Raw genomic sequence first — 67905 nt, 5'->3', positions numbered from 1 at the left:
CTGTGGCCTCTGGCTGGGGTGGACCCTCTTCTTCCTGCCTGAGGGTCAAGCCTTAGCCTGGAAGTTCCCAGAGGGGCATGGCCGGAGCTGCCAGGCGTGTGACCAGGGCCTGCTCTGTGCCCGAGGGTTAGCCCTGCCCCAGGAGCTCTGGGGGCTGTCAGGCGCAGGGTTGCAGGGCCACTGGCTGACAGGAGATGTGACAGGACTTTGCAGTCCTGTCCATGCCATCAGCCCATGACCCCATATCCTGGGAACAGCCTGGCCTCATGGCTCTGTGCCGTCCTCAGCCACCCAACCTTGTCATTACCTAGAACTGTTCCACCTCTGCTCTAAAACAATTCTAGAATTCCCACTTTCTGGTCGCAGCCTTCTCCCTTACAGAGTTTTCACCCGTGACTCCCATCACTCCCATCCTCAACCTCACAGAGTCCCCCAGCACCTGCCCCAGCCCATCCTTACCTCCCGCTCCCGAAGGCCCAGACCCTTTCCGTCATGTCAGACCCCTTTTCCCCAAACCCACCACGCCCTGCTCGTCGGTCCTTCCACTGCCCATGGCTGGGCTGGACATCCCGGCTCTGGGTCAGACCAGCCTCCTGCTGCCCTCATCTCCGCCATGGGGGGACTGGGGCCACTACAAACTGGAGGCCTCCAGCGTTAGTCTTCCTCTCCCCAAGATGGTTCCAAGCCTCCCCCGCAGCCCTCCACCCATCACCTCTCCACTCCACTGCTGGCGAACAGCCCCGATCCCACGTCTCAGAGAAATCTGAAGTCACCGGGTGGGGAGCCCCTGCTGTCGCGGAGGCATGCTGCTCAGTCCTCGGAGGGAAGCCGGGGCGCGGGGGGGGGGATTGGGGGCAGCGGCCCCAGCCGCAGACAGTGCTGAGTGTCGCAGGGCTGTGCGGGCCTCGCCACCGCTGCCCCGAGCGAGCGTGAGGTTCTGCGGGCGCATCGCCCCGCCCGCTCTCAGCCTTCTCCCCGGCCCCCCGCCCCCCGCCCCCGGCCCGCTCCTGTTCCAGTTCTCTCACAGTCATTGCTCCCCACTGAATCCCTTCGCTCCTAATGCCATTTTGCACCTGCTTCCCAGGGAATCTGGACGGACACACCACCTGCCTGGCTCGCCGTCTGCATGTTTCCCTGTCATGGCTCCGCCCTGCACTCGTCCTGAGTGGCAGCTCCTCGCCCGCCCAAGGCTAACCCTTCCGGCGGGACGGTGGGCCCCCTCCCTCCTTTGTCCCTCTCAGGCCCCACGTTCCTGGGAGCCAGCATCCCCTCTTCCCAACCTTCTCCTTCCCTCCACTGCCCTGCACTTGTCCTCGCCAGCTGGCCTTCCTTCCCTCAAAGCCACCAGGGCCACCAAGTTGCTAAAATCCTCAGCTACATCTCCATCTTTCCCACCCATGGCCTGTGCTAAGCCCTCTCTCCTCCCTCAGCCGCCCCGGCTCTTGTCTCCCGGGACCCCACTTTGCTCTCGGCCTTCTGCCTCTCTCACCTCGTCTCCTGGCCTGCGGCTGAACCTTCAATGCCTGTGTCCCCAGGCCTGGGGTGGGACCCTCTTCTCTTCTCAGTCAGCTCCCTCCCTCCATGGGGAGATGGCTCCCAAATGCTGATTTGCTGACCACTCCCACATTCCATCTTTCAATCAGGACTTCTTCCTGAAGTCCAGATTCCACTATCGAAATGACAAGGGGATTTTTCCACTTGGTTGTACCATGTGTACCTCAAACCCAGCACGTCGCAGGATGAATTCATAGTCACCCCATAAAGCCATTCCTCTGGGATCTCCAGAGAATGCCACCACCATCCTCCAAGTCACCCAGGGCAGGAATCGGGGCAGCCCCGTCAGTCATCCCTTCCATGTAGTCAGCAGGTACTCCCGGTTCTACTCCTACACTCCCTCCCAGCCTGGCCTCTCCTCTCCTCAGCGCTGCCACCGAACGCGGCCTTCACCATTTCTAACTGCACTGCCATTTCCATCACTTAACCCTGTACTCTGTATCTCTCCATTAATTTCTCAAAATGATCCTTCTGAAAGGCCTGTAATTCTGGACGGGGAAGACTTCCATGGCTCCCCATTGCCTTCACCACCATTTATCAGCATCACCATTTATCAAACTTTCTCCATGTGCCAATTAAAATCTCTCTGGATCTGGTCTGGCCTTCCTCTGTGGGCTTCTCTTGACCCTCGAGGGTAGCCAAACTGAATCACTTACAGCTCCCAACACATCCTGCATTCTCATGCCTTAGGGCCTTTGTACCTGCCCCCTTTTTTCTGGAGTGCTTTCCCCCGTTCCTCACCTGGCTAACTCCTACCCATCTGTCAAAGCTCAGATCAAAGGCTATAATCCCCAGAAGGCTTAGCAATGGTGTTCCTCTTCTGCTTTTCCCCAGCACCCTCTGTAGAGCTCTGTCTGCCAGCGAGCTGATTGCCGTAGTCCTGTTTCCCCTATAAGACTGAGTGCTTTCGGAGAGTCTGGCTCATTTTTGCGTCCCCAGCACCTAGCACAGAACTGGCACATAGCACTAAAGAAACATTAGTAGTGAAGGAATGTGTGAGTGAACAAATGAATGAATTCTGCTTGGAGTAGGGGGTGCTCATTATGGAGGAAATATTTGAGGTGTGTCCAAAAGAAGGAATAAGGTTTTGTCAAACAGGAATCTGATTGGAGGAAGGCATTCCAGGGACAGGGAATGCATGTGAGGGGCATGGAGATTTTGGGAGGGTGGGATGCCTTAGGGGAACTGCAGCTGGATGCAGCTGGAGCAGAGGTTGAATGTGCAGGACATGCCAGAGATGGATCTGGAGAGACAGGATGAGAGACGATGACTACTGTGCTCTGGGAAGCCTGACTTTGCCCAGTACAGAACAGGGCAGGACATAATGAGTGGTTTGATGCCATGAGGAAGGTGGGCAGTGCCAGGCCATTGGGGGTTCCGGGGAGGAGGTGATGGGACTGCGATCCCGAGCAAGCCAGAGAACAGAGAGCAGGGCCAGACTTGAGAGGGGTTTAGATGGCAGTGACCTGGTGCCAGAGGAGGTGTGAGGGTTGTGGGATCGTGATGAGGTGGGTTGCTGGGTGGATGGAGAAGCCCTTCACCAAGGTGGTAGCCCTGGAGGGGAGCAGGTTTGAGAGCAGGAAAATGGGCTCAGCTTTGCTTATAAGATAGGACCTGAAATGTACACATCGGAAGGGGCCATCAGGCTGGGAGAACTTTTTGAAGGTCCCATTCAAGGCAGAGCTGGGGGGGAGGGGGTCAGATCCAGGTGTGTTCAGATCAGACCAGCTCCTAAGAGCTGATTGTTAAATTTTCAGGAATTATGTGAGACAGAAAACCTAGCTACTATTAAACCTAGCTATTATTTAAAAATTAAACCCAGCTATTATTAAAAAAATTAGACTATAATAAAATTACAATTAAATAAATTATATTAAAAACAAAGATAAATACTCAAAATTCATCACTTCCTAAGAATTTTACAATGTTTTACTATTTATGCCTTTAAGATTCTTTACATCTCTTACTGTGGAAATACTATATAATGTTGTGTTACTATATAATGTCTGTGGAAATACTATATAATGTTGTGTTACTATATAATGTCTGTGGAAATACTATATAATGTTGTGTTGTTACTATATAATGTCTGTGGAAATACTATATAATGTTGTGTTACTATATAATGTCTGTGGAAATACTATATAATGTGTTGTTACTATATAATGTCTGTGGAAATACTATATAACGTTGTGTTACTATATAATGTCTGTGGAAATACTATATAATGTTGTGTTACTATATAATGTCTGTGGAAATACTATATAATGCTGTGTTACTATATAATGTCTGTGGAAATACTATATAATGTTGTGTTGTTACTATATAATGTCTGTGGAAATACTATATAATGTTGTGTTACTATATAATGTCTGTGGAAATACTATATAATGTTGTGTTGTTACTATATAATGTCTGTGGAAATACTATATAATGTTGTGTTGTTACTATATAATGTCTGTGGAAATACTATATAATGTTGTGTTACTATATAATGTCTGTGGAAATACTATATAATGTTGTGTTGTTACTATATAATGTCTGTGGAAATACTATATAATGTTGTGTTACTTTTCTTTTCTGTGCTTTTCTTCCCAGCTCTGCATACAATGACATCACATTGGTAGCTTGAAATCGGCCATGGTGGGAATATTTACACCATGGAAACTGACAAACACCACAAATCAGGGCTTAGTTTATTGTTTTGTTGACTATCTAGACTTAAGAAATTTATAGAGGAAATGTTAAAAAGGCACATTAAATTAAATCTAAATGTATGTTGTGCCAGTGGCCAGTACATTGTGAATGGCACAGAAAAATCGAGCAAATGTTCTTCCAGTACTCAAAAACCATTATCTGATTCCGTAAGGAAGTTGCTTACGCCATGGACAAATGAGTGAAATTCCAACATATATCTTTATTGTTTCACTTTTTCCTTGCTAGTTGGCACAAAAATATCAGCCACCATTCATGTTGGAACTACATTCATTTTTCAATTATAATTATAGGTTGGCTATGGAATCAGTGGGTTGGTAAAAATCAATGAAAGCATTCTGTAAGGCTCGATTTGCTATATGCAATTGACAATAAAGAGTACTGTATATATGTTTTTAAATTAATTAATCTATTTATTTTTGGCTGTGTTGGGTCTTCGCTGCTGTGCACAGGCTTTCTCTAGTTGCAGCACATGGCCTTCTTTTTGCTGTGGCTTCTCTTGTTGCAGAGCACGAGCTCTAGGCGTGTGGGCTTCAATAGTTGCGGTGCAGGACCTTCAGTGGTTGTGGTTCGCGGGCTCTAGAGCGCAGGCTCAGTAGTTGTGGCGCACGGGCTTAGTTGCTCCGCGACACGTGGGATCTTCCTAGACCAGGGCTTGAACCTGTGTCCCCTGCATTGGCAGGTGGATTCTTAACCACTGTGCCACCAGGGGAGTCCCAAGAGTACTGTATAGTTTATTATTATTTGTAAATTGCTAAACATCCTTTATGTCAATAACATTTATAATAAACTCACATATATGTATGTATGCATACATTTTTTTCTCCAGCAGGTCTGTTATTTAACATTTGCACACCACAGGGCTGATTTCCTTAGGCTGAGGAGTGACCAGAGGCTTGACTCTTTGAAAGGATTCCCAGAAGAGGGAGGGAATTATCTGTGGAAAGAAGCTCCCATCAATGTAGAGAGGAGGGGTGGGTAAGTGAGACTCAGGTGGAGGGATTAGCCTGGATGGGTGAAGAGTCCCTGAGAAAGGAGTGGAAGTGGACAGAACCTGGGGCTCACTATTTTCTCTGCCATGTAGGATGCGACCCATCTTCTGAGAGCGTGAAGCAGAGACGAAGGGAGGAGCTGGGGCAGTTTGATCACGCTGGTCGCTGAGGGACAGAGAAGGGACCTGTGAGGATGAGGCTGACTCAGAAAGAAAGGAGACCAGGACAGCAAAATCCTAACCATGAGCGCCAGAAGGGGGTGTGTCAACCAAGTTCCCCTCCTGGGCCCCACCCTGCAGGATGGATTGTTTCATTTATTTATTATTATTATTATTTATTTATTTTTGCTGTACGCGGGCTTCTCACTCCTGTGGCCTCTCCCGTTGCGGAGCACAGGCTCCGGACGCGCAGGCTCAGCGGCCATGGCTCATGGGCCCAGCCGCTCCGCGGCATGTGGGATCCTCCCGGACCGGGGCACGAACCTGCTTGAACCTTTGTCCCCTGCATCAGCAGGCGGACTCTCAACCACTGCGCCACCAGGGAAGCCCGGATGGATTGTTTTATTAATCTCCCAGGATAATCCTAAGAGGAAACGGAAGCTGGGAGAGGTTAAGTCCTTTGTCCACAGCACACAGCTGGTTACTGGCTGAGTCAGGATTCGAACACAGGCAGGGCAGCTCCATCGATAAGGAGCCTGCCCAGCACTGCCTTTCCCCTTAGCAAAGCACCTCAGACTGTACAAACCGGAACTCCTCCAGGACAGAGGTTGGCAGTGCAGGTGTCGCACGTGTCAAGGGCTTGAAGGCTTCAAAAGGCCTGGCAAAGCCACCTCACGCCTCTGGCCCCGGTCTGGCGTCCATCTCCCAGCGTGCTCGTGACACAACTCCACAGTGCCTACGGAGGCTCATAATAACAAATACGGGCTTGCATTATTTTTTATATCTTTGTTATTTTCTTTTCTAATAATTCATCTTTATTGTATTTTTAAAAATAAAGCACATGACAGATTGGAAATGTACAAAACTTCAAACATTTGAGAAGCACTGCCTTAACCCACACTTCTTCTTCTTTTTAAAAATATTTATTTATTTAGGCTGTGTCTGGTTTTAGTTGTGGCACGTGGGATCTTCGTTGGGGCATGCAGGATCTTTTAGTTGCAGCGTGCAGACTCTTAGCTGCTGCATGCAAACTCTTAGTTGCGGCATGCATGTGGGATGTAGTTCCCTGACCAGGGATCGAACCCGGGCCCCTTGCATTGGGAGTGCTGGACCACCAAGGAAGTCTCCTAACCCACATTCCTAGTCACATTGCTCCCCTGCTGGAAACCCTTAGTGATCCCCACTGGCTACAGCAGAGGTTTCAAAGGGCGGGTGGGGACCAATTCATGGGTTGGGAGCTTAATTTACTGTGTCATTACCAGCGTTAAAAAAAGAAAAAAGCGGAGTAAAATAGAAAATATGAGCGTTTCACATGTGGTGAATGCACTTTGCTTTATACACACACACGTGCGCGTATATACATATATACAGTATACACACATATGTATATATACACATTTCATATAATGCATACGTGTGCTGGAGTATGATGAAAAATGTCTTTCTTCCTATGATCACCTTAAAAAAAAGTTTGAATACAGTGGTCTACCAGATGAAGACAGCACTGCCAGCCTGACGTGCAAAGCCACAGAGGAGAGGCAATTGCTGAGGGAGAGCAGGCTGTGCTTCCTGGGAAAAGGGTGAAGGTGAGCAGGGTTTAGAGGATAGATGAGCAGAGGGAATGACATAAACAAAGACCCCAAAAGACCACGACCTTCATGCCTAGGTTGTGCTGGCGCTCCAACTAGGAATGGGTCTGGTCCTGGCCTCCAGGACCTTGCAGGTGGCATGAGGACTGCAGTCCCTGTGATGGGAGCTTAGAGGACGGAACCCTTAAGTCTGTCAGGGAAATCAAGGAGGACCTCCTGGAGGTGACAATACCTTAGCTGACTTCTGAGGAAAGAGCTGGAGTTCACCAGGGGAACAGGGGTGTGGGGAAGGCTTGCCTGGCCAAGTGAGTGACTTGTGAAAAGGCATGAAAAGCTCCTCATGCTTGGGGATACAAGTCATCTGATGTAGGTGGAGCGTGAGCTAGGGAGGGGCCTCACGTACCATGTTGAGAGCCAGGATTTTGTTTTGGCCTGAGGAGCCATGGAGGAATTTTGCACAGAAGAATGCAATGAGTATACTTCCATCTCAGGACTCTGGCAGCCCTAGGAGAGTGGATTACCGGGGAGGGGACAGCAGGGAGGGGACTATTGCAGCAGTTGGGCCTGAGGTAGGGCAGTCGGGGTGCAGAGGGTGGGCAGGATGGGGGGACTCAGGAGGAGCCAGCAGAACAAGGCCACCCATCAGCTGACTGAATGGGCAGCGAGACGAGCAGGGAGGCGAGGATGACTCCAGCGTGGCTGACTTGGGAAACTGGCTGGTTGGTGGTACCTTTTGCTCAGATAACACAGGAGGCAGAGCAGGTCTAGGCAGGAGACAATGCATTTAGTGTGGAAAGTGGCACTTGTAGGTGGGTGTGGCATGTAGCAAGGGGGCTAGGTTAGGCCAGGGGTACAGGCTGGGGAGAGTGAGGGAGAAAGGGCCGTAGAGGGAGCCTCAGGGAGAAAGGTGCCATGAAAGACTGAGGGGAATGGTCTTTGAGGCACAAGGTCAAAAGACTTGGGTCCCAGGAGCCAATGGGGCAGAAAAGACCTAGGAAGAAAAGAAGCAAGGCAAAAGCTTAGGAAAATCAGATATCCCCAGGGGCTCCTGCGATGCGGCCATTGGGAAGCCACTGACACCCTTGGCAAGGGCGTAGCTCAGGGTGGAGGGGCAGAAGGCAGCAGCTTGGGGAGTGAGTGGAGCGGACACGGAGAGGCAGAGGGAAGCGGGGCTGCTCTAGACCACATGGCGCCTTTGTGCGAGTTGGAAGGGGCCCCTCCTTCCTCCAGGCAGATCTGGAGCACACTGGCTTGGCGGGGGAGGGACGTGGGTGGCCTTCAGCCCCATGTTCCCCGCAGTGGGGCATCTGCATGCCGTGGCCCTGCGAGTGTGGACCAGCCCTGCTAGAAACTGACTGGGCAGGAAGGAGGAAGATAGTCATTGACCAAGGGGAATGCTGGATCACGTGAGGGAGTATTTTTTAGGATGTGAGAGCCTAGCGCACGCTGGCTTGGATGAGGGAGGGGAGCTCATGAAGAAACAGAGTACAGGACCGGAGCCTGCAACAGGAAGCTAGGTGGGAGCCTGGGCAGGAGGAAGCAAGCCTGCTGTCCCTGCCGGGAGTCTGGGGAGCCGGTCGCTGAAGGGGAGCATGGCTGTGCGCCTGGGGCGCGGTGTGCGGGGGGCGCTGCAGGCAGCACTGAGCTGAGAACCTCGGCTCTGGGGCCTGGGAGAGGACGCCCAGCAGGGACACTGAGCTTACCTGTCCTGAGTGACCAGCGGCTCCGGTGACCGAGACCGGGCGACATGCAGACTGCCGGACAGCGGGCCTAGGGCTGGCCAGGCTGCGGAGGGTCTTGGCACAGAGCTTTTGTATACTTAGTATTTTACTTTCTATGATGGAACATTTTCGAACACACCCGAAAGGTGTGGGAAACTCAGATGAACCCTCTTACACCTACCATTTAGTTTCAACAGTTATTACTATTGTCAGTGTTAGTTTATTACCCCTCCTTTAAGTGCCTTTTTAAAAATTAAAAAAACAAAATTATTAGACTATTTTTTAGAGCAGTTTTAGGTTCACAGCCAAATTGATCTGAAGGTACAGCGATTTCCCATCTACCCCTGCTTAAAATCTTTTTTTTTTTTTTTTTTTTTATTTGCAGTACACGGGCCTCTCACTGTTGTGGCCTCTCCCGTTGCGGAGCACAGGCTCCGGACGCGCAGGCTCAGCGGCCATGGCTCACGGGCCCAGCCGCTCCGCGGCATGTGGGATCTTCCCGGACCGGGGCATGAACCTGTGTCCCCTGCATCGGCAGGCGGACTCTCAACCACTGCGCCACCAGGGAAGCCCTAAAATCTTTTTTTACTTGAAAATAATTTTAAACTTACAGAACTTGCAAGAAGCTTCTTTATTTTTAAATAGTGTTTTTCTTATTAGAGAATATATTCTCAGAATGGCTACAGAAGAAAACTGAGATCTTCATGAGCCTACCACCCAGAAAAAAGTACTGTCATTGTTTTGTTGTCTTTCCTTCCAGTCTTTTTTCTATGCTTATATTTGTATTTTCAGTTGGACGGTTGTATCCAGAAACTAACTGGCTTCCTGTCTGGTGTGTCGATATGAGCTGGCTCAGTCCCAGGGCCTTCCCCCAGAGAGCCTGCTGAGAGCAACAACAAATCAATCTGAGTTTGTGATTTGTGGCTGCCCTCATTCCCCGGACTCCTCTCTGGCGCTCCTTTAATTTTGGTTTTTCTTGGGTAATATTGGTTGGTTTCTGGTGGGATGAGGTGCTCATCTCTCTGGAATTGGGACGCCTGTGTCTGAGTCTTTCTCCCCCGCTCACCTGAGAGCTCTGTGAGTGGAGGGCTCAGATCTGATTCATCGCTCAATGTGAAGCAGAGTTGGCCTCAAGAAATAAGTCTAGAATTGAATCGACCTGCTTCTTTGGCATTGCCCAAAGAACTGCAGACTCAGAGTGTCTTACACTAATTTACAGCCACCAGCATGGTGTCTGGCACAGAGCAGGTGCTCAATAAATGTGTTACTGCTGCTACCAATAACCTAGAGATTTCCATCCGGGTCAGGGTTCCGCTGCTTTTTCCTCCTTCCCTTTCCCACCCTCCCCTCCTTCCTCCGGATGGTAAAGAGACCATTCTGACATGCCGGAGGGAAGGTGCCACACTTTGTCCCCCCATCGTCTGTAAGTTAGGAGCAAAGCTGAGCTGGCAGTGGATCCAAAAGAAACAGCTCCTGTGCTGAGGCTATTTTATACGTTTGCGTGGCTCAAGACACCAGTTATCATTAGCAGCAATTAGAAATGTTTCAGGATCAGTTCAAAGCTGCCTTGGAGGTATTTTAAGTTGGACAAAAGTCCTCCACGTGTCTAGCTTTGAGCCAAGTTTCCTGGTGTCGTTAGAAGCCCCCTTGTATTTGGAGACTGCAGTCTATATATTTTGAATGCCTGAATATTTCATAAATTTCAAGGGTGTTTGTCCAAAGTGGGTTAACATCTCCAAAGCGGTTAGGATTACATTATGAGTCCCACTCCCAGACTCAGTTAAGTGGAGGGGACCGTGAAGATGGGAGAGGAGGGGAATCTGCCTGGGGTCTTTCCTTAGAGCCAGTCCCTCTGGCCAGGCAGAACCCCTGGGCTTCTGTGGCCCAGAGGGAGAGTGGCAGAAGGGATAAGGGCATGACCTTCTAGGGTTGGGGCATCAGGAAATGGGAAGAAGGCGGGAACCCAGTTTGGAGGGCTGGGGTGTGAGGAGGGGTGTGGGGAGGCCTTCCGAACACCTTAAGAAGTCTTCGTATTTGACTGAAAGCTAAGAACAGGGTAAGAACCGGTTTTGGCATGTTGAACTTCTAGGGAGTTAGTCAGCAACTTGTTTTGACCAACTGTTGGTTGGCCCTGGTCTTGACCCTGGGCCTGGAGGACTGCAAGTGGCACTGGGGCCTCAGATCACTGTTCTCTAAACATCTCGGGGACCCTCCAGGGTGACGATGGGCACCAGGCATCTTGCTGCCTGCTGACAGAGTGGATTCAGCCGGTGGGCTGAGTGGAGCGGCTTCTGGGTGGAAGGCTTTAAAACCAGGTGGTAAAGGAGTTGGAGGGCGACCCAAATGGGAGGAAGAGGTTCTGGAACAGCGGAGAACTGGAGCAGGGAAGGCCGGGCAGGAATTCCTTGTCCCTGAGCTGTGCCCAGGACCCAGGAGGGGGACCAGGCAAGGAAAAGCTGTCCTGCCCCATAGCTTCTGGCTACAGTTGGTGTGAGTGCTGGGCACTTCCCACTCAGCAACAGCGGGGCTGGGAGTTGAGGGTTTGTGGTTTGGAAATAAGGAACCCGCTGGTGCCTTGGGTTTCCCCACAGGCTTTGCTTTGGTCAGAGCCCACCCAGACTCCCTTGGGCTCTGCTCTGAATCCCTAACTGGATTTTTATGCAGAATTCACCTCTTTGCCCCTCTTTGCTGCTTGAGGACCTGATGCCACGACCCACTGAAGGGAAACACTGGAAGCAGCTGGGGCCCCGCTCCCGGGAGCTGTGCCATCACCCCTCCCCAGCCCCGCACTCACGCCAACCCCGGGATGGGGCCTCGGGAGGGACGAGCCGGGGCGGGAGCTACTTGGAGTGGGGCAGGCCGAGGGGAGCTTGCTCGTGGGGGCAGAGCCGAGAGGTAGGAAGGATGGAGGGAGCGTGTCCTTGGCTCCGCACAGTGGAGGAAGGGCAGAAGGCGGACGACCCACTCTCAAAGTGGCATGGCCGTGACTGGGTCTGCTTCAGGGGGTCAGCCTGCATATACACGTCGGCCTTAAACTCTTCGAAACTGGGCTGTTAAACATCTGCATCCTGGTTTCATCAGCTTGTAAGCCATGGTGATGGGACCTGCCTAGTTTTCTGGGCCAGTAAGTGTGCCCAGAGGCTCATAAACATCAGGTGCCTCCAGTAAATACGATATTAACACTCAGTGTAAATGTGCATGCAAAGAAATCTGTGAAATGAAAGGTGGGAGCTGAATTCTGTATGCATGTTACCCAATTTCTTTCTTTCTTTCTTTTTTTTTTTTTTTTTTTTGCGGTACGTGGGCCTCTCCCGTTGCGGAGCACAGGCTCCGGACGCGCAGGCTCAGTGGCCATGGCTCACGGGCCCAGCCGCTCCGCGGCATGTGGGATCCTCCCGGACCAGGGCACGAACCCACGTTCCCTGCATCGGCAGGCGGACTCTCAACCACTGCGCCACCAGGGAAGCCTATGCAATTTCTTAGTGGTTTTGAACTGAGAATGGTAGTGTGATTGCGTGTTGGGGGTGGGTTTTACATGTGCAGGATGTGTGCACAGTGTGTGTGGGGAGTGCGTTTCTGTGGACATGTATGTGCGTGTGAGGTGGGGTAAGGAGGGCGTTTGTCTCTCTGTGTGTGTGTGTGTGTGTGTGTGTGTGTGTGTGTGTGTGTGTGAAGAGAAGTCCCAACAGATTGGATGGAGACAAAACCAGCTACATAATTTACAGGGCCTGGTGCAAAATGAGTGTTCGGCCTCTTTCAAACTATTGGGAATTTCAAGACAGCAACAGCAGAGCCTCCGAACAAGCTCGGGCCTTGCTGAGTGCAGAGGCCCCGTGACTCCCCAGATCGAATGCCCATGAAGTGGTCCCAGTTAGAGCACCTTCTGTGTCCCCTCAGCCTTCTTTTGCTGCCTTGAACAATCCTTAAATCCCCGCCTGCTCCCTCCCCATCCAGCTCCCAGAGTGACCTTGATCTTGGGAGTGTGAGGCACCCACCAGAGCCTGCGTGCCCAGCAAGGGCTGGTGGTGCCCTTCTTTCCCTCCTGGTGTTGCAGTCTGGGCCTCACGGGGGGCCCCAGACTCCATAAAGTGTCTCCAGGCTCTTTGCTCGAAATGATCTCCTGAGAACGTGCGGGTGCCCTCCCAGGCCCCCCTTGCACCCCCTGCACCCTGGGGCCCTGCCCACCACCCTGGGGACTTGAGGGCTCAGGCTCCTCCCCAGGCCCTCAGTGTGGCCCCAGCAGTTGTCAGGCAGCAGACACAGGGACGAGAAGGAGGCACGCAGTTTTTGGGGTGTCCCCAGTGCCCACCAAGCACGTCAGCTGGCAAGCCACCTTGCCTCTTACTTCCCTCGGTCACATGCCAGCCTCTTCACTCCTTTCCACTTCCAGGGGACCAGGTGTTCGGGGTGACGAATACCGGGGAGCCACAGAGCCACTAGGTCAGTTCCCTGGGCCACAGAACAACACCCATCCCAGGGACTGGGAGTCTGTTGACTAACGTCCACTTGCAGAAGGGGCTTCCTGGTCTTGTGGGTGCAGGGCCATTCCTCTGGGTGCAGGTTTTGCATTATGCAATCTTCTCAGAGACCCACCTGCCCTTGACACCTTCCCACTGACTCTACTTCCCCCTCCTCTGGGCTCCTGGAATGGCATGATGGCCCCACCTCAGCCAGGCAGCTGTGACGAGAGGTGTTGACCCAGCTGCCTCTGTGCTGGTTCACTGTGTCAGGTGGAAGAGACTGACACAGCCGCAGGGACTAAGGGTCTTTCGGCATGGTCAGGGACCCTGGGACCGTCCATAGGCAGGACTGGAGCCCGGGGCCTCTGGAATTCAGCCAGGCACTGGGTGATCGGTGGTACAGGCGGCTGGTGAGAAACAGACTCTGGGCAAGGAAAAACAGCCCAGAGCCACAGGTGTGCCGCTGCTTCTCGCTCCTCTCCTGTGTTCATCTCTCCTGTTTGGTGATGGCACTCAGCCAGGCCTGGAGTCCAGCAGAGAGCACCTGCTGGCCCCAGAGTAAGTTTCTACGGGGCCTGGAGACAGACGTGCACGCGCGTGGACGGACTTGTGAACGGACCAGCACAGCCAACGCACAGCTCAACGGAGAGCAGGCACACCAGCGAGGGCCAGAGTAGAGGGCTCCATGGAGGGGTGACATCTGAACGGGGTCATACATGTGGGCCCCCCAACAGCTCTGGTCACCCTGCACAGGCCCGAGTCAGGCTCCAGCCCTAGGACTCCCAGATCTGCCTTCTGGGCATCCATGGGGTGGCCCGGGGTGGCCCTCCACCTTCCCACCCCCTCCCCCTGCAAGAGGTCCCACAGCCAACCTCCTCCATCCAAAGCCTTCCAGACTCTCACCACTGGCTTTGCCAACATGGTGGATGTTTCCCCCTCTTGGAACACAAAGGAGTGGAATTCCCTGGCTGCTCTTTCCACGAATGACTGGGTGAGGGAATGGACTACAGCACCTGGGGAAGGGGCTCTTGGAAGGTTCCCGGAAGGTGAGAGAGGAGGAGCCCATGGTGGGGTCCACCCAGAGCTAGAGCAGGAGCCTGACTCCGGATTCTGGAACCCACTCCCATAAGTGCAAGATCCGCACCAGCCCACTGCAAGGCCCTAAGGTGGGTGCGCGGGCCAAGGCTTAGCCCGCAAACATGCTGACTCTGAATTAGGTGTGATCAACGAGGGAAAGTTACTCTAACAATTGCGTTCATGGAAAATGTGTGTGTCCCCTCATTTGAAAATCGATTTATTTCTGGACATTCTTGATTCTGGGACTCTCTTCCATCTCCCTCTCCAGAGAATCTTACGGGATTCTCTACTTGGTTCAGAACGCACGAGAAACACCTAGAGCCCTCGCCACACGGAGCAGAAGCGCAATAAATGTAAGCTCCTTTCCCTTAACCACTCAAAGGGGTCACTCGAGGTTGATGCAAAGGGGCTTCTCCAGTCTAGAAGCTGATGGGCCTCTGGTGCCTGCCTCGCCCTTCCTTCTCCAGCTGATGACAAACACCTGGATATCGTAACATCCCCTGTTATCCTCATCTGTTATTCTGGGACATAGGCTGGGGAGGGTACCTGAGTAGGGCCCCTCTGACCCAGGCTGGCCTTCCTTGCAATGTGGGCTGGCAGGTACCCGTCCCAATGACGAATGCAGGAGGGTGAGGTACTGATCCTGCTAGATGGACAGGATGCTGGCAGGAGGGTAGGAGGAGCAGGGCGGAGCTTCCAGAACAAAGGCAAATGGGGAGCCCTGGGGGCTCAGGCTAGGCATCAAAAAGGCTCTGCCGAGTTAGCAGGCTACGGCAGCTCTCCGTCTCTGCACCCAGCAGTCGGTCAGACAATCCTCACCTGGTCCCTTCTGCCTGCCCATGGCGAATACCGAGCAGCACTTTGCTTAGAGAGGCCTCGTGTCCAGCGTGATTGCACCAACGCTGCTCTGTGGCTTTCTCTGCCTGGTGTGGGTTGCTGCTGCAGTTCCAGAGGAAAGCAGAGGGATGGCCGGGAGTACAGCCAGGAGCCGGGAGGGCCACCGGGAGCATGCCTTTGTCCTGGAGCCTTTTGATGGAGCCAATGTGGCCCCGCGCCTCTGGCTGAACCGCTTTGAGGTCATCAGTGACCTCAGCCATTGGGACCACGCCACCAAGCTGAGGTTCCTGAAAGAGTCCCTCAGGGGAGACGCCCTGGAGGCCTACAGTGGACTCAGTCCTGAGGACCAGGGGGAATACGGGGCTGTGAAAGAGGCCCTCCTGAAGACCACTGGGGGACCCGGGGCGGCCCACAGCTACCAGCCCAAGGAGATCCTCTTTGCCAACAGCATGGGTAAGGGCTACTACCTCAAGGGGAAAATTGGCGACGTGCCCGTGAGTTTCTTGGTGGACTCTGGGGCCCAGGTCTCCGTGGTCCACCCGCGCTTGTGGAAGGAAGTCACCGATGGCGACCTGGAGGCCCTGCGACCCTTTGAGAATGTGGTGAAAGTGGCCAACGGGGCTGAAATGAAGATCCTGGGTGTCTGGGATACAGTGATATCCCTGGGCATGCTGAAGCTGAAGGCGGCTTTCCTAGTGGCCGACGCAAGTGCCGAAGACGCCATCATTGGGACCGACCTGCTCCAGGACCACAACGCCGTCCTGGACTTCGAGCATCGCACGTGCACACTGAACGGGAAGAAGTTCCGCCTTCTGCCTGTAGGAGGGTCCCTGGAAGACGAGTTCGACCTGGAGTACATAGAGGAGGAGCTCTACTCAGAGGAGGGGCGGCAGCAGCTCTCCTATTGAGAAGCCCCCTTTGCCTCACCCCCCAGATACTGGCAGGAGGACCCACCACGGTGGAGGGGATGGGCACATATCCTCAGGGGTCACTCGGCTTGGCCAGCCCTCTTATACCAACCCTCGCCTTCCTGCTCCTCCTTTGCAGGGCTCTTAATCTGCCCCTGATGGGGGAGGCTTCCATGGGAAAAGGAACAGGTGAGGGAGAGCAGGCTGGCTTTCTTGGGGGGGGGGGTGGCGGGTCCTCGTGGTTGTCAAGCTGCTGCTGGTCGCAAAGACTCGGAGGCTAGAAGAAGATTCCAAGAAGGCTAGAAATGATTATCTTTGGGAGAGGACTGGGGGACGCCTTCAGGTTCCATGAGATGTGGCTCAATCACCTTTGGCCCCAGGTAGCCTGTCTCGGCTGGGCTGGGTCCTGGCTGCAGGGTCCTTACAAGCAAGACCCAGCCCTCATGGTGTGGGTCACAGCTGCCCTGGGGTTCTTCACTGTTGGGTCTTCCCACCTGCACAATGTGTGTTTCTTTCTGTGATTTGCTTCAAAACCCATTGAGCCTTGTGCCAATAATTCATTACTTCAAAAACCAATAAAGTTTGACTCATGGGAAAACCATGTAATGTGCTTATTGGGGATGAATGGAATGGATGTGAGAGGGTGGGGAAAACAGGCAGTGAATGGAGAACAGAAGGAAGGTTCAAGTATTTACGGAGGGTCTCGCTTGGAGATAGAAGAGAATACATATACAGTGACGATATATCTTGGATTTTCCAAGTCAGCCTCAATTTCAAATATCTTGACTTATTCCCTCCATAATTCTTGTCATTTCTAATCTAATCGTGATCCCTCTAATCATTACAAACTACAATATTTTAGTATCCAAACTGACTCTTATAGCTAAGAGTGACCCTAAAGTTGTGGTCTTGATTGGGGGTTGGAAAATTATGGTTATTGTAAACAACTGAGAAAGTATCTGCCTGCGAAATAGGTTCTTACAGCCGCCTGGGATCCGGGACTTGGAGGCAGAAAGCAAGGCTGGGGGCCAGGTGTTAACCTGCATGGGGCGCCCAAGGGCATCTGGAGGGTAGAGGGGGCCGGGCGGCGGGAGGACATTCTAGATCCAGAAAATGGGGTCATCCCTCTTAAGGGCCTACCTCGTATTTGCTTCCAAGTTCCTGGCCCTCTCTTTAGAACTCAGCAAGGCTGGGAATCTGAAGACTCCCTGGTCCAAAGGGAGACGAAGTGTGCAAAGCTTCAAGACCTTTTGATGGGAGGCAGGAAGGGCATCTTCCCTTCATGAGGATGGAATGAGCTTCTCCTGGGAGTTTCCACCTGGACATCCCTGAGGGAGAGAGAAACAGCCTGAGTGGGAACCAGAGGTGGGGACGAGCCTTCTAAGAAGCCTCTGGGGACTTGACCTTGAACCTATCTGAGCTGAGAGTGGCTGCTTGTCCCTCAGATTCCAGCTATGATTCTCCTGGGAACTGAGGCAACTGCTCAGCCCCCAACCCCTTTGATTACTGAAGCCCCTTCCCTGGGCAGCCCAACATCTTAACTGGAATTAGCTCCATCAGTCCCAGGACACGTGGGGCCACAGGCAGTCCTGGATCAGGAAAAAGTCCTTCCCCAGGAACGCGAGGACTGGAGAAGGGGCAGCCCAGCCAGAGGCCTTGGCTTGCAGGGGAGAAGGAGAAATGGAGAAGGGGGTGGTCTCGTGGCATCCAGGTCCCCCATCCCCCTTCTCAAATTTGGTTTTCAACCCCCTAACAAATGTAGCTTCCTTCCTAGGCCAAACCCTCCCCCCAGGGGACAACATAGGTGGCACCTCCCTGTGACCTGGCTAGGTCCTTCAGATCCTAGCCTCCTGCTGGGCTGAAGGAGGGAGGGGAAAGAGTGGGTGGGGGTTGGACAGGGGAATGGGGAACTGGGTGCCAGGCCAGAGTTTCAGGGCAACACCCAAGTGGTCCCCTCCCTGCAATTCCCCACGCAGACAGGGTGCCGAGCCCTGTCCTGGGTGAACCGGAACAGGGTGACCTGTGTCCCAGCCACAGAGACCCTCCCTGCCCTGCTATGAGCGAGGAGAGTGACCCAGGCTCTCAGCCAGCTCTCTCTCCTGGAGGAAAGTGAGCGCCTGGGGTGAGCCCAGCCAGACTGACACATCATGGCACGGGCCCCCGGGGAAGAAGGTACTAAGTGGTGGTTCTTACCTGGAGACCTGCTGCGTGTGTGTGTCGGGGGCCAGTTCCCAAGGCAATTGTGTGCAGGGAACCTGAGGTGCAGGATGGGGACACTGCTCTCCTGGGAGCAGAGTGTCAAGGGGGAGGGGGAGGCTGGCAAGCAGCCAGGTAAAGTGGGTTTTGGCCACAAGTCACAGAGGGCTTGACCCCTGGGTGGGGAGTTGGCACCTGACTTGCACACAAGTGTCTGAACAGGGAGGGAGCATCGGAAGATTCACCTGGCTTCTGGGTAGAGGACAGAGTAAGGCAGCAGCGAAGAAGGCAGCTTGGAAGCCAGGGCAGTGTTCAGACTGAGGGTCTGAACTTGAGATGACAGATAGGAGGGGAGACAGATGCTGGCAAGGTCATCAAGGTCTAATCCTGCTGCCCATTAGAATCACCTGGGAAGATCAATTACCGATGCCTCTTCTGGTGGTCCTGAAGTGCAGCCAGGCTCCAGAACACCTGGTCTTAATCCCAGCTGTACCCACCCCCTTGTGACCCAAAGTGTAATCCCTGGACCAGCAGAAAGGCAGCGACAGCATCACCTGGGGGCTTGTCAGAAATGCAGGATCTCACCCCCACCCAGACACTCAGCAGGGCCTGTACTGAACAAAATCTCCAGGTGACTCTTATGCACACAAATGTTTGGAAATCCCTGGCCTAGAACATTCTGATACCTCTAGTTAAGGGGCAACTCATGGCCCCCACCAGACACACTTTTTAGTAACGACCACCTTACACTAAATGCCTACTAATTCCACCAACGGTGCTAGGTAATTCTTCATGCTTTTATCCAGCAAACATTTATTTTATTTTTGAGCTTTTGTTTTGCTGTAACTCCAGACTTACTGAAAAGCTGCAAGAGTAGTACAAAGAATTTCCATATATGGTTCACCTACTTTCTCCAAATATTAACATTTTACCAATTAACTTTACCATTCTCTCTCACATTCTCCGTATCTAGATGTGTATGAACTGTTTGAAAATTGCAAATATGATATACATGTACCTCTAAATACTTTAGTGTTTATTTCCTAATAAACAAGGAATTCTCTTATATAACCACAACACAAGGATCAAAATCAGGAAATTAACATTGACATAGTATTACTATTATCTAATCTACAGACCTTATTACGTTTTCCCAATTGTCAATAATGACCTTTATAGTGAAAGAAAACAATTGTTTTCTGATCCAGGATCCCATTCAGTCACATAGCATTTAGTGGTCATGTCTCTTTAGCAACCTCTAATCTGAACAAGTCCTCAGTCTGTCTGTGTCTTTCATAACCTTGACATTTATGAAGAGGCCTGGTCAGTTATTTTGTAGAATGAGAATCTACATTTGGGTGACTCTGATATTTTCTCAGGATTAGATTCAGGTTAAGTAAGCGTTTTGGGCAGGAATACCCAAAAGTGATATTGTGTCCTTCTCAGTGGACCATATCAGGAGGCATGGGATACCTATTTGTTCCATTACTGGTGATGTTAACTTTAATTAGTTGGTCCAAGTGGTGTCTGCCAGGTTTCCCCCTGTAAACTGCATGTATTTTCCCTGTATAATTTTTTAATTAATTAATTTATTTATTTATTTTTGGCTGTGTTGGGTCTTCGTTGCCAAGCACTGGCTTTCTCTAGCTGTGGCGAGCGGGGGCTGCTCTTTGCTGCGGTACACGGGCTTCTCACTGCGGTGGCTTCTCTTGTTGTGGAGCTCAGGATCTAGGCGCATGGGTGTCAGTAGTTGTGGCGCACGGGCTTCAGTATTTGTGGCATGCGGGCTCAGCAGTTGTGTCTTGCGGGTTCTAGAGCGCAGGCTCGGTAGTCGTGGCGCACGGGCTTAGTTGCTCCGTGGCATGTGAGACCTTCCTGGACCGGGGCTCGAACCCATGTCCCCTGCATTGGCAGGCGGATTCTTAACCAGTGCGCCACCAGGGAAGTCCCCTTCCCTGTGTAATTAATGAGTGTCTTCTGGGTTGATGCTCTGAGACTATATAAGTAGCCTTTCTCATCAGTCACCCGCTGGATCTGTTGATGATCCTTGCCTGCCCGCGGTGATTTTCTAATTCTACCCTTCTACGTTTGTTAGCTGGCACTAAACTCTAAAGAGGAGTTTTCCCTTCCTGTTTGTTTATTATTTATTTATATAATTGTAGACTCACAGACGCTTGTTTTATTCAGTGAGTTATACTCTGTTACTACCACTATTTATTTTGATGCTCAAGTTGTTTTAAATTTGGCCTTGGGGGACTCTTCAAACTGGTTTCTGTCTTCTTGGCACATGTCCCCACCATCATCTGAACGCTTCTTTATTTTCTGTCACAAGATGTTCTAGGTTCATCTTGTACCTTCCCTGTACCACCCCTGAAATTGGCCGTTTCTCCAAGAAGCCCTGGTTCCTTTTGGTGGAGTCTGGTATTTAGAAACCAGGATCTGGGGGTTGGGTGTGCTTATTACTAGTAGGGTGTCACTACTCCTAGATCCTCTCAGTGGTCAGAAAAAAATATAGTACATCTATGTATGTTTCTGTGTCTATCTCTCTGTATATATACTCTCTCTATATATTTAAAATATGAGCTCACACTGAACCTCCAATTCCAATGCAGCACCACAGGGTTTATTCTAATCTTCCCCCTTTCCATATTTGCAACTTCTTTCTCCAATGAGAAACCTGACTCCAGGTTACTTATTTGCTCTACCCTAAATACCCATAAAGGAGTTTCAGCATTGCTAACCCATAGCCTATGAAAAACAAACCCAGAAGCAACCAGTGCCTACTCAGTGCCAGGTGTGGGTGGGCCTTGGCAGCAAATAAACTTCATAAACTATGAAATCAGACTGCAGTTATCATAAGGAGAGCTAAGGCTCCCTCCCAGGTATGCTTAGGTGCCAGTCTATGGCTATTACTTTACCTTGAGGACACAGTGTGTCCATCAGGAGGGCAGCTGAGGGAGTGGCCAGCCTCAACGTCCCCAGACAGGTGACCTGGCCTGCCCACCTGGTCCTCAGCCCCCCGAGGAGACACTGTCCTGGCCAGAGTCCACTGTTGCCAAGCAACCCTGCATAATGAATGTGGCTTCCATGGCTGGGCCACAGAGGGTGAACCCTGGTCTGGCCACTCTAGCCACCCACTCCGCCCAGCTGTTGTTTCTCACTGTGGGCTCATAAATCGGTTCTCAAGTTCTGACTGCTCAGATTCTGTGGGCCAGCCTCCCCCAAGCCTGGATGGGGGTGAATTCTCCACCTGTCGCCTGTGGGACTCGCCTGGGGCTGGCCTTGCCCTGCCCCTTCTCTCTGAGGTCAGAGCGTCTTCCAGTCCTGGGAAGTGTGTGAAGTGAGCCCTGCCCTCTAGGGATTTACAGTCTGAAGAGGGAGGCCGCCAGGCAAAGGAACCCCGGATCTTAGAGTGGCCTGGTGTCGCGTCCCCTCCTCACTCCCATCCGTGCAGGGGCAGAGGGAGGGTCACGTGGTGGGGCTGAGGGCCGGGAAGCGTTCCACAGAGGAAGTCTTTAAGCTGAGTCTCAAAAGACAAGTGGCTGCTTTCCAAGACGATGCACGGCAGAGGGAGAAATGTGAGGGGCGAGAGGGAGGCAAGCCGGGCTGGTGCCGGCTAACGGGGTGACTGGGGCAGCGGAGACAGAGGGCCAGGTGGGAGGGGCCTGCACGGCCTTTGAGGAAACTCCAGAAGGCCAGGGATAGCCAACGCCGGATTTCTTCACCTCTAAGAGGCAATCAGTTCAAAAGTGCATTATAAATTGAATACGTTTTGGAGAAAGAAAAAAATCAACCCTGTTAGCATTAATGTATGCACCCACGGTATATCCTGACTTAAAAAGCAGTAAAATGTGTTTGTGGCGGATGGGAGGGGGGTGGCTGTGGGTCCTTAAGTAGAGAAGACACGTGACTTCATCTCAAGTACCAACTCAGACCCAGGCAGCTGTCTGATGGGAGGTGCTGCACAGTATCCTGGGACTGCGTTCAGACACGGCCAGAAAGGTGCCGTGATCGATTAGTGCTGTCTGTCCTGGGAGCAAGTATGGAGAATAAGCCCCTGCCTCCTCTGCTGTGTGCAGTCAGGGGCTCTTCAACCTTAGGTAATGGGAAGGCAGGGAAGTGACACGATGACATCTGTATCTGTAACACACCTGAGCCTCTCCACAAATTCAGAGATGTGTGAGAAATGTCAAAAAAAATTTTTTTCCCCAAAATTAAAGCTAATTATGTCTAACTCTGAGCCCCCATTTAGCCAGGCTCTTAAGACAGTCACTCTCAGTCATTTTGGGGGCATTTCCTGCTCTGGATTGGGGAAAGGTCCCAGGATCTTATGTGGCACTGAAGCATGGAGGGGAGGGAGGCTGCAAGTCATAGATACCCATGTCTCTGTCCACAGGATCCCTCTAGGCCGCGTGACTGTGCTGCTGTCTGTGCCATGCACGGTCGTACAAGGGGTCTGGGGTCCTGCCTTCCTAGGGACACCAGGCAGCCCCTCCCTGTGATGTCTTATCACTTCTCAGGATGAGGCTGCTGAGTGGTGTGTGGGTGTCTCTTCTCTCCAGGACTGACTACTGTCTGTCCCCTGTCCAGTTAGATCTGTCCTCTTTATCTCCTCTCACTCACCCCAAGGCCACCCCACACCTCCCGTCCTGGGCACTCCAACGAACATATCATCATCGTGGGTTTGGGCAGGTACAGAAGACAGGAGGGGAAAGTATCTTCTGTCTTACGGGCAGCACTGGCTTTTGGCCCAGTGACATAAGAGAGCCCTAAAAGCCCTGGCTACTTGACTGAGATGGAAGAATCAGGAGCAAACCACACACTGGTATTTTCCTGTTCCACAGCCCACAGATAGGGCTCAGGGAATACGACAGGGTCAAGGGAGGTCGTCTGGTGGGGATTTTGTGCTGCTCGGGTGCTGGCTGACGAGGCTGAGCAGGCTCAGTAGGGAAGGGGGCCGATTCCCAAGGTAACAAGGAGGAGGAACCAACAGGACTTGGCCACCTCAGTTATGGGGTGTGAGAGAGGGACAAGTCTAAGGCAGCAGTTCTCAGCTGGAGGCAGTTTTGCCCCCAGGGCACATCTGGCAATGTCTGAAGACCAGTTTCGTTGTTACAGCTTTGGGGGGTGGGGAGGTTGCTAATGGCATCCTCCAGGGATGCTGCAAAGCATCCTGCAGTGCACATGACACCTCCCACCCCACTCCCAACACAGAATTCCTCAGCCCCAGATGTCAGCAGTGCCGAGACTGAGAGAGTGGGCCTGAGGTGACTCATAGGTACTGATGTGACCACTTCTTTCTAAATTTCAGGAAACCCCTGCAGTGTAGGTTTTATCCCCATTTAACCGATGGGGAAGTTGAAATCGGGAAAAGTTAGTCTGCCCAGCATTGCTGTAATGGTAAGTGATTGAACTGAGGTTGGTGTTGAAGCCTGCCTGACTTCAGAATGTTCAATTCAGTCCACCGGAGCGGTTTGGACAAACAAAGATTTGGCTAAAATGAATTTAGGTGGTTTGCATTTATTATAAATAGAGCAAGGCAAGACAAAGTGGGTGAAAATGAATTTGAACAGCTGAAATGACCAACAAAGAGGTTAACTAAACAAGTGTGTCAGGTACTTGCAAAACTCATGAACATGTTAACTGTGGTTGGAAACATTCATTGTTTTTATCACATTTTTTTATGAAAAAAAATTCACAAAAATCATCAAACAAGTAGAGGAGAAATAGTGGCTGAAAATAAATTAGGAGGCGAAAAAAACCCCTAAAACCTTACCAAAATTCCACGACCATTTTTTGCTTATTATTGCTTGATGATTTTTTCATTGTTTAAATTCCTTTTAGTGTTTTTTTCTTCTTTCTTTTACAAAAGCAGTAGTGCTCATTATAGGAAAACCAGAAAATTAGGTCAATCCAAAAATATATAAAGAAACATCATGAAGAACCCTGCACCCACTCACCCTCCGTAAGTCAAATGTGGCATATTTTTCTAGACCTTTCTCTATAGACATTCATACGGATGTATTTTCCTTCATTCTTTTTCTTTCACTCTCTTCTCCTTTTCAAAAAGGAAATCTTCGTTTTTCCTTTTTAGCAAAAATAGGATTATGTGGTAATTTCTGTTTTGTAAATTCCCATACTTTATGTGGCCAATTCCCTATTTTTTCTTCTTCTTTTTTTTTTTTGTGGTATGCGGGCCTCTCACTGCTGTGGCCTCTGCCGTTGTGGAGCACAGCCTCCAGACGCGCAGGCTCAGCGGCCATGGCTCACGGGCCCAGCCGCTCCGCGGCATGTGGGATCTTCCCAGACCGGGGCACGAACCCGCGTCCCCTGCATCGGCAGGCAGACTCCCAACCACTGCGCCACCAGGGAAGCCCCAATTCCCTATTTTTGTAGATTCAGATTATTTCCAACATTTTGCTGTTACAAACTGCACACTAGAGTAATGAAAAGCAACGTACTGCAACCACACGACACACAAACCTCACAGCCATACTGTCGAGTGAAAGAAGCCAGACACAGACACGTACACTGTGATTCCATTTATAAAATATTCTAAAACCAACAAGTAAAACTAAACTACAGTGGGTACAGATGTCTCCTCAGGAGGCAAAATTATAAAGACAAGAAAGAATGTGATTAGGGCAGGAACAGGGTTGTCCTGTCCCTTTGGGTTATGAGAGTTCTGTGTCAGGAAGGGCATTTAGGGGCGCCTGGGGGCTGGCAGTGCCCTGGTTCTCGACTGGGTGGTGTTTATAATAATTTACTATGAAGCACATTTATGTTTTATGTACTTTTATCTGTATGAGTGACATTTCACAATACATTTTTTTTTTCATTTTGATATGTTGGATTTTATTACCTTTTAAAATTGTACAAATAGTGCATGTGTGTGAGTTAAAAAAACACAAGGGAAATGTAGGGAGTTAAAAAAGAAAGACAAAAGAAATCCGAGACATGAAACAAAAAAATTCCATTCTGCAAGTCAAAATAACAAGATATTTTGCATACTAAAATAGTGTTATTCCGATATATTAAGAAGTCCTTTGATCAGGAACACAGCACAAGACTTTCTGTAACTACTCATTGACAGATCAGACTCAGTCTCACTGAATACAGGATGTATCATGACATTATCTTACCAGCCACAGGCAGGTGACTAGATGTGTGTGGAGATGGTACCATGTCTGTGAGGTATTACAATCAATAAATTTTTTATTAGCCATTCAGTAACGTCAGCAGTGGATGTCACCGTTTCAGCCTTCAATAGGGAGACCCCCAGTTCCAGTCCTTTTATCCCCTCTGGTGACTTTCAGTGAAGGTTTTTCACATTTAACAAAAGTCTTACTCATAGTTCTAAAAGTGGTTTTCCACTGTCCTGCTTTTCTTCAGTTTCATTTTCAGACCCTGCTTCGGATCCAGGAGGAGAATAAAACTGACCATCAGAAAGACCACCAGGTATCAGTGCCCCCCCCTCCGAGGCAACCTGAGCCATCAGGAGTGTTTTCTTCTTCTGCCTCTTGAGGTAACACCTTGAAATCTAGGAACCACGTCTCGACCCAGGCAAAGATGAAGGAAATGATGGGCAGGACGTAGCCGAAAGCCCCTTGACAGAAAAGCTTTGAGAGGATCGCTTTTGCTAGTGAAAGGGCACTGGTCACTGCTGTCATCAACGCTAGGGCCCACCAATGGTGCAGTCTGCATGTGGCATATGCAAGTATTAACACTTTAAGTCGAAAAACTGCCAAAAGAAATATATCAAAATAAGAAGAGAAGTAGTCATACTGCACCACCTCTTTCTCTAACGTGTTCTCAATACCTCCATTCGCATTTAACGCTATTATCCACAGTAACGTTACAAATAAGAGGTCAAAGGTGACAAACAAACAGAAAGTCCTCCTGACGTCAGATATGCCTTTCTTTTCCCTTCCTTCCTAGGACTCAATCCTGGCCATGAGTTGCGTGGGGTTGATGGAATGGACGTCGCGCAGGGAAGCGTGCGAGCTCTGACTCCCCATGAGAGCGTTCTCCATGTCTTCTGGCAGGGGGTTCATCCTGCAGGAGGGTTAAAGGAGCCTCTCTCCAGCTCCACCATTCCTAGAGAGAAGAGATCTCATCAGGTGGTTCCGGGCCGGCCGCCCTAGGCTGCACAACAAAATTTTTTAAATGAACAGAATGAAAAGAGATAGCTAAAATATTAACTAGAAATTTAAAGCAGAGAGTAAAACTATTCTGAAACTGAAGCAAAATACTTGAAAAGGCACAAAAGAATGCACTCCACTTGCGTGCTACATCAAAATTCCAATGTTTGAAAAGTAAGGTGGAGTATATTTTTTTAGACCAAATTGTCCTTCGGGCTGAATTGTTTTCCTCTCACCTTGTTCTCAACCAAATTGTTTTCTTTCAGATTTTGTTTTGGACCAAGTCATCTGGATTATTCTAAAGCTCAGGCGTTTTCCGTGACCCTCATTATGCTGCCTTCCTACAACTCTGATGGTGATGAAGCCCTTCCTGTGTAGAAGAAACCTCACTCCCTGTGCCCCGCCATCTGTCCTTGGGGCATATGACACTGGAGACTATTGTCTGCCTCAGCTCTGAGCCAGAAGTTTGTCTCTTATTCACTTACTCACTCACCCATCCATCCATCCATCCGTGCTTCTATCCATCCAACCATAAATGTGGGTCACTGAGCGCCCACTGCCTGCCAGACACTGGCCTTGGTGCTGGGGTAGAGCTGCAGTGGAGAGTTCAGCCTCTGCTCTGGCACAGCTGCATTTGAATACCAAAGAGACAAAAAGATGATTTGTCCTGTGGTGATAAAGAGAAATGAAGCAGGGTGAGGGGGATAGCGGATTGAAGTGATGGGGGATGTGCAATTTTATGCTGAGGGGGTCAGGGAGGCCTCGTGGATCAGGTGATGTTTGCGCAGAGACCTGAGTGAAGGGAGGTGGCTGGGATGGCATTCCAGGCAGGAGTAGCGAGTGCAGAGGCCCAGCCCACAGGCCAGGACAGGCGGAGCAGAGGGAGTGAGGGGTAGGGTGCTAGGACCTGAGCTCGGGCAGGGTGGCCAGGGCCAGATCAGGTGGGGACCCACCACTGATGAGACATAGACGTGCTGCTGAGCTTGATGGAGATCCACAGGAGGGTTTGGGCCAGCGAGGAATGCTGAGACACGATGTCTGTTTTAAAGTGGTCATGGATGGGGGTTTGGGGAGAGCCTGGGGTGGGGTGAGGGCAGCAGAGCCAGGGAGGAAGCTTTGCTGGGCCCAGTGCTATCTGGGGCCCTGAGCCCCCATCCCAGGGCCCCTCCTTGCTCTGCTTTGCCCTACGGGCCTCTTCATATAACCTAGGGCCTTTGCTCTGTGGTGGCCCCTTCACTCTGGAGACTTGGCATCGAACCTGCCTGGCGACAGCCCCTCTGTGACAGGTGCATTCATGGCCGAGTACTGGAGTCTGTACTCTCTCTTAAAATGCGTCTGTCCAAGATGCCCCTCACTTCAGCCTGTCAAGAACATTTGGATCCTGATTCTGTCAGGTGGTCTGGGTGTCATCCCAGATGTGGAGAACATGCCAGCCACACCTGACTCCAAGTTCCCGGGGTCCTGGTGAATGGGTCAGGGCTGAGGACAGCGTTCCATTCACACCACCTGTCGCTGTCTTGCTGGTCGACCCATGTCCACTCATTTAACCTTGGTGTGGCCACGAGTGATTTGTTAATAAAATACTGAAATTTGCAGGTGATTTACTTTTTAAAAATATGCACTAGAGCAGATTCTACACTAGTCCTGTAAGAACGTTATTCTCATTTACTTTCAATCCAAGGAACTTTCTTGAGTTGGAAAGAAAGGGCGGTGTTCCTTCTGCTTCTGACAGGTGACTCAGACCCACGTCGACTCTGCCGCTGCCTCTGTGGAAACCCCCAGAGGAGCCCCAGTTCCTCTAGACAAGGTGCGGGTTACCTTCTGCCCTGAGGCAACTCCCTTCTATACTTTGGCAAGTTTATTTCCACTACTTAGAGGAAAACACACTCACCTTCCCTCTCCTCACTCTTGACCCTCGTAACCTCACCCTTGCTTAGTCAACCTCACTTCCCCCTGCTTGCAGAAGAAAAGACCGGAACGTTTTTCATTATACACAGGCAGTGCTCTTTTTTTTTTTTTTTTGCGGTATGCAGGCCTCTCACTGCTGCGGCCTCTCCCGCTGCGGAGCACAGGCTCCGGATGCGCAGGCTTAGCGGCCATGGCTCATGGGCCCAGCCGCTCCGCGGCATGGGGGGGTCTTCCTGGACCGGAGCACGAACCTGTGTCCCCTGCATCGGCAGGCAGACTCTCAACCACTGCGCCACCAGGGAAGCCCAGGAAATTTTTAAAATAAAAATCAAGGTCAGAGAAAAGACTAGGGGGAATTTAGGACACCAATCTACAAATCACAGGGTCTCACATAATTTCTAAAGTGAGGTGTGCCTTTGGCTCTGAGCTTCCTGGCAGCCAGAGCAAGAAGAGAAAGATGATCAGTTTCATGATTCACCATTTCCCTGAGGAAACACACACCCTTCCTTCAGGGAAAGCAATGAGATTCTTGCACTGAGTTCTGAAAGTTTGTTTTGCCCAACATTAAAGGATCTAAGTATGGTGAAGAGAGAGCAGTGTCACCCAGGTCCTGCCCTGATCATCTGTTTCCATTGATGCCTCTTCTAGGTCCCATGCTGTTCCATGCCCTGTGCTAGTCTGCACCTGACCGGCAACTACTTTGACCCAAGCTTTTAACTCCAAAGTTGCAGAGAATGTCACCATCCCTGTAGTTGCTCAGAGTTCACACTTGAAGTGTGGCGTCTTCCTTGATCGTCTGGCTAGAATGCTAGCTACCTTTGGTCTGAATTGGCTGTTAGAAAGATACATGCAAATGCTGGGACTTGAGGATCCTGCACTCTATTTTTTTTTTTTTTTTTTATTCTTTGGTACGCGGGCCTCTCACTGTTGTGGCCTCTCCCGTTGCGGAGCACAGGCTCCGGACGCGCGGGCTCAGCAGCCGTGGCTCACAGGCCCAGCTGCTCCGCAGCATGTGGGATCCTCCCGGACCGGGGCACGAACCCGTGTCCCCTGCATCGGCAGGCAGACTCTCAACCACTGCGCCACCAGGGAAGCCCATCCTGCACTCTTTTGATGAGTTCCTTGAAGATGTAGGCGTTTTAGCAAGGCCCTCTCTCAGAGCCACCCCTGCACTGCCTGCTTTCTCTTTGAGAGCTACCCTGCAGGGCTGAGGGGCTTAGGGCTAGCTTTGCCCTTCTGAGTAGCAGCAAGGCGAGGGACCACCTGGAAAATGGCCCCTCCTCCACCCTGTCACCTTCAGTCCCTGAGTCATCCTTTCTCTGCTCCTCCTTTCAGTTTAACCACTTCCTGCCCACAATGTGTTGTCTAAATAGCACAGTCAGAATGACATACTTCCTTACCCTCTCATGTAATTTTCCCTTCCAGGCTGATTTCTTTCTGAAGTCAGAATTTTGTTTCCTGAAAATCTAAGTTACGTTCCCAGCACTCCTCCAGCTTCTCTCCTTGCTAGTGAAATAACCATAATTGCTCATAGGCATTAAATGCTTCCTGACCATCAGGCACTGGGCTTTCCATACTTCATCTCCTTTAATTCTCCCAAAGAGACCCAGGAAGTAAATACAGCCCACGACACTTGCCCCAGGTCACCCAGAGAGGAAAGGCTGGAGTTGGCTTTGGCCTGCGGATCCATCCCACCAGAGTGTGTGTGCTTGACATTCACCCTAGGGACACAGTGCTCCCCCTGAGGATCTCTCCTTCCTCCACTTGGCCAGCCCACTCGTCTTTGCTGATCAGAATTAGCTCCAGCACTTCATGAAAACATCATCTCCTACCTTCCGTGCGATGTGAATATCAGCAAGGCCGGGCAGGAGTCGGTCAGACGCTCTGCTTGTAACTAAATGAACTTTCCAGCAGATGGATGTTGGGTCTCTTATCCCACTGGTCCCTGTGCAGGGCTGGGGACTGCCTCCAGGTGTGACCCAGCCTGGCATCTGGGTGGCCAACAGGGTTGGCTGGGCCGGTGTGTTTCTCGCTTTTCTCTGTCCCCTCGGCCCTCCAGGTGTCTTCTCTCCCGGGTCACGGTTTCCCTGAAGGTAGACAGATCCCCGACACAGAGCTCCCTGCCTTGACTGTCCTCGTTTATCTCTGCCCCCGGGTGAGGCCAAGGGCATCCTATAAAAGGCGCCCCCTCCTCCCCCAGAGCCTCAGTGAACCTCTCCAGCCCCCGAGACCCTCGGCTACCAGCTCTGTCGTGACTCTGGGGCCATACCCTTTGCTCCCGTGCTGGCTCTTGCCTCAGCTGCCCACTAAATCCAGAGCCTGTCTTCACCAGAGACACTGCCTTCACTCCCAAGGAGGGAGGCTCCCAGAAGCTCCAGCCAGGCGGAGCCTGCCCTCCTGTCTGCCTGAAAAGGGCTCCCCCTCTCTCTCCCAACCTGCAGCTTCCTTTGCCTCTGGGCAACCTATTCACTCCTAATCAGCAGCCCCATCCACCTTATCTGGGTTCCACATGGATGCCCCAGGAGTCCCACATGGGACAGAGGGGGAGCAGAGCTGATTTGACACCCGGCCAGTGCCAAGCCCTGCTTCCCATGGGGCCCTTGACCCCTGGAAGCTGAGTGTCCCAAACTGATGGGAAGGAAGACCTAGTGGGCAATGGGAACGGGGGCTGCTATTCCAGAGTCTCTGGGCAGGGAGCCTCGGTGTGTCCCTCCTTGTCTAGGTCACAGTGACACCTCAGCGGTGGACAAAGGGGCACTCGATGACAGGGACTTGGAGGCTAAGTAGGAGCTGTATTTAATAAATATTGGTTGAATCAATAGAGTGATGTCACGGGGTCTTCAGCCCAACAAACATGGTAGCGGAAGATTGCCTTCAACTCCTCTACAGGTCGTGCTCCCCCAGGAGCAGCCTGAGTTGCTGCCACAGGGCCTGCGTCAGGGTAAGGAATGGCTGGGTCAGGGCAGGCTCAGAAGGGAGTAGGGATCGGGCGGTGGGTGGGAGGTGGGAGGGAAATGACTTAGCAATGACAATCCACAATTGTCTTGTGCCTTCCGCGTTTCTGCCCCACTAACAGGAACCGAGGACCCCTCCGTGGAAAATAGGTAGCTGCATTCGAAGCCTTAAAAAAGAAAAGGTGCTCTGTGTGGAAAATAGATTAGAATCGGACACAGTTGCAATTTGCAAAAATGGAGGCAAGGGAGTGTTGGGCTCTGGAGTCAGAGCTCACCGGCTCCATGGACTTGAGGCAAGATGCCTCAGCTCTCTCTCTGCTTCCTCCCCTGTGACATGGGCACGACGACAAGGGCCTCAACCCCAGAGCCGTGAGAGTTCCCCAGGGCACTGAGCAGAGCGAGTTGACCGTGATTAAGACATGGGTCCAAACAGCATTACAAAAGGGCACTTTTCATCAGGCTACTGTGAACCAACAAAGTCAGGAAACCTTGGAAATAAGATTTGTCATCTTGTAGGGGAGGCTATCTTTATGTGAGAGCCGTCTTCGTAGTTACCTGTGGTTCAGAGTCTCCTCTCCTCAGCCACAGTAAATGGGGATCCTGAGGCTGGGGCAGAATGTAGCTTTCTTCCATGTTGCTGGCAGTGTAGTCTTTGGTGGGTTCAAATTGGAGCCTGACCACAGAGATGGGTTCTAGAATCACATGTCCTAGGAGGGTCCAGATGTGTCCCTCCTTTTTGGAGAAAGCAGAAGAGCTAGGCTACTTTCCCCAAGCAGAAATACCAGAAGGATCCTTTTTTTCATAAGACCCCCCAGGCCATCACAGTTTACGTCTAGGGCATAATAAAAACCCTTCAAAAATTTTTGGTGGTATTTACGATAAGAAGTCACCGGTCAAGAAACAGAAAGACACCTCTTTCCTTCCCCTTAACTCGGAACGAGCGCTCGGCTGAGGGAATGTGCTTCAGGATGATGTGCTTAGCTCAGAAAACTTGCCTGGCCGAGGACTTGAACGCCAGTCGGTTGCACTAGAAAGGCAGCTCCAGAGGGCAGGGTTTTGTGTGTTTTGTTCGTTGGTTTGTCTTCAGCGCTAAGATAGAGAGACTAGGCGCTCAATCCCTGTTTGTCAAATGAATGAATAAATGTGAATTAACCAAGGGGTTAATATGTAAAAAAATGAATTTCCGAAATCAGGTGACTTTTCTCCTCTCAGTAACTTGTGCAACACAGGAGGCCCTTCCCTGTGTGGTGTCTCCACACCACCTATCACACACCACGGGCTCCCAGCCACTTCCCAGTCCCAGGAGCTCTCCCTTCCCCATCACCTGCCTCGTTGCACTGGCTGTTCTCTTTCCCTGCAAGGCTTCTTTCCATCCAACACCCACACTTTCTCCAGGGCCCAACTCGAATGCCACCACCTCTGTGATTTCTCACAGCCCGTCCCTGTACGACTTTATTCCACCACCGACTATATTGCGTCAAACTGTGAATGCATCTCCCTCTTTCCCACCAGACCACAGGCTGCCGGAAAGACGGGGCAGTCTCGTTTGCTGTGCGGCCCCGAACGCAGCCTGCATGGTCAGATGGGTCGCAGGGAAGCCTATGGAAAGCTAGGTTTTCTGGGATGTTAACAGAGCGAGCGCATGGGCAGGAGAAACGGGAGGAGAGCAGCTGGGAAGCGCTTCAACCAGAGCCACACAATCAAAGCTCCCATCACAGAATCCAAGGGCTGAAAACTTTTGGCCAGCAAATTTCCCATGAAATCAAAAAGAAAAAGAAACCTGATTAACTCAGCTCTGTAAGTAAAAACCATGGAAGGCTAAACTGGGATACAAAACATCTGGAAGACCAAAATATCTTTAATAATGAAATAATTTATTATTTGTTAACAGTTGAACAATACAGAAGTTTACATATACACAGCAAAGATTCTCTGAAACATGAGTAGTTCTCAAAATGCACGTACTAACTGTAGTAAAAAGCACCATTCTCTATGTCTTGACACAGGATTTACATTGGCATCGTATTTACATAAAGAAATAAACATCTGGAAACAGAATTTCATACTCTCTCGTCTGCTGCTCCCTGTTTAGGCTGTGTTCACCGTTAGGAAGATGGCCCCCAACGCTGACGGTTCACAGCAACATTCCCAGAGCACCAATTCTAAGGACAAGGGGTCAAGGCAAGCTTGGTTCTCTGGTAAAAGCTAAAATGAAGAAAGCCCTCTCAATCCTCCACACCCCCCAAGACAGAATAAGAAATCAAAATTTAAAATCTGGGTAAATCTTTGAATCTAGTGCTTTACTAATTCTCATTTTATGATTTTGCGAGAAGACAAAGATACTCGACTTCTTCAGCCATTCGACAGCTGACTCTAACGGTGCTAGGCAGATATTTCTTCTTTCAGAAGAACACGGTAAGAAAATCATCCATGTAATAAATATTAATGAAAAAATCAGGATAAATCACATATCATACCCACCCCCCCAGCCCCGGCCTCATCCCCAGGTATTTTTGAAAACAAAACATCCCACAGTCTACAGAGACCTGATAGTGTAGAACGAGAAAATCCACCTCACCTAAAGGGGTCTTTGGGTCGTCTTCTGCCAGGAAGGATTTTTAAGTAGCCAGCAACCTAAACATACTGCATCCAAGAGTTAAACATAGAAAAATAATAGATTGACTTGTAGGAAATCGCCTTGCAGCCTTTGACTTTCTGGTGTTCAACGCATGGGGCCGGTAAAGGGGAAAGACAAAGAAACTTTGGGAAACAAGAAGAAAGAAAGGAGTGAGATTCGGGGGAATAAAGCACAATGAAAGTGGTATCCTTGCCAATACAGTATGATATAAAAACCTGAATCATGTGTATGTGTATACTTTTCAAAAATAAGTTTTTTCTTTAAAGGATGGGGGAGAGGCAAGAAGCAAGCCCACAAAATCCATTATCAAGCCCCAAGATATTGTTAGTTATTTTGAGCATCACCATCTTACCTAGTTTACACACCCCAGGATTTGCTTTTGGCCACTTCAGGGACTGAGAAGAGAGGCTCCTAGGAAACCCAGGTAAGGGCCCTTTGTTTCTTTTGAAAAAAGTAGAGGTTAAAGGAGAATGCCCACCTTCAAAAATAAACCCTCAAACCACTCAAGCGGCCGACTGCAGGGTCAGGGCCTTCTCAGTACTCAATTCTGAATCGACACTGAAATTATTTTCGTTTTGGGTTGACAGGAAGAAAAATGTAGGTCCTGCTCAAAAAGGTGACACTGAATCTCTAGCATTAGATCTGTGACTAGAGAAAGGAGCCACGGTCACTATCAGCACCTTGAATCCCAGATCTCTGCTTAGCAAAAGAAAACAAATATACCCTGGGTGCCTGCCCGCCATTCTAAGCCAACAGGTATGGAAAGCTAGGTTTTCTGGGATGTTAACAGAAGCACACATATATTTTCTCACTGCATGAAATTAAACTGCACTACATACTCTTTACTTTCCCATTTGCATTGCAATGGTATCAGTAAGAGTGTAGACTTGATTTTAGTTTCTTAAAACCAGTTTTCACATAAAAATACGCATGTGCCTATATTTACACACATCTATATTTACGTACAATAGTCAAAGTCTTAAAGGCTGGGGCTTATATCTTTGCCCATCCCCTCCCCCAACAACCCTAATAGAAAGGTTTTTCGTTTTGCTTAAAAAAACAAAACAAAACAACAACAACAACAAAACAGAACCAAAAAGACTGTATAGCTCTTAACAGTTATGCTGGTGGATCAGTGAATGACACGACAGATTGGCGCATCAGGGCGGCTGATCAGCCACGTAGGGAAGGGGATTAGCTGCCTGGGGCTGAGTTTGCTGGTCCTGAAGGTTACAGTTTTGGTTAGAGAGAGGCCTGTCTAGCATTCGGTCTACCTCAAGATTTGAAAGTCGTGTCTAACCCTGGTGTCAGTTTATCACAAGCGCATTAAAAATATAGAGATCTATTAAGTTCCACATTTATATGCTATCAAATTGAAAAGGACCAGACAAACAGTGCAAAGGTCAAATAATTACTATTTTATATTGGGACAGTACATTTCATATTTCAACCAAAAGACAAAAATGCAGTTTAACTCAAAGGCACAACAATTAAAACACAGAAAATAATGGCATCTCTCAGATGCCTTATTTCTAAATTAAACAAACAAATACACAAGTTTTGTTCCCTTCCCTCCCCCAATGCAAGCCCACAAGCTTTTGCCAAAGTCTTGAGTTTTCGATGCCGTACAGGATCTAGCATCGTGGACTTGTGAGGCGCTTGAATGTAGCAATCAAAATGCTTGCGAGGTCTAGCGAATGGCATTCGAAAGGGACCTCAAAGTGCAGGTGTATCTTTTTCAAACATGTTACAGGCTGAGCTGGCTCTTTGAACACTATCACTCTGCTTAAATTCAGGAAGCAGGCTTTAAAAATGCAAAAGGCATACAAGTTGTATTTCAGTGCAAATCTTCAGCTGGTAATTGGAAAAGATTCCAACAATTAAAAAAAAAAAATCCTTTGTGTCACCTGCCCCTCCCCCCACCCAAACCTGAAATGGAGAGAAAAACAGACCAAAACAAAAACAGAAGAATTACAGATGACTTTGGAATCACTTAGGAATCACTACTTCCAATTAAAAAATTTTAATACATTAAGAAATCAATAAAAAGAAAAAATAAACACAAAAGTAATCTTTGTTTCGACTGTTCTTCATGTCCAGAATGAGCTTCTGTGAGGAGTGCGTTTGAACTTTTAGTCGTGGGCAAGGAAGAGGCGCTGAGGAGGTGAGTCTGGGGCCGGGGAGACCACAGGCCAGCGGGGGGCACAGGCGCCGCCGCTACTGGTTCAGCCAGGGAGCCCTTAAGTTGCAGTGCGGCTGTGGATTTAGGAATGTTCTCATCACTTTGTGACACACGCTCTGTTTCAGCGTCACAGGTTTTACAAATGGTTTGAATTCAATGAAAAAGATTCACCAGAGGCTGAAAGCATCGAGACCTCAAAACTATGAATGCAAAAGTATTAAGGAGAAATGAACCAATTCTGTAGATACCTACATACAAAGTTTCTAGAACATCTATAAAAGCACAGTCATAAGAATTTATTTTCCATTACATTAGTTTATATAAAATGAATAAATAGTATTTATAGATTTAATGTGTCTTATGTACATATACATGTGCTCTGTTTTAGCTTAAATAAAATTGCTACAAAGTGGGAGACCACTTAAGGGAGAAATCATAACCAAAAAGAAAAATCAGCCTTTTAAACTATTAACCCAAAAGCCTCCATAAAGAAGTTTCTGGGTGTGTCCAAAAATAATCAGTAAGGAGAGGAACTGTAGTAACACTGTACCATCCCCTCCCGTTCACCTGCAACAGAGAGTAGAAATGTAGACTTCTCCTTTCACTGATGATGGACACTAGCTCAGCTAGTGCCAAAGCTCAGTTATTGCTGCAAGTTAAACAGCAAAATAGATTAGAATTGGACCAAGTGTCACTTATTTGGGGAAAAAAACAAAAAACAAAAACAAAACAAAAGAGGCATAATCAGTTTGTGTTAAGTGGGAAATGGAGATCTCATTTATCTCTGAGGTAGGAAAAAAAAATGTTCCAGAGACAAGGAGCATAACCGACTTGGAGGGGAAATGTGCCTTGGGAGAGCAGGACCCAGCACGGTCCCAAGGACAGTGCACAAAAATAGACTGTACCGTTCTGTTCGTGAGAACAAATGATATTGGAACTTTTATAAGCTGTGCTACCCCAAAGACGTGCTCGCAAGGGGTCCGTTTGAGAGTGAGAAATACTGCGGCCATCCACACGCGGGTCGGGGGCGTTGGCGCGGGACGTGTGTGAAGGGTGTGTTTTCTGGAGGTATTCCTGCCTGCTCACAGGCGGTGAGCGCCATGGTTAAGCGCTCTTAAATCCCACTTTCAAAGCTTACTTTGGAGTTCTGTGATCAGGATCTCAACTTTAAAAGTTTGTTTTCTTCAGTTTCCTAAGCACAAGACACATTCGGACATTTCCGCTAGGCAGGTCACAGAGGAAGCCAGAAAACTTCAAGGAAGGTCTGGTAGACTACACGGGGACAGTAAATAAGAGGGGAAAATTGCCGAGATGTGAGTAAGTGCTTATCCCATCTAAGAATTCTTGGGTGCTTCAAAGTGATTGGAATGTATAGTCTGTCAGAGACGAATTTTTATGGAGAGAAAGAGAGAAGCTAGAGGATGCAGTCAGAAACCCACAATCCTGGTTGGCGTCCCCCAACTTCTTAGAGGGACGAGTGGCATTCGGCTACCCCAGACGGAGCAGTAACGGGTCTGTGACGCCCTCAGGTGTCCAGGCTGCACTGACTGGCTCAGCGTGTGCCTACCCTACGCCAGCAGGTGCGGGGGCCCGCTCAACCCCATTCAAGATGGGGATCGTGGATAAAAGAAAAAGAAAAAGAAAAAGAAAAAGAAAAAAAAAGAAACCCACACTCCTAAGCACTTCCTTGACAACTTTTGCACAGCTGCTTTTGGTGACGGTGGAACACGGAAGCTGACGTGCGAGGGAATTGTGGGCAGGTCCGATACGCTACCTAATCGGAGCCGACGGGCGGGACCATCCAGGCGGCAGCCGAAGCGACCACGCTCTCCTAGAGTCCAAGACGCGTCTTGTGACCGTCCTGGAGCTTTCTTCTCTTGATGCTGGAGCTGGAGTAGCCCTCATCACTGCCCAGGCTCTGCATGCTTCCCCGCTCGTCCGAGTCGCTCACGCTGCTGCTGCTCCAGTCCAGGTCGCCCGTGAGATCGTCTGTGCTTTCGACGTCCACGTCGATCTCTTCTGTGGGAAGGATGAGACAGATCGTGGTGAAGGCCTGCTTCGGAAGGGCCAAGCGACTCGGCAGGGCCCCTCCTTGGCCGCGGTGCCTAACCGCTGCAGGAGAGGACGCCTGTCCCCGCAGGCCACGCCCCTCGACTTCTCCGGGTCACGGGGGTTCTCGGCTTCCCCTCGGCTCCGCCTCTGGCAGGCGGCAGGGGGCTGGGGAGGGGCCTGAGGATGCGGGCTCGGGGGGGGGTGGGGGGGGGGGGGGGGGGCTCACCCCTATCAGAGTCGGAGCGCTCCGAAGAGACCGTGGAGCCGGTGCTGTCCGTCCGTATCCTCTCGATGCCCAGCTGCTCCAGCTGCCTCTTCAGGTGTCGCTGCTCTCGCTGAAGCTGGTCTATTTGGTGAATGGCTTTTCTGTCACAGTCTTCAAGTTTCTGCAGGTCAAAGGGGGTAGTTGTTGAAGGGCACAGGCAGATTTCAAAATTGGTAATGACCCTGCACCTCCCTGCCTTGTGGGGAAAGGCAGTTTTCCTCAGAAGCCATTTGCTGTGTCCCTTGTCAAGCTTCTTGCAGGGACAGGAAGCTGCCTGGCCGGTGACTCCTGTCTACATCTAACTTTTTCAGCATCGACAACACTTTGGAACCTGCACTGTTGCATGGCTTCCGGGGTGAGCTAACACTCTAGCGTCCAGCACCCCTCAACTGTGATAGTGGAAAGACTGTGGCAGGAACACCCAACCTGTTCTCCCTTGTCTGTTGTGACGCCCCAAACACCTACTCCCTGAGCTAGAGCACTGCGTGTGATGGGCGCTTAAGAAACAGACTTTCCTTTAGAAGTATGTTTATTCAAGTACGTGTCCCAATTACATAGGCGCTTTTTTTTTGCATCATGCCAAACCTCATTTAACTTCTGTCTGTTGGCAGGAATAATATTCCCTTTTGAAGTCCTGATTCTAAATTGTCCAAATAAGAGCTCAGAAAACACATTTCCATAGATCATTTTGTTTTTACAAATCTGTTCTCTAGCTTCCCAGATAATTCTTCAGATAATTCTGAAGATTGTGTAACTGTGGTTGTTTTGCTCTAAACAGAGGTTCTTTTCCCTCCTACAACTGCCATGTATGCAAGGCTATCAACCATAATTCAAGTGACACGTGTCCAGCTATGACTCTGACTATAAAAACATGCTAAACAGTGATTTTGGCTGTGGCTCTCAGGAGTTACCCTTTGCTATTCCAGCCATATACTGAGTGCTGACTCTGTTTCAGACCCTCCGGGAGGTGCTAGAAATACAAGGTGAACACAAAGATCTGGTCCCCTCCCTTGTCCATACTCTAACAGTATGGACAGAGACAACCAAATAGCCACACAAGCCATGGTCAGGTGTCAACTGTGATAAGTGCTAAGAGAGAGAGATCCAGTAATAATAAGGACCATCTGTCACAGGAAGGAGGTGACCTAGTCAGGGAAGGTTTCCCCGCACGGTGATACCTGTGCTGAGGTCTGAAGGATGACAAGAAGTTAACTAGGTGAAGAACAGAGGGGAAAGAGTACCAAGCAGAGGGAACAGCATGTACAAAGGCCCTGTGGTGAGAGAGCCTGACAAGTGCAAGGGACTGAAAGAAGGGCTGAGGCAGAGAGGGGAGCCTCTGGCACAAGCTGCTGCTGCAAAGGCAGAGGAAGGCTGGGTCGGGCAGGCCTGGTCATACAGTGTGTCCTGAGCCACAGAAGACTTTTTTTTTTTTTTTTTTTTTTTTGCGGTACATGGCCTCTCACTGCTGTGGCCTCTTCCGTTGTGGAGCACAGGCTCCAGACGCGCAGGCTCAGCGGCCATGGCTCACGGGCCCAGCCGCTCCGCAGCATGTGGGATCTTCCCAGACCGGGGCACGAACCCGTGTCCCCTGCATCGGCAGGCGGACTCTCAACCACTGCGCCACCAGGGAAGCCCAACGGAAGACTTTTAAATGTGGTGACATGTTGATTTGATCTCCGGCAGGATTGCTCTTGGGAAGCCTGGAGATTAGCTTGGAAGAGGCCTCTGAGGAGTTTACTACAGTACATGATGGACTTTATGGAAATACAGCAGGCTGTGACATATGTAAGTCTTGGAGACACGTGGCTAAGGAGTAAGATGATCATCAGCAGCAAGGATGACCCTGAGTTTCTGGCCTGTACATGAGATGGACAGTTGGATGGACAATTTAACTTTTGGCACACAGGGGTGAGAACTACTCAGTTTTGTTCTGGACATGTTGAGTCTGTGAGTCATCCAAGACATTGACTTGGTTGGAGTTGGAGGAGTTCAGAGGAGAGAACTGTCCTGGAGACAGACATCTGCTGTCCCTCATAACAACAAACAAACCCTCCCTGGGCAGGTAAAGACAAAAAGGCATCCCAGGATGCACTTACCTTTATGTGCAATTTGGCTTTTGTTAATAAACTCAGTGTAGTGTGTCGATTTGATTCTGGACCAAGTGGCACCAGCCCCTTCAACTTTTCCAGGCATAAGCGAAGGTGGGCCCGTCTACAAAAACAAGATCATAGTAGCACTGGAGACTTTCAAAGCCAGCCGGAAGTCACCCGGGAGAACAAGCTCAAACAGAGTATGAAGTCGCCCAGCCCAGTGATGGCAAATGCCACCAGTGACTTCCAGCCAAGTGGACATCTTTTGAAATTATACAACTCTGGTAAAAACCAAGGAAAAGCAAAATCCATGGTTTTCTAAAGTTAAGTCTATAATATGTATGAAGGGGTAGAGACTCGTATCTACTATTATTAAGCACATGAATCAGGTTATCTCCAGGTTTCTGGGTTATGATGTGACCTACAGAACATCCAAGTTCAGAAAGTATTGACATGCCAGTGAGAGAATCCTTTGAACCCATACTGTTCTTTCCCCTTCCAGGACCACTAAATCACTACAACTATATCTTGCTGTATATAATATTTACCCATGTGAACGACAAATGTATATGGTTATTCATTACAACTTTATTTGTAATAGCAAAGATTAAAACAACCCAACTCATCATCAATAGGGAACTGATCAAATAAAGTATGGTATATCCATACAGTGGAGTACTATGCACCTATGAAAGAGAATGAAAATGTACTCTACGTACTATGAGGAAAGAACATTCAGATATACTGTTAAGTAAAGAAAAGCCAGATACCAAACTGTGCATACAACATGCTACATCTTTGGGTAAAAGTGGAGGAAAAATAATTATCTAAAGGCATGTTTTCTTGTATAACATAAAGAAAGCTTGGAATGATACATAAGAAACTAGTAACAGTGGCTGGGCAGAAAGGAGTCAGGGGCTAGTCAAACAGGGACAAGGTAAGGGGGGCAGTTTTTACTGAATAATTTGTTACACTTTTTCGTCCTTCAACCATTCAAAAAGTTAGATGCATTTTTTAGAAACAAGAAAAATGCCCATCAGTGGTATTGCTATACTAACAAGCATGCTGACAGCTGGAGAGAACCACCAACAGGTCTTGCAGTGTGGCAGAATGTGGCAGAAGCACAAGAGTCCCTAAAATTTTGGAAATTAATACTTCACTGAAACCTCGGTTTAGGCTTTATCCTAGAGGCTAGCAGATTCCGTGAATGTGAGAAACAGCCAAGATTCAGAGTTTTTGCTTCAGCCCACCACCTCCTTCAAGTCTTCACAGGCCATTCCAGTCCACAGTGCTTCCTCCATTTTCTGAGTACGTATTAGTTTATCCTATTCATTGGGAAATTCACTGTTCTGCCTGCCTTTTTTGGTATTTGTGACTTAACCATTCATTGCCAGCTCCTTAGAAAGATAGGGCCGCAACTTAACCATTGCTGGGTTGCCTTGGTGCCTTCCCCTCCCATCGGCTTAATGCACGCTTGCCGCGTGGTTGGTGTCGTCTATTCCACTAGACTCCAAGCTTCTCGGGGCAGAGTCCATCTCTGCTATGTCTCTGCGCCTTCAGTAGTGCTCAGGGTCCTGGGGTTTTAGGTACATGTCCACTGCCCATCCCCACGGCAACCTGGAGAAGAGGTCCTGGGAGCCTGAGAGGCTATCCTCCAGCTGAACTGGAAGACAACTGGAAAGCTCAGTTTGCCCCTTTTTCCCTCTTAAAAATTTCACCGTATTAACAAAGGTTGGGATCGAAAGAAGAAAACTGCTTCAGAAAGCTCAAATACAGGCCAGTATGCCTGATATTGACCAAGGCGGTCAATTCACACCCTTCACATCAAGACTTCAGGAGGTTCCCCCAAGGCAGATCCAACAAGTGGTTCTGAGCTCTCACCTCACCTGCTTCTGAGCCTCCTTCCTCTTCTGGTTCTTGAGGTTGTCCTAGACTCTCCAAGGTCCCCTAAGCCCTGGCAAGCTAGAGAAGTCCAGCATTCACTCCTGAGCTAGGAAGAGGTAGCGGTACAAGAGCCTTACTATTTTACAAGACTTCCGCTTGCTCTGAAAACCTGCCCACATGGAATGGCCACCAGCAAAGAGTCACATTAGAGGTTTGCTCCTCCAACTACTACATGAGGAGAAAAAAACAAAAACAGAATTTGTGTATAAAAGGTACTTGTTCACCTTGGATAATATTCTTCACAAAGAGCCATGAAAATAGAGCATGTTATTAGAAACACCATGAGAATGTATGATTAGTCACATATAGTTATTCTCACTACGAAGTTTACAGACTGTCAAGTTTTAAAAAAAGTTCAAAAATTAAAATTAGACTTAGACATTTTTCAGCCTGCTCATTGCAAAGACTACATGATTCAGAACAGTGTCATATTAGTCCTTTTATGATGTGCGTTTATCTACAGATATGAGTATGTAAATTTTTAAGGAAGTTTGTCTACTGATAAAAATAATAAAGTCATCTTTCCATGCGTCGTCATTCCTAGTTACTCAGGGAGTCTAGCCCAGAAAGTACAATTTTCACTACCCAAATGTGGGTTTCCAAAGAACACTCCCAGTTGTGAAACTTGAAATAAGCCATTTGACTACTTCAAGTTTAGGCTAAAACATGTTCATTCAGTGTTTTCTGACCCAGTTTTATGGAAATAGGAGCACAGTGCTTTCTGGATTCTCGTAGAGATTCAAAGCCAACTTGTATCTTTGGCAGTGCCTGCCTCACCGCTCCAGCCTGATGCCTGCCCTGCCCGCCTGCCGCCTACCTGCAGACACATCCCCGGGCTGGTGCCTGGGCCACCCCCAGGGGAGGGATGAGGTATGTGAAGCAGGCTCAGTTCCATGATATGATAGTGAAATTCAATTCCTGAACCAGACAAAAAAGCAAACAGACCCCTCTGTAGCAGCTCCCACTGAGGGGCCTCAAGCCTGAGACACACCCCGCCCCCCTCCACCCCACGCCGGGATCCGGAATCCTTCAGCCAGCCGTGAGCACCCATGGAGTGCCCAGGTCCCAAACAAGTAGAACAAGCTCCTGTCTCAGCTCTCTGTCCTCAGTCCCGACCACGCCCGTGCCCAGGGCTCTGGCCTTCTAGAAGGAGCCTGCTGTCCCACTGTGAACCAGGCCTAACCCCTCTTTCAGGAACTAGCAGGGGGTTTTGCTACACTTCCTCAACAGGAAGCCACCTGGTACCCGCATCTGACCCCTACTTGGAGCCCCTCTCATCACATATTCAGACAGAGCTCCCCCTGTTGTCAAGAGCTGCCTCCCAGCTCCCCACTGGCAGCAGAGAAGGGCAGTCAAGTCCTGGCTTCCTCCTGCCCCAACTGCCTCGTCTCTTCACGCTGATCCAATGGACTTTGACAAACCTCACCTGCTGATTCTTCAGAAATATCACTCTCCTTACTCTGAATGTGCTGATATACCTTTGGTCTCTGGTAGCACACAGAAACCAATCTTTGAGCTACAGTCAGTGATGCTCAGAATCAAGTGCGGCCTATGATAATTAAACTAGATACAAACTAGAGCTTCTCTTCAGTAAGCTTTTTATTGTTTTTTCTTTTTAGTATCTCAAATTTTATTTATTTTTGTTTTTAATTATTTTTACATTCTGAATCTGTCAGTCACTATACAACCAAATATTAGTGTAGTGACTAAGGGTAAAGGTTTGGGGTCCTGGCCTTGCCACTTATTTCCTGTGTAGCCTTGAGCAAATTACTTAACTCCATGTAGCATCCGTTTCCTTGGCAGTAGAGGGACGATGACAATGCCTCCCTGCCAGGGCTGTCATTCAGTATTAACTGAGATAGGGTATGGAACCCCTGACCAGGGTCTGACATGAAGTGCTCTGTATGTGGCAGCAGTCATTCTTTCAACTCTAGCTTCCTTTGAGGAAGGATAATTGCTGGGAGCAAACACAGATAATTATAACCCTATCATATTCCTTTCAAAATCAATAGGGAACTCAAGAGTATCTCACAGGGTAAATAGAGGCTATCTGGTAAAATCCAAATTCACTAAACTCTCCCTTAAAGAAAACTGACATCTTTTGTCATTAAAAGATTTAATGGAAAATCTAACCCATTTTCTATGGAAATAAAGATCTTGCTTATGCTAAAGGTATTATTTTTTTACGTTTAAAAATCAGCAAGGACTTTATAATGCTAACCCAGGCTAAAGGAAAGACTCCTTTGGAGCCACTCCCATCGTGTAGAGGCAGGGCTAGAAGGGACTCCAAGGTTGGGAGGGAAGCATCTGAAGCACACCGAGATCTCTGCCTACATCTCTCTACTGTGATGGCCAAAATAAAATAAAAATTGGGGCAAATATGTATTGACCTTGGAAATCCAAGCACATCTCTGGATGTGTTATCCATACCCAGAGAACCTAAAATATCTCACGTACAATAGCAAGAAGAAAGGAGAGCATGTCTAAGAACAAACTTAAAAGAGTTTAGGGGGCTTCCCTGGTGGCGCAGTGGTTGAGAGTCCGCCTGCCGATGCAGGGGACATGGGTTTGTGCCCCGGTTCGGGAGGATCCCACGTGCCGCAGAGCGGCTGGGCCCGTGAGCCATGGCCGCTGAGCCTGCGCGTCCGGAGCCTGTGCTCCGCAACGGGAGAGGCCACAACAGTGAGAGGCCTGCGTACTGCAAAAAAAAAAAAAAAGAGTTTGGGAAGGATCTCTGGGAAGAAAACTATAAAACTTTGCAGAGAGACATAAGAAAATTTGAATAAATGGAAAAAACCAGCACTTTCCTAGATATGAACCCTCAAAGTAAAAATGTCAATGCTACCCAAGTTTGTCTACAAATTTAACATAATACCAAGAGAAAAAAAATCCCAACCGTAATCTTTTTAATGCTGGGAAATTAGTCTAAACCTCACCTAGAAGCATAACTGTGTGAGAGACCTCCAAAATTTTTGAAAAAGAAGAATGAAGAGGATTGTTTGGTACCAGTTATTAAATTGTATTATAAAGCTGCAGTAATTAAAAACAGAATATACTAATACAGGAAAAGATGGAGACAAGTCAAAGGAAGAGAAGAAAAAATTCCCAGGAACAGACTTTAGGAACAGACTTTAGGAATAGATGGAGCTAACACTGCAAATCCTTGGAGATAGCCCAGATTATTCAGAAAATGGCAGGGGAGTGGGGAGATTAACATCAAAATAAATTCCAAATATATTAAAGATTTAAAGTATATTTGGATACCTCACAGTTCTGTTGTTAGTTTTCCTTCACTCTTGTCAGCCATGAAGTACGGAAAATTAATATGCAAGTGAAGGAGGTCATCAGTGAAGTGGGCTCTGGGCTGTTGGAGGCGCCACCCCGACCTGAGCTTTGGCACTGATGGACGGCACCGGGGCTCACCAGTGCGCTCTCAGACAATTCTGAAGGCTGCTCTTTATACCTCTGCCTCCAGACTCAAGATTTTTTTTTTTTTTTTTGCCATGCCACGTGGCATGCGGGATCTTAGTTCTCCGACCAGGGATCAAACCCGCACCCCCTGCAGAGGAAGCACTAAGTCTTAACCACTAGACCGCCAGGGAAGTCCCCAGACTCAAGCTTCTTTGATTTTATTCATACCTCTCTCTCTCTCAGGCCAGCAGATTTATAAATTGGGAGAAAGATGCAACAAAAAAAGTAAGATTACAGGTAGAGATTATGCTACCTGCAGACAGTGCTCCTGAATTGACTCTGTCGTCCCTGAAGTTCTTCCTGACTTGGATGCAGTCAAGACCAGGAATGGTATGAAATCAGGTGTGTGTCTGTCTGTCTTTGTCTGTATTGTGAGGGAGACACCATTATCAGATATTACTCTTCTTTATTGAAGATGTAACTGAACTATCTCCGTCAGACTTTCACAGTGAAGTGTATGACAAAAAAGAATCAGGTTGGGGCACAGTAAACAGTATGGCAGCCGGTTAAGAGGGTAGATAAGTAATTAGGTTCGCAGGTGGAAATCTTGAAATATATGCTTGGCTCTTTCATTCATTTATTCCTCTAGCATTTCTCAAAGGATTACTACATACTGCCACCTTCCTAGGTGCTGGGGATACGATGTTGAGTAAGACCAAGTCCCTGCCTTGAAGGTAAAAGTTTAAAGGTTAAAGTTTAGCTGGAGTGATTAAACACGGAAACAAATTATTGCAGAATTATTTATATGACCTACCTTCAGACCATGACAAATATCACCTCCTACTGAGAGTTCTAGAATGGGCTCCCCTTTGCCCTCTACCAAACATATTCTTTCTTTTCCCTCATCCACATCTTGTTTGACTTAACTTCTCCATAAAGGTTTTCAAGCTTTCATAGCCTATCAGAAGCTTTTTTTTCCTTTCCAAATAGATCACATTCATTCGTTCGTTTATTTGCGTGCTGCAGACCTGCTATGTATTTAAATGTTCTGCTTCTTTCATTACCAAATAACGGAAATGACCAAGTCTTCTATTTCGTGTTAACCCACTGGAGCCTAGAAATAACAACGCACCTGCAGATGCTGACCTAAGAGCGGAATCTGATCTCTTTGGTAATTCATGTCCCTTCTCTTTGAGGAAAGCCCTACTTAATGAACATGATACACTGGACCTCACTGAGTACTAGTTTTCATTAAAATTGGGCCCAAGATTATTTCCAAAGAAGAAAAAAAGAGTTGCATAAACAATATCTGTTTCCTCTCCTACCTTTGTGTGGACACAGATTTAGCCCATTAGATAGCTTTGTAAATCCTATAGGATAACTGGAAGTTGAATAAAAATAACTTCAGATATGGGTATGTATGAGCTGTGTAGTGATTTTAAAAAAAAGGATATTTAGTATAGACTAAGAAGAAACAAATCTTAATGGGTCAAAAAATTACTCCCTAAAAGTGATTATAGGTCACAGAGATCATAACCTTCTCCAGATTTTGGGTTGAGAACAAAGCCTTACTGGGTTAAACAAAAAATCCAGGGGAAGACTACAAGTCACTCTCTGAGGAAGAAAAGTACTCTCCTTTTTCTAAAATGGACCCTTTAGAAATAATTGCGAAATGCATCATTATTCCCGGCTTAGGCGGAACCTTGGAAGGTTTGAAGATTTCTCCTAACTGTGATGTAATCTTTGTGAAATATACAAAGATAGTCATATGCTTACTGTATGGGAACACGGCACTCAGTAAGCAATGTGGAAACAGCAATTCATGGTGGCTACATTTTAAAGTAATAAAGTCACTTCTCTATTAAAGTATTAAATACGTAAGTACATATTTAATATTTCCTTTCTAGAGCCCAATTAAAAAAATACAAAATATAGATTATAATTAGTACTTGCTAGCTCTTTCTCACCCCTTGACTATTAGTGTCTATGACAAAAAGTCAGGGAGTGCCTCCAATGTTCCCTGTAGGGGATTGGAAATTGGTTGAATAACCAGCATGTCTCTTCTTCATGTTCTTCCAAGAGGTACCGTCCAGGAAAGATGGATTCTAGCAGTAAAAATCAGTGTGCACCTCCACACCGCCACCATAGACCACACTAATACCTATATTCTTCCTTCGTAATAACCAGGCCATGCCCTTAGCCCCATGTGGCAACAAAGCAATGTGGATTTATTACAACATCCTAGAGTGAAATCTGAATGTGGTCAAGGGCGTTCAGAAGCGGTAAGAATGGTGCAATGCACACCACAACTCAGGACCCTACCCCTTCCGATATAAGGAGTTTGGCCATTTGAAAAACAAGACCCAAGAGAAACCACTCTAGGGAACTGCAATCAATTAGAATATCTTGCCAGAAGAGACCTGACTGGAATCGTTTCTCATGACAGACCAGATGCCACTGAAATACTGTTTGACCAGATGAAAACAACAGCTTAGATCAGGCTGCTGAATCCTCCTCATAGAGCACACAAAAAAATCTTTTGTCATAGAGTCATAAGACTCTGGCAGAGGTAATCTCTCTAGACCAGCTGCCTAATTCCAGAAAGGCCTGCATATGTACCATTCCAGAAAAACGAGTGTCTATAATTAAAGGAGATACTAGAACCTTCTTTTGAAAAGGAGCCCATTCAAGCACCTGACTCCTGACCCACTGGCTGCAGCGTATATGTGTTCACTCAGCCTCCATTTGCTGAGTGGCTTATTGAAAGGCATTCAAACAAGAGGAGTTCCCAGCTAAGGAAAGGAAAGAGCAGAATTATCATCAATAAAGGGCATATAACAACAACCAAAGACTAAAAGGTTTCCCACATCCCAACAATAATTAATCAGTAATTACAATGGGAAACCAGTAGCAATTTTAAAATATATACAAATAAACCCAGGAATACCTTTTACAAGAAATGTGCAAGATCTATATGGGAACATCAAAAAACTTTACTTAGAGACAGAAAAGAGATCTGAATAAATGAACACACACATCAAATCCTGGATGGAGAGCTCTAAGATGTCAACATGAACTTTTAAAGGTTAATTTATACTGGAATTATTTAATTTGGATTTTGAAAATCCCCAAAAGAATTTGGGGTACGGAGAATTGAAGGACTGACTACAAAATTCATCAGGAAAAATAAACTGGTGAAAAGAGCTAAGAACATAGTAAAATAAAAAAAGGAGGAGGGGGCTTCCCTGGTGGCGCAGTGGTTGAGAGTCCACCTGCCGACCTGCCGATGCAGGGGACACAGGTTCGTGCCCCAGTCCAGGAAGATCCCACATGCCGCGGAGCAGCTGGGCCCGTGAGCCATGGCCGCTGAGCCTGCGCGTCCGGAGCCTGTGCTCCGCAACGGGAGAGGCCACAACAGTGAGAGGCCCGCGTACCGCAAAAAAAAAAAAAGGAGGAGGAGGGAAGAATAGAGATTTGCTTTACCAGATCCTGAAGTGCATAAAACCACAATGATGAAAACAGTGCACGCTGGCACAGGAAGAGCAGGTGGGTCAGTGGAACAGAAGAACAAGTCTAGAACCAGACTTAGCCATAAGCAAGAACTCAGTATACAAGAGAGGCGGCAATTTCAGATAGTGAGAGAAGACTGATTCCGTAAGGGTAAATGACAAACTGGACAATTATATGATACATGAAGAGGCAATCTCTTTCATATATATCCTTCATATAGTAGAATCTTTTAAAAAATAAAGAAAAATATAAACTCCTCAGTAGAAAACTGGGCAAAGGTTATTTAACAGGCAATTCACAAATACACAAACTGTCAAAGATATGAAAATTATTAAACTGTGCTAGTAATACAAGAAATACAAATTAAAACAAGTTTGTGTGTTTCTGTTTGCTTTTTACTTATTAAATTCATAAAAGTCTTAAGGTAAAATATAAACTTGTAAAGGTACAAGGAAAATATGACCTATAACCCGCCTGGTGGGCAATCCAGCAGTCAACATCAAAAACCGTAACAATGTGGATACCATGAATTCCACAACTATACATTTACCCTAAGGAAAGAATTATGATGTTGGACAGAGAATTACCCATAAGGTAGTTTAAGCAAGCATCACTTATATTAGCAAAATACTGGGAAAGGGCTTCCCTGGTGGCGCAGTGGTTGACAGTCCGCCTGCTAATGCAGGGAACACAGGTTTGAGCCCTAGTCCGGGAAGATCCCACATGCCGCGGAGCAACTAAGCCCGTGCACCACAACTACTGAGCCTGCGCTCTAGAGCTGCAAGCCACAACTACTGAGCCCACGTGCTGCAACTTCTGAAACCCATGCGCCTAGAGCCGGTGCTCCGCAACAAGAAAGGCCACCACAGTGATAAGCCCGCACACCGCAAGGAAGGGTAGCCGCCGCTCGCCACAACTACAGAAAAGCCCGCGCACAGCAACAGACCCAACACAGCCAAAAATAAAAATAAATAAAATAAATAAATTTTAAAAAAATACTGGGAAGAACCTAAAATAGGGGATTGGTTATATGAGTTGTGGCACATCCATATGCTGTAATACTGGGCATTCACTAAAAGTAATGTTAGAAAAGGAGATTTAACGGTATTGGAAAATGTTCATAATGCAGCTTGAAAAGAAGCAAATTATTTACTATATAATCCCATATTGATTTTTAAAAAGTATGCACAAAAGTCTAGGTGGATATAGAACTCAGCGGTTGCTACTGCTGCAAGGTCTATTACATGTAATGTTTATTTTCTTTGTGCTTTTCTGAACTTTCCAATTTTCTACACTAAATTATTTTTAAAGTTACTTTCCAAAAAACAATTGGAAAGATACATTTCAAAGTTCCATCGGTTTCCTTGGGCTGCTAGAATTAGGGATGATTTAATTTTTAGTATGATTTTCTATATTTCTCAAAATTTTCTACAAGATTAGTTTTAACAAAAAAGAAAGAATGACGACACACTCACCAAGGGTGTTTCCTTAGGAGGATAGACCCACAAAATTACTTACAATGCAGAGAAGCACAAGCCAAGTGACAGACATATCTACAGTGAGACTAAATGGAGCCCTCCGCCCTGGGGGCTTGGTCTCTGTGGGCTCAGGATCCCCAGCACCTAGCACCCAGCATCTTTGGTGCTCCATGAATGCCTAGTCTATTGAATGAAAAATACTGCTGCTGCCACCAATACCAGCTCCCACCTCCACCTTTCTAGAAGTCTTTTCTTCTATCTTCCCACCAATGCCAAGATTATTAAATGGGTGGTGTTGAATATAGTATTCTCATAGTGGAGTCCTGATGCACACCAACTCTCCAGAATCTCTAACGTGCCTCAGAAAAGGTTTCTGCGTGAAAAAACTAACACAGGGATAATTAACTTCGCAATATTAAAGAGAAAAAAAATCCAATTACTGAAAGTTCTTTTCCTCAGTTGCTTTTTTGTTTTTTTGAGAGCCATGCCAATCTTTTTAAAACATGTGATGTTAAGGTAAAAAATGGCAAGGGTGTATTAGCCTTTAGCAAAGTGGTACTGTTTTATAGGATTCAGCTACTGAAACCAAGGGGACTACAAATGCAGCTTGTTCAGCAGACCACCAAACCCTAAAATCTTAAGCAGCTACACTATACGGGAGAAGAGCCCAACAATTTTAACCCTCCCTCCCCCCACCCCGGATTGCAGCAACCAGTGCTTGGTTAAATTAAGTAAATTTGAGTCCTGACTTCCTTCTCGTCTGCTCACATGCTCTAGACTAGAGAAAAAATGCTCAAGACCTTAGAAGACCAAATTCCAAAAAAAAAAGGACAATAAGGAAACTAGATAACTAACCTTTCAATAAGCAAAAGTAGACTGGTCACATGCAAGCAATCTGAATTATAAGCAGCTTGCTCAGTGATGACTTCAAATCCAATTTTCTAGAAACTTTGCCTCCACAGCCTCCTGTGCAGACTGTTTCTGTGTCTTTCTCGTTAGACACACTACATTTCTCTAGGATAGAGACCATGCTGATTTAATACCCCAGTATGAACTTACTTAGTACCCAGTACTGAGCACAAGCTCTTAAGACACTGTAGGCAGAAAATAAACATTCTTCAACTGCTAAAATAAATGATAGGGACTAAGAGTCCGCATGCTGCAACTAAGACCCGGCGCAGCGAAAATACATACATAAATAAATATTTTTTTAAAAAATGATAAAATCGACATCCTGTGGTATTCCTGCAGAGGTAAAAGGCTCAAAGCTGTAGTAAGCCTAAGAGCCCTTACCTGAAGGGATGAAATTTTAATAATAAAAATAAATGCCTAAAAAAAAATGCCTAGGGGGAGGAGAACTAGAAGACTTTTCAGCAGAAATAGTCCCAGTTTACCCAGTTCACCCCAGAGGCAGGAAGATGGGAGAGAATCTAAAGATGAGAAAGAGAAGCCACATCTGAAGACAGAAAGACTACCTTTCTGTCTTCAGAAGAGATACTTTGGAGTTTCCAGTTCATGATACGTAAATCCCTAATGCATAAAGACGCTCTGATTTCAAACATGGTCAGTCACAATCACAAAGAAATGGAAAGGGGAGAAGAAGGATGGGGAGAAGCACATGTGCGAGGCACACTCACCTTGCATCCATCTCTCTCACACATGCTCGCGTGCGTGCACACACACACACACACACACACACACACACACACACACACACACACACACACACACACACACAGTGGAGTGATGCTAGATCTTTGCCCTGTTCCAAGATTTTCCTTCCTAGTCAGGGCCTGGTCTGCCCTTTCACTGACGAAACATGTCATTCACATCCTGACTATCAGAGTCAGGCTCCCTCTTCAAAGAGGGTTTGCATGAAATAACCACATAAGAACCATCATTGCCACTCAATCTGGATGGGTTGCCTGTACTTCAAACTGATGGGAGCTCAGAGACCAGAATGAGGCTTGTTAAATGGTTTGGAACCCTGGCTGCATATGAGAATCACCTGGGGAGTTTTTATAAAAAAATACTAGTGCAGACTCTCAACCCAAGCCAATTAAATCAGAATTGCTAGGGATGAGGTCTGAGCATTGGTGTTTTTTGGTTTTTTTTTCCCCTAAAGCTTAACAAAGAATTATTAATTTTTTTTCAGCATGGTAAAAGCAAGTGGTTATGTCTTTTTTTTTTTTTTAATCTTTACTAGAGATAGAAGAAAATGTGCTTTAAAAGACTCCACAGAGAGGGGTGGTTTTGACTATACAAGATTGGAAAAATATTGATAATTGTGGAAGCTGGGTGATGGATACATAGGAATTGATTACATTATTCACTTTACTTTTGTATATTTGAAAAGTTCTATAACAAAAAGTTATTTTATAAAATCAGCAGAGGGACTTCCCTGGTGGCACAGTAGTTAAGAATCCGCCTGCCAATTCAGGGTACGCGGGTTCAATCCCTGGTCTGGGAAGATTCCACATGCCGCGGAGCAACTAAGCCCATGTGCCACAACTACTGAGCCTGTGCTATAGAGCCTGCAAGCCACAACTACTGAGCCTACGTGCCACAACTACTGAAGCCTGCACACCTAGAGCTCGTGCTCTGCAACAAGAGAAGCCACCGCAATGAGAAGCCCATGCACCACAACGAAGAGTAACCCCCGCTCGCTGTACTAGAGAAAGCCTGAGCGCAGCAATGAAGACCCAACGCAGCCAAAAAAAAAAAAAAAAAGGCATCCGCAAGAGACAAAAAATAAATGAGTAGAAATAAAAATTTGTTCTCTTACCCCCAAGTATATGAGTGTATGTGTATAATGTATTTCATATAAAAATATTTAAAAACATTAAAATAAAAGCTTTGCAAGTGATTCTAATGTGCAACCAGAGTTGAGAATGACTAGGCTATGTCATTGGAAAAATAAAGATTTAAATAAGCAGTAAGAGGGGACCTAGGTGAGAGACAAACTCCAGCTTGTGGCAAGATGGAGCCCGGTGAGGGTGGCCGGCCTCGTCTCAGTGCCTCACCATCTCCAGTTTCTGCTGTGCATACATTTTCCTGACTTTTGAGAATCTTTATTCACAAGTGAACTGTAAATACACATACACACATATGTATGTGTATGTGTATCTATATCTATATGGATCTATATCTATAGATCTGTGTGTGCATGATTTAAGACAGCGCTACCAATTATATTCAGTAGCATGTAATTTTTGAAAAACACTATTTGTAGGAACACTGCCTCTGACCTAAAACGCTTTGGCCTTAGAATAGTCACACAGAAACGCATTGCTCGGGAAGAGGAGGCTGCGGGGGCTGAGGATTGGGGGTGTTGTCTTTGGGTCTATCTAAGTGATGTACGAGCAGTGCTGATTAGAGGACCCTGAGTAAACTCTTGTATCGGGTGCTAAGTGTGGGAAATTAAGAGCCACAACTAAGTCTCAACTTAATGAAAAAAGAATACATCAAAACTCCCCCCATCCCACCCCCAGAACCCGCAACTCACCTATTCTTCTCCATTTCATTGTGAGTCGATCTGAAAGAGGGAACAATAAAAGTAAGATTATTCTTGTCTTAAAGGACTACTCCAACACCAACACAATTATTTAAACTGCTTTCTCTCCCAAGTTGGTAGGAGAGAAGACAGAGAAAGGGCTCTACTAAAGAAATTAGTCCCTTTGGGGAATTAGATAAATGTAAAGATCTAAAACAGAGTTCAAGGAGAAGTGACAAACTAAGAGGCATGCATTCCCTAGTGGAAAAGTACTCCATTTTAAGAAAGGAAATAAGAGGGTTCTATTCACACAAAGAGGAGAACAGCCGCACACTGCTATGTGAATTTGGGCTGTATAACACCGCAAAGCTCTCTTCAGGCCGAGTGTGCAGCAGTGGAGATGGGGGACCCCACCCCAGCCCTGCAGCCTCAAGGTGTGCTGTACACCAAAATTGTATGCTAAGTTGTTTGACTATAGGATACAGTTTAAAATGGATAAAAATAACCCTTCTTCGCTCAATCTTTCTATTTCCTGAAGTTGTTTTATCATGTACAACCTCCTGAAAGATGCTACTGTTGAAGAGCTACCAAATTATTTCAGGAAGAGGCTTCCAAGACTCAGCTCAACGGAAAGACGATAGGCTAGTTAAGGCAGCACTTTGGGTGGAATCTCAAGTCCAGCTTTGCCACCGACTGGTACTGTGAAAGAAATAAAATTCCTTACCATCCTGTCCTCGGTTAACCCCCCCGTAAAATGGAAATAAAAATGATTGCCAGTTGTCTACTGAACAAGCATGGATCAATGAGGTAGCAACTGTAAAAGTGATTAGAGAGTCTTGGATGAAAGCGGAGGTGTATGTGAAATCATACTCTTAGTGTGTTTATAGCTGACCCTGAATATAAGGTCTGGTCTAAGGATTTATGGACAGGTTTCCACAGAAGTCATAAGAAATCAGTCAATGTGGCTATTGCCCTTCTCATACAACTCATGCCTAACTAGTCATAGATAAACTTGAGGAACGTCCCAGCATTATAAAGGAGCTGAATCTTGACTTTACTTATGGAAATTCTCTGGACCCTAATCAGTTCAGGAGAGATGACACCCTGGCTCAGGTCGAGAATTCTGTGGGGCCATAACTGGAACCTTACTGGGCCTAGGAGATAAATTCTCACAGTAATCATGGAGGAACACTACCTCTGTGAACGCTCAGCCATTCATTTACATCAAGAGGCACCACCACCAAGTTCATTCACACCAGAGACTGGGGGTGGGGTGTGTGGGGGGTAGTCTTGAATGGGAAATTTCCAACCCAGCACTAAACTTCTCTTCCACAAGGCTTCTGGGGTGTCAATTTTTATTCATGAGGAAAAACAAATAATAAGATAATGACAGTATTTTCAATTTTAGAGTATTTGTTTTCTAGATAAAGGACATGGGAACCTTAAAACTGGTTGACTTAAAAGCTTTAAATTGATTCACTTGGTTATCCTTCAGTGTTCTTCAGTTATATTTTTCTGATGGTATACTTCCTGCAATGGCCATCAGGATATCACAGTTAACAAGAGTCTGGCCTGCAAACGTTTGGCTTTAAAGCACGTGGCATTCTGGTTTTAACAGGGAATAACAAGTTCAAAGCCTGACAGATTTTTTAAATGGATGAAAGTGTATGATGAAAGCTGGTCAAGATTTCCCTGTTTAACTGCAGACAAGGACCATTCTGGGAAGGTGGTGGAGGAGAGAAGGGTGGATATTTGAAAAGAGCATGGTCTCTGATTATAAAAAAATTGTAGCACACAGGGCACCCTTACCCAAAATTTCTGGATTCTCTGAAGATACGTATAAAAAAATTCAGAATCCCCAAGATAATCTTTTAAACAAATTCCATAAGCAGCATAACTCCTTCCGAACTTTGAACAGAGCTTTGGAAACTACAGATCTTATCTGATTACTTAAGAGTGTTGAACATATGGTGATTTCTACAAGCGGACTTATACCTAATGGCTAGGGCATTACTGAAGTACATTTGGTTTAGTGAAACTGAATTCTTCTTTAATAAAAAGCAGGCCGTTCAAAAAATGACCGGTTAAGAGACTGCCCGCCAACTCTGTTGATGGGAAAACATTTATATTTTAAATTAAAGCATTATAAGAATATACAGATACTTTGTGTCAAAATCATCTTCCTTGTGTCAAAATCATTTTCCATGGGATTACTGAAAAGATTTGATAACTCTGAAATCACTGATAAAGGTCAAATGTCACCATTTAAAAATATATTCTAACAAAAAGATAACTAAGCCAAACCAGTCCTTGGTTTAAAAAAGACTCACCCTGTCAAGTCAGCTATATGGCCACTGTCTCATAAAAGTTCAACAAGTGCTGAACTTCCTCTTTCACATTAGTGCCAATGCCTGCTTTACCAATTTAACAAAACATACTTTTAAAAACTCTGGATTTCAATTCTAAATATTTAGTAACTGATTTCAAAATTCAGTAGGAAAGAAAAAAAAAAAGATTCCATCTCCCTGCAGTTCTCTGGATGATTCCAAGACAATCAATATTCACAATTTCATTTGTTTTTGTTCTTTAAACAAGCAACTAGAGAAACTTAAGATCTGCATTTTCATTTCCCAAGAAGTTTGATATGTAGCTAAATCTTATTTTTTATTGTCCAAGGAAAAGTACACCCCCCAGACACTACAAGCAAAGAGCCCAGCATTTCAACCTGAATTAACAAGAATAAACTGTTACCAATGGTTATGTAAACCAGCAGTAATCTTTCTATAGCCCTTACCTCAGTTCAAAATCCTGACCATATATGGCCTTGGATATAAGTCTAATTCAAATCAAGGGGTCAAACTGCATTCTCTGGGGAGATGTCTCACTGCTCAGGTAAGGGTCATTCTGAACAGGTCATGAAGGAAGTGAGTACATTTAAACAAAACAACCTGCTCTTGCTTCATATGTTTGCTTGGTGCCATCTTCAGGTTTAATCATGGTCTCTCAGAAATCCTTGCACCACTTAAGTTATTGCACAAATTCATTATTAGTCTAGAGTATGGACAACGGTGATAGCCTCCAGTCTCTAACCATGGAAAGCAAACCAAACCCATTGACAGAAATAACAGAGTTCTTCCCCAAATCTGGAGTTGCAGCCATTTCCCCAGAAATAAAGCTGGATATTAAAGAGAAGAGAAAGAAGCTATTTCCTGAATTGAAATTCTCAACTATCATTATTTTTCTTTCCTAATCAACTTTGGGGCCAAGCTACTTCTCTTCAACAACATCCCCTTCTTTTCCTCACCACTGAACATCCCCTCAACAACTTTCCCATGAAACTTAGAAAAAAATGATACTCAGAAAAAAACAGAGTGCTAAAGATTAAGCTTAGAAAAAAACAGAGTGAAAACTTTGAAAAAAATAGAGTGAAACTTAGAAAAAAATAGAATGCTAAGGATTAAGCCTTGACAATTTATGTGAGCAATTCCTCTCAAATCATGAGTAGACAAGGATAAAAGTAACAAATGAGCTACACTTATCCAGAAAAATAAACCAAAAGGCTTCAACGTTCTTCCAAAAAAGTTTTTAAAAATACTGTAACAAAAAGCAACACATAAATTGTTGTATACCATTGCATAATACAAGTCAGCATTAACCTTCTTCTTAAAGGCTGTCAGTACTCATGCACAGTTTTACTTGTTACCACCTTCAGATAATGTTAAAGGTGGGAGGGAAATTTACAAATTTCAAGAACTACCAGGTAACTAATTAACAGATCCATCCTTCATGTGTCTTCCTATTCAAGAGCTCGGCACATATGTGCTGTTCACTCATATCCTGTGGTTCTTCCAGTGCTAAGGACAATGGGGTGAATCAAGGACAGAAGAGGCAGCAAGGACAAGGGAGTTTAAAGTTTAAGTGGGAAACCTCTGGCTTTCCGTAGTCTGTATTATGCCACAGACGCTAACCAAATACAGTTTACTCGCAGGGAATTTTCATGAGAATGGGAGACAGATAAGGATTCTAAATCAGTGTTGAAAATGTCAATGTTTTTAATTTACTGGAATAAAAGGTATAATTGAATGAGTCTAATAAAAGCAGATTTCCCAGCTAACATATATTAAGGGCAAAGAGGGGAAAAAAAGGGTGCAGTAGCATTAGTGGAGTACTCAACATGTACCAAGAAGTAGATTCAGGGTTTTAGTATGTGATTTCATTGACCATTAACCAGTATTTACTTCCCAGTGAAATTTACACATTTCAAGAACTACAAGGCTAACATAAAAGCGTTGTGGCATATTAATATTTTATATTATATGTTCCTGCATCACCAAAAAGGCAGGTTTTAGCCTCAGTCGTTCCTCTTTGCTGTTATAAATAGAGTGACAAATTAGATTATCAGACACATAACTGTATGTAATTTACATGTCAAATATGAAATCCTATCACCTATGCCAAGTCAAATACTTTAACATGTTTATAAAATCTTTACTAGGAAAAGTAAAAAGTGGATAATGTCCAGTATTTTCAATTATAGAAAACTTGCCCTGAATCTGCAACTTCTGAAGGCAAAATATTGTCACTGTTGCTAATCTCACTTGAAGTTTCCACCACAGGTTTTTGTTCCAAAAGGGAAGAAAAGCAAAATTAAGTTTTTAAAAAAGTTCATAAAGAAATAGAAAACATTTCCATTTCTCTCTTCTTTTCAGTCCCCTCAACCCAAATAGAAGGGCTTCCTCCAACGCCGTAAGACCATGTGTACATTACTGAATCATGATCGCCACTTCATTTACATGATTATAACCCTGTTATAATCACAACAGGCAACGTCCATTCTGCAGTTTGTATCATCTACAGTATAACCTAAAAGAGAAAGGGAAATATTTACCAAATTACCTGCTACTGCTGTTATTCTTCTTGGATTTGCTCCTCCGTTTTAAGGCATCTCTGTCCTTGTTATTGTATGGTAACATGGAGGCATAACCATGTTCAGCTTCTAGAAAACCGGAGGATCCAGTTAATGAATGAGCCCCGAACATTCAACACTCTCTCCCCTCCACAGTATTTCCTTTTTAAGATTGATTTACTTTTCATTAAAAGAAAATTGTGGAAATAATTAAACGGAGCAAGGTGGAATTCTTAGAACAATGATTGGTTTTTTTTTTTAATTGAGTGAATATCCTCAGTGAGGAGCAGGTGTAAGAAGCATTCCAGCTGCTCATTGTTGAGAAAGACAGCAAGTCTCCTGCAGCCTGGGTTTCCCACTGGCAACGTCCAGCAGGTTGGTGTGTATTAAGTGGGACCAGCCTCAGGCGAAGGTGCGGGGCAAACACCGGGAGCCAGAGCCCGGGAGGGACGGTGGGGGGCAGGGGAGGCGCTGCTCCTCCGTCTGCGAGACCCGGCGCCAGGCCCACTTGGGGGCCGGCCGGGACGAGCCCCAGTGAGGTAAACCAAGGGCCTGGCTGAGGGGGCCCCGGGCCCCCCACTCGCGACGGGGTGCGGAGCGGGCGGCGCTCCGGACCCCGGGGCAGCGGTCCCTTTTCCACCCCCATTCATTGCCTTTGGGGCAGCGGCGGCCTCCCTTCGGACCGCGCGTGGGGAGAGCTGGAGGGGTTGGGAGCGCTCGAGGTCGCGCTCTCAGCTCCTCCAACTACCCCCGGAGCAGCTGGGCACCCGGACCTGCGGCTGGGCCCCTCAGAGCCCCCAGTCCCCGCTCGGGCCGGACTCCTCCCGTCCCCGTGCACCTCTCTCCCGCCGCTCCAGGTAGTCGGCCGCCTCCAGCAGCATCTGGATGTTCATCCGAACCGCCGCCGCCATTCTGCACCGGGGTCCGGAGCCACTGGACCAACCCCCACTGCCCACGGGCTCGCCGCCGCTGCCGCCGGACACCCACGCCCCGCTGTGGACCACGCAGAGCAGGGCTGAGAGAAGCTCTCTGGCGACCACGCTCGCCGGAAGGGGGAGGGGACCGGTGAGCCGAGCACCACCGACACCGTGACAGAACCCAAAGAAGAGCAGCAGCCGCCACCGCCGCGGAGTGTTTATCCCCGACTCACCGTCCCCCCGCCCCCAGCCCCTTCTCTTGACAGGCCCGCTTCGGCTGCGTTCCTCATTGGGCACCCCAAAGAATGCCCCGCCTCTGGCGCTGTCCGATTGGGGGAAGGCATCACAGCCCCGCCCCTCAGGGTCCGCTCCTCTCGCTGGTTGGTCACGCTTGATAAGGGCCGGGCTCCACCCTCTCTTTCCAATTGGTGATAGGATTCGCAACTCCGCCTCGTGCTCTTTCCCTGTTTTCCATTGGTTCTATACCGACAACCGGGCCCCCTTTTGCTTTGTTAGTATTGGCCAAGAGCTACAGAAAGCAAGCCACTCTGCCTGTCTCCCATTGGTGGAACCTTCCTACACCGCCCAGCTACGATGACGTCACCTTTCCCCAGGCCAGCGAGCCCTGAATGGCTGGTGGTCAGCGGCCCGGCTACTCCTCGCGGGATGTGGCACGGGCCGTCAGGGCTGCCCCGGGCGCCGACCGGCGATGATTCACCGGCTGCCGCCGGGCTCGGCCCCACCCGACCCCACCTCGGACCTGTTGCCGGGACCTGTCTCTGGGGAAAAGTTCCGGGGACCTGCTGGGCGTCCCTCGAGTGGAAGCTGGCACCGCGCGTCACCTGGGCGCTCTGCCCCGCTCGGGTTCGGGGCTGGATCCCTGGGCCTGCCGGCCTAGACCCGGAGGTTACAGGCTTCCCGAGGTCGAGGGCCCAGCCGCGAAATCTCTCCGAAGGGAGAGCGGCAGACAGTCCGACGGTAGGGCGGTGGGCCTGGGGCTCCGCCGAGCGCCACGTGGCTGAGGGGCTCGGGGGAAAAGCCCGTCTCCTGTCCAGTGTTCGCCGCCCAGCGTTTTTTCCTCTCCTCAGAAAGCGCTGGAGTAGGGAGGCTGTATACAGAGCTGAGCTCTCCAAAGGCACTAGGCACTACCCCCGCCCCAAGTGCTGGCTAATTACTCCCTCACGCGACTGGGTTTTAAAAGCTCAGAAACTTTCTGTACCTACAGATTGGCGTTGAATTCTGAGATTCTTTGACATAAATCTCTTTCGGGGTCTTTCCTTCCCTTTTAATTCTAGAGGAGAACACTCAAAAAGAATCCTTCCTTTTCAAGACGGCTATGAATGGTGTTTGTGTGGTACCAATATAAATGTACATAGACAGAACTAAAAACTTTAGGAATTGTTCCCTAAGCTATCTCAAGACCCAAGTTACTCTGTTAATACACTGACATCTTCATTTTAAGAAACGGAAATAAAACTCTTCGTAAATTGAGAGTCCTGAATATAGAAATGAGTAAAGCATGAACATATTTAACAAAGCTTTTTAGAAAAGTTTATTGTTGCCAATATGTGAAAACAATACCCTGTCAGGTAACTTACCTACATTATTGCTAATCCTCAATATAACCCCATTAGATAGGTTAATTATCTACATTTTGCACATGAGGAAACTGATGCCCAAGAAGCTAAATGACTTTCCTAGACATCCATTCAGCCAGAAATGGAAACTGAACCTAGATCTGTTTCACTCAGAGCCCATGGTGTCAATGCTCCAGTTGGTAGCTGTTCTAAATACAAGACAACTGAGAGACGGATTTCCATATGAGTCACAATGACACTCAAACACTGGGGAAAAAGAAAGAAACACATTACGGTGGTAAGTTTTTAAATGTGTCCTTTTTAATGGTTGACAAATCCATTAAAATTAAATAAACTCAACAGAATTAATACATAGAATAAATGCAGTAAACCTGGCCTGACATACAGAACACATATTTTCTGGTTTTAATGGTTAATTGGACCTAAAAGGTGATTCTTTATGAAAACTAATAAATATTCACCTTTACCACTGAAGATAAAGGTTTTCAAGAAAGCACAAAAAAGCTAGAAGAATGGGGATATAAGTTTTAAAGAGTATGTTTTAACTGCAAGTTAAAACAAATTTGAAAATCATAGTGAAATGAATACAATTCTAAAGTGCCCAAACTGACAGTAAAAACACTTTGATTTCATTACCTTAATTTTGGATTTTGTACACTTCTATATTTTCTCTTTGATTTTATTATGAACACTCAGAATCTCTTTACTCTTTCCCTTACCCTCAACTCTTTTTTTTAAACCCAGTCTTATTTCAAAGTCATGATCCTTCCCCTAGAATTGCCCTGACTGAAAATCACACTTATACAAAATTAAAAAAGGAAAAAAGTTTGAAATCTGAGATATGGCAAGGAACCATTTAAACACCAACAGGTCTATCTTAAACTCCAAACAAAAATACTAAGTTATATAACAATCAGAGAATTAGACTAAAGAATGGACCCCTTTCTGTTCCTTGGCAGTGGTGGAAGACAAGATCAGTAAACCAGCAATACCAACCAGGAATTAGTATCATGAAGAACTCCAAAGGGCATTTGGTGCCATCTACTGGACATCAAGCAGTAAGTATAAAACAAAGGGTTTTTTCTTGTTTTTCTGGAAATTATTTTACACAAATACATTACAATGACCAGTTAAATAAGATAATCTGAAAGTATAGATTTTGAAAAAAGAAACGAAATCCTAAAACAAAGTACAAGTGGTGACTCCCAGCATCTAGCACTTCAAAGGCATTACATAAGCACTGACAGATAGGCACAACCCCCAAAATAAGAATTCGAAATTCCAGAATGTTTGAACCTGAATTTTATGACCAGAATTTTAAATAAAAAGCTATCTGTAATAAGATAAACGTAGGCTGGCAATGGTTTATATCTTTGATCAGACATCAAGCTAAACTAATAGAACTGGGGAGTAAAAGAAAATATTGAAAATGGGAACCACAAAAGATTATACTTGTCAGATAATCTTTACTACATATTTTAGAAAGCCCCAGTTTCCTTCCTCTGAGGGGTTTATAATCCAGGTGGGTATAGGACAGTATGTAAATGCCGGTGCTGAGGGGAAGGTTCATTAAATGCAACAGGAGCTCTGCCAGAGAGGTGCTTTTCAGTGAGTACCTCAGAGTGGCAGGGAAGACAACTGTTGATATTATATAACTGTCTAAAAAGTTCCAAAACTGCTGAATTAAAAAACACTATTTATAACTGAGTTTGACATAGTTAACCACTATGACATTACAATGAATTCTGTTTTATAAGTTTTTGAGGAACTGATTTTATTCTTCTAAGTGTAAAAATCAGAACTGTAATTTTCTGCTTTAATATCAGTCCCTTTCTTTGTGGCTACTTTGGACACTCAAATATCATGATACCCAATATCAGAAAATTAAAATTTAAAAACTTTTAAAAACACTGCTTTGCAAAAGTTAGTTATTCCACAAATATTTGCTACTTTAAAAATAGAGCAATGGCTAGACAGGGGTACATACATTACACTGAACACTATGTAGCAGTTAAAAAAAAAAGGTAGAGGTACATACGTTGGCATGGAAACATCCCCAAGGCAATGCTGAGTAAATAAGTTGTAAAATGATCCCTAAAGCATATTATTTGTGTTAAAAAAAAAAAAGAAGGTCATACTGTGTATTTTCCTCATTTCCAACACTAACTCTGTTACATACATACATGCATAAGATCTGGAAGTAAACACCACAAAGGATTCACAGTGAACCAGGGCTGTGCAAAACAGATTTAGCTGTCATAATGTTTTAAAATTTTTATGGGAAAAATGTATTCATTTATGAGTTGGGGAACTAAAGGTTAACTTAGAAACCAAGGGAAGTGGAGTGAAGTAAGTCAGACAGAGAAAGACAAATATCATATGGTATCGCTTATATGTGGAATCAAATGAACCTATTTATAAAACAAAAATAGAGTCACAGATGTAGAAAACACACTTACGGTTACCAAGGGGGAAAGGGGGAGGGATAAACTGGGAGATTGGGATTGACATATACATACTACTATATATAAAACAGATAATAAGAACCTACTGTATAGCCCAGGGAACTCTACTCAGTACTCTGTAATGACCTATATGGGAACAGAATCTAAGAGTGGATATTTGTATATGTATAACTGATTCACTTTGCTGTATCGGTACAGCAGAAACTAACACAACATTGTAAATCAACTATACTCCAATAAAAATTAATTTAAAAAAAACACCAAGGGAAGTGGTTAAGTGAAAAAAGTTTACTGAACTATATTCATGAATTCAACAGATATTTATTGAGTGCTTTACTGTGTGCCAGGCACTGTGTGGTGCCAGGGCTACAGCAGCAAACAAGACAGAAGCGCTACTCCTGAAAGTTCAAAGCCTAGTGGAAGAACCAGACAGTAACAGGTGAATATAGAGTGTGTCAGGCCGTGATAAGCTATAAGGAAAAGGAAACTTTGCAGAGCATGTGGAGAAACTGGAACCCTCATACATTGCTGGTGGGAATGTAAAATAATGCCGTTGCTTTGGAGAACAGTTTTGACAGTGCCTCAAAAAGTTAAACACAGAGTTACTGTATGACCCAGTAGTGCCTCTCCTAGTTATATACCCAAGAGAGTTGAAAACATACGTTCATACAAAAACTTGTATGTGAATGTTCATAGTGGCACTATTCGTAATAGCCAAGAAGTGGAACAACCCAAATGCCCATCAACTGATGACTTATAAATAAAAATGTGGGGACTTCCCTGTGGCGCAGTGGTTAAGAATCCGCCTGCCAATGTAGGGGTCACGGGTTCGAGCCCTGGTCCGGGAAGATCCCACATGCCACGGAGCAACTAAGCCCATGCGCCACAACTACTGAGCCTGCGCTCTAGAGCGCGCGTGCCACAACTACGGAGCCGGCGCACCTAGAGCCCGTGCTCTGCAACAAGAGGAGCCACCGCAATGAGAAGCCAGTGTACCACAACAAAGAGTAGCACCCGCTCTCCACAACTAGAGAAAGCCCGCACGCAGCAATGAAGACCCAACGCAGCCAAAATAAATAATTTTTAAAAAAATATGGTATATCCCCAGAACAGAATATTATAAGCCATAAAAAGGGATGAAGTACTGATATATGCTACAGCTTAAATGAACCTTGAAAACATTATGCTATGTAAAAGCAGCACAAGAGGTGCTAGACACAAAAGGTCACGTATTTTGTGATTCCATCCATTTGAAATATCCATTTAAATGAAAACATCCAGAATAGTCACACCTTTAGAGACAGAAAAGTACATTTCGTGGTTTCTGGGGTGGAGGGTAGAGGTGGATAGGGAGGGATGAGGAGTGACTTTAATGAGTATGGGGTTTCTTTTTAGGATGATAAAAATATTTTAGAATTAGATAGTGGTAATAAATACTTAACTCTGTAAATATACTAAAACCACTGAAATGGTGTACTTTATTTATCTATCTGTTTTTGGCTGTGCCACATGCCGCTTGCAGGATCTTAGTTCCTTGACCAGGGATTGAACCCATGCCCCCTGCAGTGGAAGCACGGAGTCCTAATCACTGGACCGTCAGGGAATTCCCTGAAATGATATACTTTTAAAGGGTGAATTTTATCTCAATTTTTAAAACGCTAAATAAAAAGAGTAAAACAGGGTAAAGGGATAGAGAGGGAAGGGGAAGCTACTATTTTGGACAAGGTGGTTAGGAATGAACTTATTTTGAGCAGTGACCTGAACAACATAACCACGTAAATCTACTAACCATGTAAATCTGAGAGGTGGGGGAGGGGGAGTAGGAACATTCCGGGAAGAAAAGCAAGTTGGAAGACTCTTCAGGTAGATGCATACCTGTTCTCAAGGAACAGCAAGGAGGCTAGCAGCGTGGCTGAGTGCAATAGCAAGGGTGAGGCTGCAGGAAGCCAGGTTCCAAACTATACAGATGTGTAGAGCACAGTAAGGATTGGTCTTCACTCTAAATGACAGAAAACCACCAGAGCCAGAAGCAATGTGACTAGATGTACATTTTAAAAGGTTCACTCTGCTGCTAGGTGGAGAATAAACTGAGGCTGAAGAGGGAAGGAAACCTATTAGGGGGTTACTGTATTAGTCCAGGCAAGAGAGATGGCTTCTGTTAGCACAGATGGTGAATAGTAGTCAGATTCAGTGTACATCAAATCACAACATACACTTTCAATATCTTAGAATTGTGTGTCAATTATATCACAGTAAATCTGGGGAAAATAGTGTTTGGATTCAAAATACACTCTGATGTTAGAGCCAAAAGGATTTCTAATGAATCCTTTGTGGGGCACAGGAAAAAGAGCGGAGTCAAGGATGACCCCCTAAGGATTTTGCTCTGAGCAAAGGTGTAAATGGAGAGGCCACTTGCTGAGATGGGGAAGCCTCAGAGAAGAAGACTGGGCAGGGAAATGAGAATTCAATTCATCTTAAATTTGAGCTGCCTAATAATCCAAGTGCATATACAAGCCTGGAATTCAGTAAAATGGTCAGGCTAGAAATATAAATTTGAGAGCCATGGCAGAAGACGTTTGAAGCTATGTGGATGGACGACTCACCAGAGGGAGATTGGAGAGTCCATGGATTGGGCCCTGGAACACTCTTAGCATTTAGATACTTAGAAGATTTGGCAAAACTTATGTCTTCCGAGAGGCAGTAGCCTGTTAGAGGAAGACAAGGATGCTCCATTTTTCTTATTCTTACAGAATCAGATGATCTGATGGATAAAAGTTCCTTCAAACCAAGACTTCTATTAAGATCAGAGGTGTCTTATCTCTGGATCTTTAAAGATTTCCTCCTGTTCCCTTTCTTTGGTGTTAGCTTAGGGAGAGTGAACCTATTGACCTACCGGGTATTCTCAGATTATTTCTTTACAAAGTATGCTGCCTTGAGGATCTCAAGTCAAATCTCTACTAAAACCACACTAACATGACAACCCAAAAACCTATCATCTGATTTGGGGCATATTATTTCATCCCAGAAGTTTTAGCTTCCCAATTAGACAACAATTGGGTCTCATTTCTTTAGATGTGCAAAAATGTGGTCAGAAAGTCCTTGTCATAGATAATTTACAGATAGACAGTATTTTGGAGGGTGGGGGTATGAGAATCTATTTAGCTTACCTGGCAAAAAGTCTAAGCAGAATAATCCACCTGCTCGGGGTAGTGACACTTGTGCAATGGGTACTACAAGCTGTGCAGCTGATGCAGCACATTTAAATATTTAAGTACTGAAGCCAGTAGGTAGTGTAAACATTAATCATTTCTGCCTCTAGGTCTGAATAGCCTCAGGTTTCTCATCTGGGAATGGAGATAATAGTACCTGCTCTATCTGATAAGGATTAAATGAACCAGTGTGTACACTGTATTATGCAATGCAGTCATACTACTATTATTTTCTTTACAGGGAACTCATTTGCCAGGAAAGCTTTTAGAGACCTACAATAGGTGGTCAAATTTCAGATGCAGTATGGATTTAAAATCCAGCTAGACACTTGTAAAATCATGGACATATAAGAATAGTAATTACATCATTAAAAAAATAAATTTATTTATTCGTTTATTTTTGTCTGCATAGGGTCTTTGTTGCGGTGCGCGGGCTTCTCATTGTGGTGGCTTCTCTTGGCGTGGAGCACAGGCTCTAGGCACACAGGTTTCAGTAGTTGTGGCATGCAGGCTCAGTAGTTGTGGCTCATGGGCTCT

The 67905-nt window shown here is 46.8% G+C and overlaps 2 protein-coding genes and 1 pseudogene across 2 annotated transcripts; 1 reads left to right on the top strand and 2 right to left on the bottom strand.

Moving 5' to 3' along the window:
* The first annotated feature begins 15020 nt into the window (after positions 1 to 15020).
* ASPRV1 (aspartic peptidase retroviral like 1) lies at positions 15021 to 16604 on the top strand. Its single transcript, XM_032652916.1, has one exon. It carries the CDS (start codon positions 15232 to 15234, stop codon positions 16009 to 16011), a length of 780 nt encoding a protein of 259 aa, XP_032508807.1. The 5' UTR covers positions 15021 to 15231; the 3' UTR covers positions 16012 to 16604.
* An 8419-nt stretch (positions 16605 to 25023) lies between these two features.
* LOC116764347 lies at positions 25024 to 31022 on the bottom strand (annotated as a pseudogene).
* Positions 31023 to 33063: 2041 nt separating this feature from the next.
* MXD1 (MAX dimerization protein 1) lies at positions 33064 to 60340 on the bottom strand. The gene is made up of 6 exons (XM_032652917.1): positions 60018 to 60340; positions 59170 to 59269; positions 54286 to 54315; positions 40444 to 40558; positions 38309 to 38468; positions 33064 to 38049 (listed from the first exon to the last, which is right to left on the bottom strand). Exons 1-6 carry the CDS (start codon positions 60088 to 60090, stop codon positions 37862 to 37864), a joined length of 666 nt encoding a protein of 221 aa, XP_032508808.1. The 5' UTR covers positions 60091 to 60340; the 3' UTR covers positions 33064 to 37861.
* Between the last annotated feature and the right edge of the window lie 7565 nt (positions 60341 to 67905).

The sequence above is a fragment of the Phocoena sinus genome, chromosome 13 (assembly GCF_008692025.1).
Source record: "Phocoena sinus isolate mPhoSin1 chromosome 13, mPhoSin1.pri, whole genome shotgun sequence".
Classification (NCBI taxonomy): domain Eukaryota; kingdom Metazoa; phylum Chordata; class Mammalia; order Artiodactyla; family Phocoenidae; genus Phocoena; species Phocoena sinus.
The sequence above is the reverse complement of the archived record's forward strand: the minus strand, read 5'-3'. Positions and strand labels throughout refer to the sequence as shown.

What these genes read in the sequence shown, in the direction of transcription:
- ASPRV1 (XM_032652916.1), top strand. Translation starts at nt 15,232, where the DNA reads ATGGCCGGGAGTACAGCCAGGAGCCGGGAGGGCCACCGGGAGCATGCC.
- MXD1 (XM_032652917.1), bottom strand. Translation starts at nt 60,090, where the DNA reads ATGGCGGCGGCGGTTCGGATGAACATCCAGATGCTGCTGGAGGCGGCC. An exon ending in AAGAATAACAGCAGTAGCAG is followed by an intron (nt 54,316 to 59,169) that starts GTAATTTGGTAA and finishes TCCCTCTTTCAG; the next exon opens with ATCGACTCACAATGAAATGG. An exon ending in AATGAAATGGAGAAGAATAG is followed by an intron (nt 40,559 to 54,285) that starts GTGAGTTGCGGG and finishes TTGTTTTTGTAG; the next exon opens with ACGGGCCCACCTTCGCTTAT.